Below are 72,089 nucleotides of genomic sequence, written 5' to 3'. Positions count from 1 at the left end.
TTATGACATCATCACCACTCACCATCTTGGTGCAGTCCTCAAAGTTTTGGAGGATAGTACATATGTCCGACATCCATGTCCTGAGGTCTTGTGTGGAGTCTGAACTGAATAACGATGGCCTTGTTGATGCTAGTAGTCAACAACTGCCCTTTTCTGCTCACAAATCCTTTCTAACATATGCAGTGTGGAGTTCCAACGCGTGGGGACATCACACATCAGTCGGTGAGCCGGACGCTGCAAACGCGCACGGCAAGGGCGGCTGAAGCTGTAGCTTTCTAAAATGGGCAGACAGGTGGTGTACTTTCACTAGCAAATCTGGCAGCTATGGGTAGCTTTTGATAAAACGTTGAACGATGAGGTTAAGAACATGGGCCAGGCAAGGTACACACTTTCTCAGGTTCTCACCCGCCTCTGCTCCCTATCTAACCTCTCAAACTCACCTCTTCCTCTTTCTGACCACAACCTACTTACATTCTCTTCCCTTTCCACTCCTTGTCTACAACCCCCACCCCACAAACTCTCACACCCTCGCAGAAATCTTAAACACCTTGATCTTCACTCACTCTCTGAATCCCTCCTCCCTCTCACAGACATAAGCTCCCTACACAATGCGGATGATGCTGCCACTCTATATAACACCACAATAGCTGCAGCTTTGGAATCTCTTGCCCCTCTCACACATACCAAAGCTCGCAAAATCAACAGACAACCCTGGCACACCAGCATGACAAAAGAACTGAGGTGAGCTTCCAGAGCTGCTGAGCGCAGATGGAAAAGATCCCACTCCATCGAGCACTTCATCGCATTCAAACAGTCCCTCACTGCTTTCAAAACCATGCTCGCCACAGCAAAACAAACCTACTTCTCATCTCTCATATCCTCCCTGTCTCACAACCCCAAACAGTTATTCAACACCTTCAACTCTCTCCTCCGTCCCCCAGCACCTCCTCCCTCCCCACTCATCTCAGCTGAAGACTTCGCCTCATTTTTCAAGCAGAAAATTGAGAACATCAGAGACAATTTTAGTAAACAACCCCCAGAACCCTTCCTCCCAACTACCCAGCCCTCCACCTCCAAAACCAACTTCTCCACCATTACAGAAGACGGACTCTCCACTCTACTCTCAAGATCACATCTCACCACCTGTGCACTTGACCCACTCCCATCCCACTTCATCCCAAACCTCACCACAGTCTTCATCCCAACCCTAACCCATCTCTTTAACCTATCACTAACAACTGGCATTTTCCCCTCAAGCTTTAAACATGCCACAATCACACCTATCCTCAAAAAGCCCTCTCTTGACCCATCCTCTGTATCTAACTATCGCCCTATATCACTTCTCCCCTTTGCCTCAAAACTACTGGAACAACATGTCCATACTGAACTGTCCTCCCATCTATCTTCCTGCTCCTTCTTCGACCGCTTTCAATCAGGCTTCCGGTCACACCACTCCACTGAAACTGCCCTAACTAAGGTCACCAATGACCTATTAACCGCCAAGAGCAAGCGACACTACTCTGTCCTCCTCCTCCTGGACCTGTCCTCTGCCTTTGACACAGTGGACCATTCCCTGCTGCTGCAGACCCTCTCATCCCTTGGCATCACAGAATTGGCCCTATCCTGGATCTCATCATACCTAACTGACCGTACATTCAGCGTCTCCCACTCACACACCACCTCCTCACCTCGCCCCCTATCTGTCGGAGTCCCGCAAGGTTCAGTTCTAGGACCCCTACTCTTCTCCATCTACACCTTTGGCCTGGGACAGCTCATAGAATCTCACGGCTTTCAGTATCATCTCTATGCTGACGACACACAGATCTACATCTCTGGACCAGATATCACCTCCCTACTAACCAGAATCCCTCAATGTCTGTCTGCTATTTCATCCTTCTTCTCCACTAGATTTCTAAAACTTAACATGGACAAAACAGAATTCATCATCTTTCCCCCATCTCACGCGATCTCCCCAACGAACCTATCCATTACAGTAAACGGCTGCCCACTCTCCCCAGTCCCACAAGCCCGCTGTCTTGGGGTAATCCTTGACACTGATCTCTCCTTTAAACCACATATCCAAACCCTTTCCACTTCCTGCCGCCTCCAACTCAAAAATATTTCACGGATCCGCACATTCCTAAACCAAGAATCTGCAAAAACCCTAGTCCATGCCCTCATCATCTCCCGCCTTGACTACTGTAACCTCCTGCTCTGTGGCCTCCCCTCTAACACTCTTGCACCCCTCCAATCTATTCTAAACTCTGCTGCCCGACTAATCCACCTGTCCCCCCGCTATTCCCCGGCCTCTCCCCTCTGTCAATCCCTGCACTGGCTCCCCATCACCCAGAGACTCCAGTACAAAAGCCTAACCATGACATATAAAGCCATCCACAACCTGTCTCCTCCATACATCTGTGACCTCGTCTCCCGGTACTTTCCTGCACGCAACCTCCGATCCTCACAAGATCTCCTTCTCTACTCCCCTATTATCTCCTCTTCCCACAATCGCATACAAGATTTCTCTCGTGCATCCCCCCTACTCTGGAATGCTCTACCACAACATATCAGACTCTCGCCTACCATCGAAACCTTCAAGAAGAACCTGAAGACCCACCTCTTCCGACAAGCCTACAACCTGCAGTAACCACCGATTGACCAAACCGCTGCACGGCCAGCTCTACCCTCACCTACTGTATCCTCACCCATCCCTTGTAGATTGTGAGCCCTCGCGGGCAGGGTCCTCTCTCCTCCTGTACCAGTTGTGACTTGTATTTTTCAAGATTATTGTACTTGTTTTATTATGTATACCCCTCCTCACATGTAAAGCGCCATGGAATAAATGGCGCTATAATAATAAATAATAATAATAAAAAATAATGTGTGAGCTCACCTTATCTCAGAGCCGTCACCAGGTTCCGGCCATTGTCACATATGACCATGCTCGACTGTAGGTTCAGCGGTGTCAGCCAAAAATCTGACTGCTCTTTCAGCACTGTCCACAACTCTTCAGCATTGTGCGGTTTGTCACCTAAGCACATTAGCTTCCGCACAGCCTGATGCCGCTTGGCTGAGGCAGTGCTTCCAGCTTCTGACTGATGTGCTCATTTCAGAGATGGAGGCTGAAGAGGAGGAGGTGGTGCAGGAACTGTAGACTGTGGGGGCAACCCTGATTGATGTAGGGCCCCTAATCCTCAGCGTCGGGAAGATGTGTTCCATCCCAAGGTCCGACTGGATCCCGGCTTCCTGTTATGAACAGGAGATTCAGAACCACAATGGACCTTGAAGTTCAGAGCACACAAAGTGACCTGACAATTACCAAAAACATAGGACGAGCTCTGAGACGTGGGAACTCTGCTGACCGCAATCCCTAATCCTATCCAACCACACTAAAGGTAGCTGTGGAGCGCTCCTGACCAGTCCTATGCGCCTCGAGCACAGCCTGGGAAACTAACTAGCCCTAAGAAAGAAAAATAAGCCTACCTTGCCTCAGAGAAATACCCCAAAGGAAAAGGCAGCCCCCCACATATAATGACTGTGAGTTGAGATGAAAATACAAACGCAGAGATGAAATAGATTTAGCAAAGTGAGGCCCAACTTACTGAACAGACCGAAGATAGGAAAGATTGCTTTGCGGTCAACACAAAACCCTACAAACAACCACGCAGAGGGGGCAAAAAGACCCTCCGCACCGACTAACGGTACGGAGGTGCTCCCTCTGCGTCCCAGAGCTTCCAGCAAGCAAGAAAAACCAATATAGCAAGCTGGACAGAAAAAATAGCAAACAAAAATAACACAAGCAAAACTTAGCTTATGCAGGATAGACAGGCCACAGGAACGATCCAGGAGGAAGCAAGACCAATACTAGAACATTGACTGGAGGCCAGGATCAAAGCACTAGGTGGAGTTAAATAGAGCAGCACCTAACGACTAAACCTCATCACCTGAGGAAGGAAACTCAGAAGCCGCAGTACCACTCTCATCCACCAAAGGAAGCTCATAGACAGAACCAGCCGAAGTACCACTCACGACCACAGGAGGGAGCTTGGCCACAGAATTCACAACAGCTTCCACTATGTTAACCCAGTGTGTTTTCAGTGAGACATACCTTCCCTGCCCACAAGCACTTCTCCACATGTCCGTGGTTAGGTGGACTTTCCCAGTAACAGCATTGTTGAGGGCACGGGTAATGTTGTGGGACACGTGCTGGTGTAATGCCAGTACGGCACATTGGGTGAAATAGTGGTGACTGGGGACCGAATACTTTGGGACAGCCAACGCCATCAGGTTGTGGAAAGTTTCCATTTCAACGAGCCTAAAAGGCAACATTTCAAGAGAAAGCAGACAAGAAATGTGAGAATTTAGTACTGTGGCCTGTGGGGCTTTGGCTGCATATTTCTGCTTGCGTTCCAATGACAGGGGCAAAGACAACTGAAGGCTGCGCTGAGACAAGGACGTGGACGGGCTTGTTGATGGTGCTATTTCGCTGTGGGCAACAACAGGTGCAGGGCACGAGGCATCTTCGCATGCACCATGGACTGGGGATTGGCTTGTACGCAAAACAATGGAAAAAGTAATGGTGTCACCTGCAGACAGTGTTCCTGGAGCCTGGGGTTTGGCCCACAAAGTCGGGTGCTTTGCTGCCATGTGCCTGATCATGCTAGTGGTGGTCAGGCTGTTAGTTTTGCTACCCCTGCTGATGCGGGCATGGCAGGTGCTGGAAATGTGGTCTGTTTGGGGTTATCGGCAGAGACTTTAAAAAATTAACCAGCCTCGGGAAGATCTAACAGTTGGAATGGCATCTTCCGTCATGTTGGTTTTATGGGGAAAGGATGCATGCCTTCTGTCTGTGGCCACCACACTGCTTCTTCTTGCCTGTTGGGGTGCTATGCATCCCTCTCCAAGTGTGCTGCTGTCCTCGCTCTGAATATCCTCCTGCCCGGTTGGGTCAGTTACTATGTCATCCACTACCTTGTCTTCCACATCCGCACCCTGCCTCTCCTCCTGACTTTCTGGCAATTGTGTCTCATCATGGTCTACCTCTTGTGACACTTTCCCACCATCCCCTTCGTGTGACCGTGGCTGCTCAAATCTTTGGACATTGCTACATGCGATCTCATCTTGCCCCACTTCAAGTTGACCGGCCGAGAGTCCAGAATCTTTAAAAGGAAAAGTGAACAGCTCTTCGGAGTGTCAAAGTGTGGGACAAGTTGTCTCAGGGCACTTGACATGGTGTGAGGAAGGAGGATCAGGGTGAGTAATATGCTGTCCAGACTCACGGCTACTCAAGACTTGATCGTGTGGAAGATGTGGTGGTGGTGATCGCGAAGTGACTGGAAGCATTATCCGCCATCCAACAAACAACTGTTTCACACTGCTCTGGCTTCAATAGTGGTGTGCTGCGGTTCCCTAGAAACTGGGACAGGAAGATCAATCAAAAAGAAGATGTGGGTCTTTGTTGTGGCCCACTTTCAGCTTGGCCACGGCCTCGTCCTCTGCATGCACCATCAGCATCACGTCCACTTTCTTGTCACTTGCCCATTTTAAATGACTACTGAAATATTTTAAAAGTTCAATACAAATGGATTCATTTTGAGAAAACTTATATGTGATTAGTGTGCCGAAAAAATACACTTAATTCAATGGAATGTTGGTAATTTTTTTATTTTGTTTTTAACAAATGTTAATAATAACTAAGGTAAGACACCAAAATCAGTTCAAAGGAGTACTCAAATGCAACCATTTTTTACCCACAGATAGAGTAGGCGCCTGACAGAGAAACAACAATGTTCAATATGTGGCCTTTTTTATTTTTTGAAAATAAAATTACTGTCATGAAGTACGCTAACGCAATGCCAAAAAAGTGTAATGTATGCCTCAAAAGCAAGTATTTGTAGACCACCGATAGACCAGGCGTCTGACTGAGATATCAGACTGTTTCAGTATGTGGCCTGGAGTGGTTTACATTTTTTTTTACCACAAAGTACTGTATAGACCAAAGGTATGGCTGAAAGGCAAGTATTTGTAGACCACAGATAGACTGTTTCAATATGTGGCCTGGAGTTTTTTTTTAAAAATTACCACAAAATACTGTATAGACCAAGGGTAGCAGACAGACAAAAAAGTGGAATGTATGCCTGAAAAGCAAGTATTTGTAGACCTGTAGCCCACAGATAGACCAGGCATCGGATGGAGATAACAGACTGATCAAAATGTGGCCTTGATTTTTTTGGGCCCACCAAAATTGTGTCAATAAGTAGGCTATGACAAACAAAAATTGGAGTACTAAAATTGTAAAATATTTAGCGCAATATGTGATTCGTATGGCGTACAAATCATAGTGATAAATATAAGAACTGTAGCCAAATATTTTTGGACCAGCTAAAGATTTTTTGGTTAGCAAAATTGTGTCCAAAAATGTTGTAAGACACTACAAAAAATACTATAGTACCAAAAAAAAAAAAAAAAAAAACTATAATTTTCTGTGTACTCACATCTGTTGCCTGGGACAAAAAAAAACCCGTTAGATTATCACGCTCTTGTATTAAAATGACCTGGCTGTAGTCTGCAGTGTGACCAAGCAAATAAATGTAGAAAAAAAGGGGGCTAGGTATGGCTTTGTAATTAAATTAGCAGGTATAGGGTGCAAAAAAAAAAAAATCCTAGGCACGGATACCTGCACCTAGGTATATATAAAATACGCAGCAGCAGACAGTAATGGAGTAATTTGATGTATGCAGTGTGATCTATATACTCACATCAGAGGCATAGCTAGGGTTTTGTTTCAGGGGGGCAAAGCTTCTGAGTGAGCCCCTAACTAGGGTTGAGCGACTTTTACTTTTTTAGGGTCGAGTCAGGTTTTGCGAAACCCGACTATCTCAAAAGTCGAGTCGAGTGAAATCGGCCAATTATCGCAAAAAGTCGGGGTCGGGGATCGACAGAAACACGAAACCCAATGCAAGTCAATGGGGAAGCATAGTCGGCAGTGAGTGGAGGCCAGGAAAACACCTACAGTGCCCATTTTAATGACAAAATCATCCATTCTTGGTACTGAAGCTTGTCGATCTTAATTTACCTTATAATAATAGTTAGGCTAGGTTCAGATTGCGTTAGTGCAATCCGTTTAGCGCCTAGCGCCAGCGGATTGCGCTAACGCAATGTGATATAAAGGGGTCGCGGTAACGTCCCCGCTCTCGCAGATTTCTGATCTGCGAGAGCGGGTAACGGACCGCGGGCGCGCCTCGGACGCTGCAAGCAGCGTCCGCGGCGCACCACAAAACACTGGCACATCGCTAGCGCGTGCCGAACATGGCACGCGCTAGTGATGCGTGTTCCCATTGCTGTGAATGGGCGCGCTAACGGACGCGTTGCACGGCGTTAATTTCACCGTGCAACGCTGTCCGTTAGCGCGGTCCCATTAACGCAATGGGAACCTAGCCTTTGGCATTGGAAATTGGGGGTCATTTGGCTAAAGTTGTGGGGGTATGGTTGGTTCAAGTATTTAGTGGGCCCAGGAAACGTGGACCACGTCACGGCAGTGGAGCAGGGAGAGGTAAGTATTTCAACTTTGCAAGTGCTGTGATCCTGAGCAAGCAGGGGTGGCCCACTCGTTCGCATTGGCACTGGCACAGGGCCCCTCAAAGTACGGCGGTGTGTTTGCACGGCGGGGGCGCCTCCCACCGGCAGTGACACTTTTGCGCACTATGAAGGGCCCTGTGCCAGTGACGCCACTAACGAGTATTCCCCCCACCTGATGAAGGAACCTGCACTTTCATCTGCACCTTCCTCTTTGTCCCCGTGTAAGGTGGTATAGTATGCAGGAAAGGTGAACCTCACTTTCAGCAGGGTCAGAATCTGGCTGTGTAGCGTGCAAGGGGAATGTAGCGGTCTGGGTCAATGTACCAGCAGAGTCATCTAGCACTGGCTGGGCAATGGGCAGGATGAGGAGGAAACACAGATATAGTCCCAAATACAAAAGTAGGCTAGAAGCAGTTCAGGCAGCATTGGTGTGGTCAGTGGAGGACTATTGGAAGGAGGGACCGCAGACAGACTTAGTAGGCCTAACATAAAAAAAGTAGGCTCTATGCACTTTTAAATAGGTTCCAGGGGTACACAGGCAGCATTGTTGTGGTCAGTGGAGGACTATTGGAAGGAGGGACCGCAGACAGACTTAGGCTGGTTTCACATTTGCGTTTAAAAACGCAGCGTTTTAAACTTGGTAAAAAAAACGCGTTTAAATGCTGCGTTTTATAGGCGCATGCGTTTTTGCGTGTTTTAACACAAACGCGGCGTTTTGACGCATTTACATGCGTTTTCCTGCGTTTGCGTTTTTGAAACGCATGATGAGAAGTGTGTGACAGCTGCCAATCATCAAAATCAACTAGAAAACCCACTATAAACAGAAATACCTAGGGTTAGGATCCCTAGTAACCCTAGGGATCCTAACCCTAAAACACAAACTCTAACCCTAACCCAAACTCTAACCCAAACCCTAACCCAAACTCTAACCCAAACCCTAACCCAAACTCTAACCCTAACCCAAACTCTAACCCTAACCCAAACTCTAACCCTAACCCAAACTCTAACCCTAACCCAAACTCTAACCCTAACACAAACTCTAATCCTAACACAAACTCTACCCATAACACAAACTCTAACCCTAACACAAACTCTAACCCTAACACAAACTCTAACCCTAACACAAACTCTAATCCTAACACAAACTCTACCCATAACACAAACTCTAACCCTAACACAAACTCTAACCCTAACACAAACTCTAACCCTAACACAAACTCTAATCCTAACACAAACTCTACCCATAACACAAACTCTAACCCTAACACAAACTCTAACCCTAACACAAACTCTAACCCTAACACAAACTCTAATCCTAACACAAACTCTACCCATAACACAAACTCTAACCCTAACACAAACTCTAACCCTAACACAAACTCTAACCCTAACACAAACTCTAATCCTAACACAAACTCTACCCATAACACAAACTCTAACCCTAACACAAACTCTAACCCTAACACAAACTCTAACCCTAACACAAACTCTAATCCTAACACAAACTCTACCCATAACACAAACTCTAACCCTAACACAAACTCTAACCCTAACACAAACTCTAACCCTAACACAAACTCTAACCCTAACACAAACTCTAACCCTAACACAAACTCTAACCCTAACACAAACTCTAACCCTAACACAAACTCTAACCCTAACACAAACTCTAACCCTAACACAAACTCTAACCCTAGGGATCCTAACCCTAGGGATCCTAACCCTTAGGGTTAGGATCCCTTAGGGTTAGGGTTGGGGAGTGGCTTATCAGTGTGTATTCTTGTGTTTTTCTATAAAAACGCATGCAAACGCATGTGCTTAAAAACGTATGCGTTTCCATAGACATCAATACGGTTTTTTGCCGCTAAAAAACGCCGCTAAAAATTACTACATGTTGCATTTCTGCAACACAACACATGCAGAGAAAAATAGCACGCGTCATCAAAACGCATGCAAAAAAACGCATGTGTTTTTAATGTTAAGTATAGGGAAAAAAAACGCATGCTTTTTTTGCGCAAAAACGCAAAAAAAAAACGCAAATGTGAAACCAGCCTTAGTAGGCCTAACATAAAAAAAGGTGGCTCTATGCACTTTTAAATAGGTTCCAGGGGTACACAGGCAGAATTGGTGTGGTCAGTGGAGGACTATTGGAAGGAGTGTCTGACACAGTTAGTACTCCAAAATAATACATAGATATTAATGTCTCACAAAAAAAACAAAACAAAAAAAAGGGTGGCATACTTAGGTACAGGGGTGGGCTCCTCTGCTGACTTTCAGACATTGTTATTTGGCGCAAAGTATTTACTGGTGTAAATGTAGGACAGAGCCACTGAATATTTTAAGTAGCATCAAATATGTCAACAAATTGGTATTGTCAGTGGCAGGCATTGAAGGATTTCACCGCATAGACTAAACAGCGGTGGAGCAGTGACAGATAATTTTGCAAGTGGTAGAGCACAGTTTGAGCTGGGGGGTGGGGGGCACTCTCTCATGCCCGGCGGTACTGGCCCACAGCCCCTCATGTTACAACGGTGTGTCTGACGTTGGGTGCACGCCACCAACGCCAGAGACACTTCATTGTACTATGAGGGACCCGGTGCCGTCGACCAATAGTGGGCACACCGACCTCTTTAGACAAACGGCACTCTCACGGGTGCTTGCGCCAAGTGGCGAGACCACTGCCACGTGGGGGGAGTCAGCCCATTTAGGGAGGTGTAAATTTGTCGTATGCTGGACATACAGCAGCTGCAAATGGAGAAATTAGAACACTCAGTAAGACCTGTCCAAAAGCAAGACCTTTTTACAGGAAAGCTAGGTGTCAGCCGGGAAAGTAATTAGAAATCCATGATTGGTTCATTTTAATGAAGGTTAGATCATCAACATTTTGGGTAGCCAGACGAGTCCTTTTTTCGGTCAGTATTGAACCTGCAGCACTGAATACTCTTTCTGATAGCACACTAGCTGCTGGGCAAGCGAGCTCCTGCAATGCATATTCGGACAAATCAGGCCAGGTGTCTATTTTGGATGCCCAGTAATCAAATGGGAATGACGGGTGAGGGAAAACATCGATAGGGGAGGAAAAATAGTTAGTAACCATACTGGACAAATGTTGTCTCCTGTCACTTTGAATTGATGCTGCAGTACCTGTCCTGTCTGCGGTCATTGCGAAATCACTCCACAACCTGGTCAGAAAATCCCTCTGTCCAACGCCACTTCTGATTTGTGCACCTCTAACACCTCTGCCCTGTTGCCCCCTGCAGCTCGTGTGAGAACCATCACCGGCGCTGTGTGCTGGGAATGCCTGAATCAAACGGTCAACAAGAGTTGCTTGTTTGGTTGCTAATATTTGTTCAAGGTTGTCATGTGGCATGATGTTTTGCAGTTTCCCCTTATAGCGTGGATCCAGGAGGCAGGCCAACCAGAAATCGTCATCGGTCATCATTTTTATAATACGGGGGTCCCTTTTTAGGATACGCAAGGCATAATCCGCCATGTGGGCCAATGTTCCAGTTGTCAATTCACTGCTTGGGCAGGGTTGAGGAGCACTTTCGGGCAAATCAACGTCACTTGCCTCCCTCAAAAACCCTGTACCTGGCCTTGCAACGCCACCAGTTTCTATTGCCCCCTGAGAAGCTTCCTCATCCAAAAAATACTCATTCCCATCATCCTCCTCCTCTTCGGCCCGCCACCTCGTCCAGTAGACTTCCCTGACCAGACAATGGCTGACTGTCATCATGGCTTCCCACGTCCTCCGCTGCAGACGCCTGCTCCTTTATGTACGTCAAACTTTGCATCAGCAGACACATTAGGGGGATGCTCATGCTTATTATGGCGTTGTCTGCACTAACCAGCCGTGTGCATTCCTCAAAACACTGAAGGACTTGACAGAGGTCTTGTAGCTTCGAACACCTGCCAACTCCTTGTCTGCCATCCAACTGCCTGCCTGTGTATGTGTATCCTCCCACAAATACATAACAGCACGCCTCTGTTCGCAGTCTCTGAAGCATGTGCAGTGTGGAGTTCTACCTTGTTGCAACGTCGATGATTAGGCGATGCTGGGGAAGGTTCAAAGATCGCTGATGGTTCTGCATACGGCTGGAGTGTACGGGGGAATGGCGGATGTGCGAGCAAAGTCTGCGCACCTTCACGAGCAGGTCGGGTAACTCCAGATAATTTTTCAGGAAGCACTGCACCACCAGGTTTAAGGTGTGAGCCAGGCAAGGGATGTGTTTCAGTTGTGAAAGGGCTATGGCAGCCATAAAATTCCTTCCGTTATCACTCACTACCTTGCCTGCCTCAAGATGTACACTGCCCAGCCATGACTGAGTTTCTTGCTGCAAGAACTCGGACAGAACTTCCTCGGTGTGTCTGTTGTCGCCCAAACATTTCATTGCCAATACAGCCTGCTGACGCTTGCCACTAGCTGTTCCATAATGGGACACCTCGTGTGCAACGGTGGCAGCTGCGGATGGAGTGCTCGTGCGACTGCGGTCTGTGGACGAGCTGTCACTTCTGCTGGAGGAGGAGGGGGACGGCGAACGCCTACAGCCAACTGTTTCCTAGACCGTGGGCTAGGCAGAACTGTCCCAATATTGCAGTCCCCTGTGAACTCGGCATCCACCACATTAACCCAGTGTTCCGTGATGGACACGTAACGCCCCTGGCCATGACTACTGGTCCATGCATCTGTTGTCAGGTGCAACTTTCTACTCACAGATTGCCTGAGTGCATGGACAATGCGGTCTTTTACGTGCTGGTGGAGGGCTGAGATGGCTTTTCTCGAAAAGAAGTGTCGACTGGGTAGCTCGTAGCGTGGTACAGCATAGTCCATCAGGGCTTTGAAAGCTTCGCTTTCAACCAACCGGTAGGGCATCATCTCTAACGAGATTAGTCTAGCAATGTGGGCGTTCAAACCCGGTGTACGCAGATGAGTACTTCCTTTTCCTAACGAGAGTCTCTTGTAGGGTGAGCTGGACTGGAGAGCTGCATATGGTAGTACTAGCGGGGGTGCCGGTGGACATGGCAGACTGATAGAGGGTTGGTGATGGTATTCTTGCTGTTGGCCTACATACAGTGTTTCCTACCAAGAAACCGCATATCTGTTTGGTGCAGGCGCACAAGTTTGTGTACAGCCTATTGGTACATTGTCTAGCTTGAACGTACCCTGTGAATGGGGGAGTTAGCTCCCCTTGTGGGCGCATGCGCAGTTCACGGCGACGAGGGATATGTAAAAATCCCCCTATGCTTGTTGGGCTAGGTTGCTCTTATGTCCGAGTGCCGTACCGGCGCTGTCGGACCCTTGTATTATGATTATTTGCGGACGCTACTTACATGACTAATGCTGGCGGTTCCCATGGTGACCAGACCTAATACAGAGCCGTTCTGCGCATTCCCTGATGACCGCAAACAGCCTTTTGGGATTTTGTTTTCCCAGCGCTTGCGCAGTGAACCGTCCACAACGCCGGGCTGAATTACCGGCGCCGCCATGCCCCTGCATAGCCGGTAGGTGCTCCTCACATTATCTTTGACCATAAATACCTGGGAACAACATGAGTAGTATCACATTAACCTTGAGAAAGACTCCTCAAGCATCGATACGCGTGGGTCTTGACACCCATACAGCTTCACTGACCTGACATGCCTGCCAGTTTAGGACCGTCTTTATAGGTGTTTGCACTGGGCTGGGTAAGAGACACCTGAGGATTGTTGAGGAGGGCGTATTGGGGTAACTGTTGGGTATTGATGATTTTTTCATTATATCCCCGCCTAGAATCAGTGTATGTGTGGGACCACGCTTAGTGGCCCATGAGTATCAATCCAACTGCCCAACACTTTGGACCATTGATCTATACAGTGCGCACATGTGCATTAGGTATGCTGTCAGAATCAGCTGTTATTTATGCTAAATGGTGATAGAGTATTTGCATTAGCTGTGTAAGGTGCACATTCTTGTCAGTATTTATCTGTTATTATGGTGGACCCATTATTCCTATCTATGTTTTTAGATGTTTTTAAATGTCTTTGTGTACGTTGTTCTCTGAATAAAGATTTTTGTTATTCTTAGTTATATTGTGGTGATCCCTATTTTCATGCATACGCTTGCTCTTGTTTGCTGCTACTGTTGACTGGTATGCATATGGTGATCCCCTTTTGTACTTGAATATTTGGATGGTGCCCGCTCAAAGTGTTTAGGTATTGTAAAACCAGTTACAAGGTGGACGAAAAATTGTTGGGAATTTAAATCTCCCTTTATAGGTGTGCGAGAGTGCAGGGAAAATCAGGCCCACTGTATTACAGTACACAGTTTCAGTGGCAGACAGTGGCTGACAGATATGCCACTAACAGAACTCACGCAGATGCACAGATTTGCCAATATTAATCTCCCCTTCTTTTTGGGGGGGATGGGAGACTAGTGAATCAATCTGGCCCACAGTTTTACAGTACTGTTTCAGTGGCACAAAATGACAGACCGATACCACAGACTGGACTGGCACAGATTTGCCAATATTAATCTCCCCTTTTTGTTTTTATATGGAAGACTGGTGAATAAATCTCGCCCACTGTTTTACAGTATTGTTTCTGTGGCACAAAATGACTGACAGATACAACAGACTGGACTGGCACAGATGCACTGATTGGCAATATAAATCTCCCTTTTTAGGTGTGGGACAGTGCAGAAAAAAATACAGGCCCACTGTTTCACACTACACAGTTTCAGGGGGCAGAAAGTGGCTGGAAGATATTAAAAAAAAAAAAAAAAAAAGGGACTGTACTACAATTACTATCTCCCTACAGTAATCTCAGAAAAGTATGGCAGGCAGCAATAAAAAGGACTGCTGCACACAAAAGTGTGGACAAACAAACAAGATAGCTGTGCAGAAAAGAAGGAACAACAGGATTTATGCTTTGAAAAAAGCAGTTGGTTTGCACAGCGGCGTACAAACAGCAATGCAGCCATCAGGGAGCCTTAAGGTACCGTCACACTAAGCGACGCTGCAGCGATACCGACAACGATGTTGATCGCTGCAGCGTCGCTGTTTGGCCGCGCTTAGTAACCCGATGTTTACCCTGGTTACCGTTGTAAATGTAAAAAAACAAACACTACATACTTACATTCCCGGTGTCTGGTCACGTCCCTCGCCTTCAGCTTCCCGCACTGACTGAGCGCCGGCCGGAAAACCGCTGCACAGCATGCTTTACGGCCGGCGCTCAGTCAGTGCGGGAAGCTGAAGGCGAGGGACGTGACCAGACACCGGGAATGTAAGAATGTAGTGTTTGTATTTTTACATTTACAACGGTAACCAGGGTAAACATCGGGTTACTAAGCGCGGCCCTGCGCTTAGTAACCCGATGTTTACCCTGGTTACCAGTGAAGACATCGCTGGATCGGCGTCACACATGCCGATTCAGCGGGAGATCAGCGACAAAATAAAGTTCTGATCTTTCCCCAGCGACCAACGATCTCCCAGCAGGGGCCTGATCGTTGGTCGCTGTCACACATAACGATTTCGTTAACGATATCGTTGCTACGTCACAAAAAGCAACGATGTCGTTATGTGTGACGGTACCTTTATAAGGCAGCCTAATAAGCTACAGAGCTGATGCACCCAAAAAAAAAAAACTCCACTGTCCCTGCAAAGAAAAGGTGGTGTTGGACAGTGGAAATTGCTACAGCACAAGCGGTTTGGGGGTTAATATTCCCTGCCTAACGCTATCCCTGCTTCCGACGAAGCGGCAGCAACCTCTCCCTATGCTCAGATCAGCAGCAGTAAGATGGCGGTCGGTGTGCACGCCCCTTTATAGCCCCTGTGACGCCGCAGAAAGCAAGCCAATCACTGCCATGCCCTTCTCTAAGATGGTGGGGACCGAGAACTATGTCATCACGCTGCCCACACTCTGTGTCCTCCTTCATTGGCTGAGAAATGGCGCTGAATGCGTCATATGAAACGCAACTTTGGCGCGAAGGTCGCGTACCGCATGGCCGACCCCACACAGGGATCGGGTCGGGTTTCATGAAACCCGACTTTGCCAAAAGTCGGCTATTTATGAAAATGACCTATCCGTTTCGCTCAACCCTACCCCTAACCAGGTAACCTTGATTACAATTCGATGACGCATCCTAATAGTGGAGGAGAACCTCAGCAGATGTTCGTGCTCTTACTGAAGATAATCTCTATATAACGACCAACATGGATATTAAAGCCATATGGTCAGTGGTAGATACCAGCCCTACACAACATATAAGAGATCACTGCACAGTTACAGATAATGTCTTACCGCTGACGTCTTTTCTAATGGAATCCTTCACTTTTCCCGTCTTTTCCATCTGGCCAAGACCGACATGACAACTTCTTCCAGCCAGGACTCGTCTGCAGAGAATACAACAAAGACACGTTTCACTTCTCATATTCCAGCCCCATCACCATCTATCTCCAACCTGCACAAACTCCTGATCCTGCTGATACCCCAATACTGAGCCGCTGCTGCCGTATGTGTCCCTATTACTGCCCCTGATACCCCAATACTGAGCCGCTGCTGCCGTATGTGTCCCTATTATTCCACCTGATACACCAATACTGAACTGCTGCTGCCGTATGTGTCCCTATTACTGCCCCTGGTACCCCAATACTGAGCCGCTGCTGCCGTATGTGTCCCTATTACTGCCCCTGATACCCCAATACTAAGCTGCTGCTGCAGTATGTGTCCCTATTATTCCACCTGATACACCAATACTGAACTGCTGCTGCCGTATGTGTCCCTATTACTGCCCCTGGTACCCCAATACTGAGCCGCTGCTGCCGTATGTGTCCCTATTACTGCCCCTGATACCCCAATACTGAGCCGCTCCTGCCTTATACACTACAGATCCTACAGCACCCCCCATAGGCAGATCCATCGTGCCCGCTGTCAAGTGTCGGCGTCTGCGATGTCAGACGCTGACAGGGGGATGATGGGGGAAGGAGTGCAGCGCATGCGATGACGGGCGGGGGGCCCACTACTGGCACCGGGCCCCCCCGCCTGCTCAGGGGCCCCATAGAGGCAGAGCAGGGAGATTGATTCTCCCTGCTGTGCCACAGAATGTAACTGTACAGTAGCATAGCTCCAGGTGGGCCCCCTCAGAGCGCGGGGCCCCCGTCCCCGCTGTGCCCCTGGTAGCTACGCTACTGACTCATACGGTGCCGGCATGCCTTGCACTGATGTGGATATGTGCACATAGACTCCCCTGCCTACCTAGCACTGCAATCTATATATCCCCGAATTATCTCTAAAAAGGACTGTTGGTTTATCAGAATTTGTGGACTGAACAGTAGCAGATCCACACTAATAAAAGAATGAATCTGACCCTATCTCAGTAGCAGCTCTCCCTACGCTAGCTGAGTCCGGATCTGAATGCGCCGATCAGGGTGACGCCAGGTCTCTTATAGACCTGATGACGCTGTGCGGCCAGCCAATCACTGTAACACCACAACAAAGATGGCTGCGGTATTACAGTGCATAGCAGACAATCCCTGCATGTTCATTGGCGCTCTAAAAAGCGCCAGAATTTAAAGGCGGAGACCCGAGCTCCCTCTGAATAATTCCGGAATTGCTCGGTGCTCGCCGAGTACACCGAGCACAGTGATACTTGGCGAGTACCAAGTAGTAGTGAGCACGTTTGCTCATCACCAGTAATGATTATACATTATTAAATGCATTTGTGATACTTTTATACTATTCTGTAAGAATTCTAATGTATATTATTAATTGCAGTTGTAATGCTTTTTATATTATTGAATTGTCTTGTGTCTACATAAAATCTGTGACTGAATCATTCTGAGAGGTAATTATTTTCAGAACAATAAAATCTTTTAAAACGTTTATAATATTGTGTCTCTCCTTTTTTTTTTACAAATGTACAAACACACACACTTTATACTTGGGAAGGTGATTTGGAAGAGCTGAATAATAGATTTATGGGCCCTATAAATAATATGCCCGATCAGTTTAGTTTAATATCACCATAATGTAACACAAAGCATGTAAAAGTGTATGGATGACAAATTCAATCCAGAAAAATTTCTCAATGCTTATTTGGGGTGTTATATACTACGAAACTCTGCAAAAAGCAAGAAATATTCTATGGATAACACTATAGTCTATTTTTTCACCCTCCCCCCCCCCAAAAAAAAAAAAGAATGTGGTCAACTGCTACATATTTAGCAACGGACTGCAAAGCACTAAGCCCCTGTATTCAGCGAATCACCCTGCTCATGCAGCTGTCCTTCACTAGGCTTAATTAGCCCTTACAACGACTGTTAATATGATGGTTCAGCTTCAACACCAGTATCAGCACTAACATCAGAGTCCTGATTTGTTATACTGTGCACACACAGGCCTGTACAACCACTCTCTTCCTGTAATAAGAACTGACCCTGAGCTGTGCACTGGCATCAGTGTGCTAAGAATGGTGGCACCTGTTCTTTTATAACCCCTGATTATAATTATATAATACGGCCAGCCAATCATAGTAATGCCACTACTGAGATGGCTAAGGCATTACAGTGACTGGCAGGCAATCCCCTGCATGTTTATTGGCTGTGTACCAGACACCAAACATGCAGAGTGGGGATTCAAACGTCAAATCTAAGCAACGGCTAATGCTCATCAAGTATTTCCAAGCACCCAGATACTCAAGTGGTATATCACCGAGCACGTTCGCTCATCCCTAGTAATTATCCTCTCTCCTCTGTACCAGTCTGTCACTGTAAACTTGTTTACTGTAAACGATATCTATAACTCTGTATGTAACCCCTTTCTCATGTACAGCACCATGGAATTAATGGTGCTATATAAATAAATAATAATAGTAATAATAATTTTATTATATGACTATCTGTTATGTTTGTGTACAATTTGTCAATGACATATGCAGTGTCTCCCTGTCGGAGGTATTTCTGATGGTCAACAAAATACGATTTTCTAGTACCGTATATACTCGAGTATAAGCCGACCCGAGTATAAGCCGACCCCCCTAATTTTGCCACAAAAAACTGGGAAAACTTATTGACTCGAGTATAAGCCTAGGGTGGAAAATGCAGCAGCTACCGGTGAATTTCAAAAATAAAAATAGATGCTCCATACCGTTCATTATTGCCCCATAGATGCTCCATATACAACTGTGCTATATAGAATGCTCTGCACCGTTGATTATGGCCCCATAGATGCTCCTTATAATGCTGTGCCATATATGCTCTGCACCTTTGATTATGGCCCCATAGGTGCTCCTTAGAATGCTGTGCCCCATATATGCTCTGCACCTTTGATTATGGCCCCATAGGTGCTCCTTAGAATGCTGTGCCCCATATATGCTCTGCACCTTTGATTATGGTCCCATAGGTGCTCCTTAGAATGCTGTGCCATATATGCTCTGCACCTTTGATTATGGCCCCATAGGTGCTCCTTAGAATGCTGCTGGTGCTGCCATAAAAAAAAAAAAAAAAAAACACATACTCACCTCTCTTCTCAGGACGCCGGCGCTTTCAATAATTACCTGCTCCTCTGCGGCTCCGTCTCCAGCACTGACGCTCAGCAGAGGGCGCGCACTGACTACGTCACAGCGCCCTCTAACCTGAGCGTCACTGCTAGAGGACGCTGGAGACGGAGCCGCACCGCAGCGAGGAGCAGGTAATTATAGCGCTGCGCTCCCCTTACCTGCTGCGGCGCGGTCCCTGCAGTCCCTGGCTTCTCCGGCGCTGCAGCTTCTTCCTGTAATTGAGCGGTCACATGGCACTGATCATTTACAGCAATGAATATGCGGCTCCTCCCCTATGGGGGTGGAGCCGCCTATTCATTTCTGTAATGAGCGGTGCCATGTGACCGCTCAGTACAGGAAGAATCTGCAGCGCCGGAGCAGCCAGGGACTGCAGGGACCGCGCCGCAGCAGGCAAGTATGACTACACAGCCCCCGCTCTCCCTCCCCTGCTGACACCCGGGTATATGACTCGAGTATAAGCCGAGAGGGGGACTTTCAGCCCAAAAAAATGGGCTGAGAATCTCGGCTTATACTCGAGTATATACGGTAATTTATTTTTCACACTCTACTGTATGTATGATAATGGTATCTCTCTCTGTGTGGGATTTTTGATGTTTAAAGGGGAAGTCCACTGCTTGGACAAACCCTTTTCACTGGAAAAGGAAAGCTTGATCCAGCTTCTACTCTACAAATCCAAGACATGTTTTAAATGATGAATTCTTTATTTTTTAAAAGTTAAAATATAGTCGTATCAAAAAGTATCTTTCTTTCTTGGTTTAAACATGTAGGAAAAGTGTATTTAAGGATCATAGGGAAAAGAGTAATAGAATACCAGATGCGTTTAGAAAGCAAGTGCGTTCTTAAACATGGTTCACTGTCTCCACTTTTGGACATTTCAAAACAATAAGAGTAAGTCAGAGAGCAGAATTGACCCTGACTTCCTATTGATGTTCAATACATCCGAAGGGAGGAACAGTGAAGACAGCGTTGATTTTGTAACAACCTCATATGAGCCCCGGGAACGTGAGTGCTAAGCCTACTGGAACGACACTAGCACAGAAAGGGAGTATGAATAATTTTTATTTGAAAGAGGCCAAATATGAGGAATGACAAGGGGTTTTCCTAGCAATGGACAACGCCTTTAAGAAATATATTTTTTGGTTAAAAAATTTTCAACATTCTGACCATGAAAAAGGCTTCACCCCCTTTGTGAATTTTCTGATGTTAAAGGGTTGATTTTAGTGTAAAACATTTCCTACATTATGAACATGAAAAAGGCATCTCCCCTGTGTGGGTTCTCTGGTGTATAATGAGATGTGATTTATGGTTAAGATAGTTCCCACATTATGGACAGGAAAAAGGCTTCTCCCCTGAGTGTGTTCTCTGGGGCCTATCCAAATTTGATTTCTGATTAAAACATTTCATACATTCTGGACATGGAAAAGGCTTCTCCCATGTGTGGGTTCTCAGGTGGCTATTAAGATTTGCTTTCTGATTAAAACATTTCCCACATTCTGAACAGGAAAAAGGCTTCTCCCCGGAGTGGGTTCTCTGGTGCTTAACCAGAGACGATTTCTGATTAAAACACTTCTCACATTCTGAACAGGAAAAAGTCTTGTCCCCTGTGTGGGATCTCAGGTGGCTATTAAGATTTGCTTTCCGATTAAAACATTTCCCACATTCTGAACATGAAAAAGGCTTCTCCCCGGAGTGGGTTCTTTTTTTTTTTTTAATTCGTTTATTTATTAAACATAGAATAAAATTACAGCATACATATTTGTCCTTGTCATTAATCTGCGTGGTTACATTACAGGGATTGGAAAGGACAAAACATACATATGTCAATCATTTCACTTTTAGAAAAACAGTCAGAACATAGGGTTCTTAAACTACAACCCAACTGAGCCTCCAAAACTACTAAGCCGCCACTTGATCAAAGTCAAATACATTACTTATCTTGTTGTTTTCCCATTGCGCAATATTTGCAGATCAAAGGACCAGGTAAACCACATTTCTCCCATCTAATCAAGTCACAGAGTGAGATGAGAGGCGTTCCATCTATCCCAAATTTTACTGAACTTATACGGGCAGCCCCTATTTTGATAAAGAGTACGCTCATAGGGGACGACTGCATTCACCAGTTCAATCCAGGACCTAACTGAGGGGGGTGAATTCCCCATCCACCGCATAGCTAGCAACTTCCTTGCCAAGAAAAGTGTTTCTCGTAGAAAAATCCTCGTATAGTGTTCCCAGGCCTCCTCGTCCCACACTCCGAACAGGCAAATTAAGGGTTCAAGAGGAATTGGAATTGATAGTATTGAAGCTAATAATGACGTCACCTCCCTCCAGTAATGAGAGACTATGGGGCACTGCCATATCATGTGTGCAAAATCAGCGTCAGGTGAGTGGCAACGCAAACATTCCGACGTCGAGTATCGACCCATGCAACAAAGTCTCAACGGAGTCAAGTATGACTGGTGGATTATGTATAATTGGGTCATCTTATTATTGGCTGATGGGGAGACTGAGGGGTGATTCCAAAATATCCTCCCATTCCTCACTTTGCATATCAGGAAAAAGCCCCTCCCATTTGCCTCTCACCGAATCCACAACAGAGTTCGTTCCCGCTGATAGCAGATATGTGTATAGGGACGAGATAAGACCCTGAGGTCCCTGGGACTTAAGAATACTTATCAGAGGCAAAGAGGAGATGTTACGGTTCATCCCCTCATTCCTGACAAATGACTGAACGGCAGATCTGAGTTGCAGGTATCGAAAAAATTGAGATCTTGGAAGGTCATATTTATCTTGTAGTTGTTCAAAGGACATAAAAACCCCCTGGTCATATAAATCTCCCATCAAAAGAACCCCGTAGGAAACCCAAAATTTTGTAGACGGGTGATTCACTAACATCGGAAAATAACTGTTATCCCACAGAGGCATCTCGGCTACAATGTCCCGAAATCCAGTAACTTTTCTAATTTTCTTCCAAGTGGATCTCGCCAATCGAATCATGGGCAGCAAACCAGGAGCACTTATTTTCCCCGATTCCAAAAGACCCAGCGGACACTTAGCACCAACAGAACTAACTAAGTGATTTTCAGAATTAGGGAGATAGTTATGAGGCATCCATTTACTACTGACAATGGAAGCTTACTCCAAGATGCAAATTTCAGTTTAGTGTATTCCAACAGGGGGAGAACATTGAGCTGTAGGTCCAACCCACTGCATTGGGACATGTAGATGCCCAAGTACTTAAATTTGGACACTATGGGCAGTAAAGAAAGAGTACCAAGACTGGGTGCTGGGTGCTGAGATAAAGGTAATAGGGCAGATTTATCCCAATTAATATATAGGCCCGAGAACCCACTAAATTTATCTATGGTAGCAATTATTTTTGGCAACGTTCCTTCTGCCCTATCCATAAATATTATCATATCATCAGCATACAAACCAATGATGTCAGTGCGGTCCGCTATCTTAATACCATCAATACCAGGAGTTGAGCGCAAGCGCACAGCTAATGCCTCTATTGCTAAAGCAAATGGGGCCGGAGAGAGGGGGCACCCTTGACGGGTTCCTCTATATAGTGAAAAAGGTTCAGACATAGAGCCGTTGATAACTATACGGGCCTTGGGTTTCAGATATAACACACCAACCCATTTCAAAAATTTCTCCCCAAAGCCATATTTCTGCAGGCAAGCGGACAAAAAGGGCCATTCAAGTGAGTCGAACGCCTTGGCTGCGTCCAGTGATGCCAATGCCCAGGCATTGTCTGGTAACAAAGAACTGTACTGAATCACCGACTGGACCCGTCTAATGTTTATCGAGGTGTTCTTACCGGGCATAAAGCCCGTTTGATCTGGATGTATAATATCTAGTATAATGGAGTTCAACCTGGTAGCCAGTATCTTGGCTAGGATCTTATAATCCACATTTACCAAGGATATAGGACGATAGGATCCGCATTCCAAAGGATCTTTCCCCTCCTTCTTAAGTACAATGATATGTGCCTCATAAAAAGTATCTGGTAGACACCCTCCCTTCCATATCTCTTTAAATACTTTCAGTAGAAGCGGAGGCAGTATCCCCCGGTATTTCCTATACAACTCTACAGGGAAGCCATCTGGCCCAGGAGCCTTTCCAGAGGCCATGTCTGTTATAGCTTGCTCCACTTCCTCCAGGGTAAATTCAGCGTCCATAAAGGTCTGCTGGGCGGAACTCAGCACAGGGAGTGTTATATCGGACAAATATACCAGACAATCGGAAACATCAAAACCGCTCTTAGATTCATACAGCCCCTTATAATAGTTATAAAAACATTGAAGTATTCCCTCAGTAGTGGAATTCAATGAGCCATCCGGTGAGCGAATTTGCAATATCATGTTAGATGTATTATGTTGACGCACCAAGTAGGCCAGAAATTTCCCCGCCTGATTCCCCATTTCAAAGTACGATTGTCGCGTAAAAAACAACTTACGCTTAGACTTGGTGTCTATGTGTTGGGTGTCTTTGCAGAGTCAACCACTCAACCCTATTATCATTAGTCTGGTCAGCTGTATATGTTGCCTCAGCATCTCTCAAACGTTGTTCAATCTCATCGTCCTCCCTCGATGTTACCCTTTTAATATATGAGATTGTAGAAGACAGACAACCCCTCAGATATGCCTTAAGTGTATCCCAAAATAAGTTAATATTCTGAAGTTCTGAGTGGGACTGAATGAAGCAGTTCAGCTGGTCAACTGTCCTATCGTCCGAATCTATTAGTTTAAGCCAAAAGGGATTCAATTTCCATACTCTACCATTATTTAACGTCCCAAACACAAGTTTAAGAATAATCGGGCTATGATCCGAGGTCCCTCTATTACCGTGTTCCACACTATCCACCCACCGCACCAGGTCACCGGATCCGAAGATATAATCTATGCGAGAGAGGGAACTTCTAGTGGATGAGTGGCAGGTATATCCCCTCTCCCCGGGGTGATGCATCCTCCATAGATCTATCCAGCCGCTACCTTCCATGAACAATGTTAACTGAGTCGGGGTCGAAGAAGAGGAAGAAGACAAAGATTCCCCAGGCGACCCATCTCCCAATCGCATTCTATCTAAATTACTGTCCATAACTAAGTTGAAGTCACCCATACAAATAACATGTGCGTCCGGGTAGCTTAACGCAAAGCTCATTGCCATCTTAAGTACTGAAGTAGTAGCCGGGGGGGGGGGGTTATATATGCATAGTATGACGTATTCGCGGGAATTAATTAATGCATGGACAAAAACAAAACGTCCCTCTAGATCTCGTCGAGTTGTCTGGGCCTCCCATTGGACGTCTTTGTGTACTAATAGTGATACCCCTCTCGAGTAGCTAGTGTGAAGCGCGTGAGCATACCACTGTACCCATGGTTTCTGTACACCTCTGGCTGTATCTCTAGTTAAATGTGTCTCTACCAGGGCCACAATATGAGGATGATATCGTCTAATTTGGGAGTACACCTTGATTTTCTTCCGGGGTGATTTAATACCTCGAATGTTCCATGTCATGCATATCAACTCAGACCCCATATCTAGCCATTAAAAACATGGTATGCATTGATGGTGAGAAAAGTCCGCTGATTACGCAAGGGAAGTCATAATGGCTTTGGAGGCGGCTCTTACCCAAATACCTACTAAAACTAATTAAATCTAACAGAAAAAAAAATACAACAATTTAACAAAAACTGAACAGTAGAGGAGTAAGATCCTGTACTCCTACAGTCAAGTATAAAAGGGGATACCCTCACTGAATCCAGCGTCCGGTATTGTTAACAACCTTAGCACCCACTTAGAGAGCTCCGTTTATGTTACCATTAGACAAGGAGCATAAATTAGGAGTCTTTCACATTAGACACCCTGTGAGACCGCAACCATTCGGCCGCCTCCGCTGGATCCGTGAAGAATAAGGTGGAGCCATCATGAACAATGCGCAGTCGAGCCGGATAAAGCATGGAGTAGATGATACTCTTATCTCTAAGTTGTTTCTTGATGTCCATGAACCGCGCTCGCTGTTTTTGGAGTTCCATGGAAAAATCCGGAAAAATCGATATAGTAGCATTGTTGAATTTAATAGGGACCTTCTGCCGCACCAGACGAAGAACAGCATCTCTGTCTCTACAGTTGAGAAGACGTGCCAGGAAGGGTCGGGGTGGAGTTCCAGGGGGAAGAGGTCTTGTTGGGACCCTATGGGCCCTCTCCACTGCAAATGTTGAAGAAAATTCGTCCCCCAGGGAGGCCTTAAGCCAGTCCTCCAGAAATTGTTCGGGTTGCTGATCCTCCGAACGCTCCGGTAGATCGATAATTCGGATATTATTACGACGCAGTCTGTTTTCCAAGTCATCTGCCTTTTGTTTCCAGGCGTTTACTGAGCCAGTGGCTTTTGTCAACTTAGCCTCCATAGGGGTGATGGTATCCTCTATATGAGACACTCTTGTTTCAACCTCCGAAATACGCCCTCTCATAGCCTGCATATCATGCCGCAGACGACCCACCTCAGTATGCACGCCCTCTATTTTTTCTGTGAGAGATGATCTAGTGAGGGATATAGCTTGCATTAGCTGCTCTGACGCCTGTTTAAGAGTCAGTTCATCTTGTTCTCCCTCCTCATTACTATCAGAAAGACGATTTTTACGTTGGGTCTGTGCAGGGTTATTTCTGAGAGTGCGTGTACTATCAGAAGGATCCTCCCTGGCGTACTTCCTTAGTTTGTCAGCAGCCCCTGTTCCCTTAGAGTGATGCATGGCAGGCAGCTAGAGGGGCTCCACTGGTTAATTACAGTTATATGTGTATATAGTGCACTCTCCAGTTCCAGTCACAACATAGTTAAATGTAGTATTGTATTCCAGACAGACCACTAGATGGGCAGCTGGGATATTAAGAGTGATATATGCAGCAGTTTTAATATGCACCCAGGCTCTGTATGTTAGAGCAGATCCGCAGGCTCCACAGGGGGAACAGCAGAGCGAGGGGGGGGAGGGTTAACCCCTCTGAAGTTATGGCGCTGGCAGGAGGAGTGCTTGTATGGCAGGGGGCACGGGGCCCAATCTTTCAGGGCACACCCACCGTGCCACCTCCTTGCTGTTTCAGGCTAATCTCTCACCTCCTGAGTTGCACCGCAGATGTGGCTGAGAGCGCCGCTTCCCCCACTGTCAGGGCGCGCGCTGTAATGATGTGCCCCCCCGCGGACACCGCCGTCCACCTCCGGTCCTCCTGCTCCCGCTCACCGGTACTCTCCAGCGATCACCGCTTGTGTCCGGGGATCGCCGATTCCAAAAGGGAGGACGCCCGGCGCCAGGAGAAGCCGGCGCTGTGTCTGGTCTCCTCAGCGCGTGCACTCACAAGATGGCCGCCGCTGCACGTGGAGTCTGCCGCCCGTCCAGGCCACCGCAGCTCCTTCGCCCCAGACCTTCACCGCAGCCGTCCGGAGGGCTCACCGGGTTCCTGAGACTGTGCGGTACCAGTACCAGCCGGCACAGTGTGTGAGTTAAGGGTCTAGATGGCAGGATAGATACAGGATTGCTGGAGCTCACAGAAGGTGCGTCTTTCCTCCTCAGTTACATAGCCACGCCCCCCGGAGTGGGTTCTTTGGTGCTTAACCAAAGTTGATTTGTTTTTAAAACATTTCCCACATTCTGAACATGAAAAAGCCTTCTCCCCTGTGTGGGTTTGTTGGTGTATACCAAGATTCCATTTTTTGTTAAAACATTTCCCACATTCTGAACATGAAAAAGGCTTCTCCCCGGAGTGGGTTCTCTTGTGCGTAACCAAAGATGATTTCTGATTAAAACACTTCCCACATTCTGAACAGGAAAAAGGCTTCTCTCCGGTGTGGGTTCTCTGGTGCTTAACCAAAGTTGATTTGTCTGTAAAACATTTCCCACATTCTGAACATGAAAAAGGCTTCTCCCCAGTGTGGGTTCTCTGGTGCGTAACCAGAGACGATTTCTGATTAAAACACTTCCCACATTCTGAACATGAAAAAGCCTTCTCCCCTGTGTGGGTTTTTTGGTGTATACCAAGATTACCTTTTTTGTTAAAGCATTTCCCACATTCTGAACAAGAAAAAGGCTTCTCCCCTGTGTGGGTTCTCTGGTGCGTAACCAGAGACGATTTCTGATTAAAACACTTCCCACATTCTGAACATGAAAAAGCCTTCTCCCCTGTGTGGGTTTTTTGGTGTATACCAAGATTCCCTTTTTTGTTAAAACACTTCCCACATTCTGAACATGAAAAAGCCTTCTCCCCTGTGTGGGTTTTTTGGTGTATACCAAGATTCCCTTTTTTGTTAAAACTTTTCCCACATTCTGAACATGAAAAAGACTTCTCCCCTCTGTGACTTCTTTGGTGTCTAACAAGATGTGATATGTGCTTAAAACATTTAACACACTTGGAACAAGAAAATCTTTTCTCCACTGTGTGAATTTTTGGAGGTTTAAGAAAAGACTTTTCGATGGGAAAACAGTTTCCATATTCTGAACATGAAAATGGCTTCTTTGATTTAGGAGTATTTCCGTGTTTAATGCTTATTTTGTGACTCTGATTTTCCTTAGTTGTCGCTAATGAATCAGAAAACAGGACCTGATTCAAAGGATCAGATGAGAGACCTTTGCAGTGAAGGGATGGTGGTATATATGGAGTATTGGCATTCACTTCAATTGTATCCTGTGGGATCTCAAAATCATCCGATTTAAAAATTGAAGGTGTCAGCTGTCCCTCTGATCTCTTGGTACAGTCATCTGCCAAGATATAAACCAATTATTATTTATGAATAAAATATCTTTGAATGTCATTTAACCTTTCTACTTAAACGGTCTATAAAAATGGCAAATTACGTAAAAATATTGAATTCTTCACTAAGACAATGACAGATCACAGTCTAATAGAAAATCTCATAGGATGAACCAGTGGAGCACAGTGTTCAACTGTTTGTTCATTCTGTCTCTCAAATATGAAACTATATAAGCAACAAAGAAACGTTATGTTGACGAACATAATAGCAATAAAACTTCCATACATCTCACAAAAAAACAAAGTCCCCACTCAGGTCAACCATCTGTTAGTGGAAAAACAGAGGTTTCCACATTATTAGTTGCTCAAAGGCTCTTGAAAAGTAACAAGGCTTCCATTAACCGATCCACTCTCCCAAAGTCAAATATGCCTCCTGCTTCTGAGCCTTTCATTGTGCCCAAACCACATTTAGCATCCATGTATTTGGCATTACTATAGTGACAAGAACCCACTTAATTTATGGTGTGTGTGTCTCCTGGAGCACAAACTGGGCACTATGTGTTGGATAATAAAATGGTATGAAATGGTATATTTGCATTTTTCTCCTAAACCACAGCGTGCTAATTTCTGGAAAGCACATGTCGAATCAAAAACAGACAGTACTCCGATAGATTAATTATCTGAGAGTTACAATTTCTAAAATGGAGTAATTTTATGGGGATTTCAACTGCTCTGGTTTTCTAAAATTTTTTTCATATTAGGGCTTCTGCAGATGACGTGTCACATCTCTTTTCAGATCTGCTCCTAAGATGCCTGCTTTTGTCACCAGGTGTGTACCTATCCACATGGCAGGCGGGGCTGGTTATGGAGTAAACGTTGAAACCAGAAGCTCTGGACAATGTAGGCTCAATTTAGCCACTAAGATTAGGGTGCCTGGGGCAATTAGTGCAAGCCAGTCTGGCAGTATGGGTGCATGTTCTGTCCAGCTGAAGTAATCTGCTCCCTGATTCCACCAATTAGATAGCCCCATTTTCTACAAAAGCTTGAAGCATATTGAAGTAAGCTGCCAGATACAGCCTTGTTCTCCTCTGGTTCAGTTCTCTATGCTCACCTCCCGGCTTGTGTATTTGTATCCTGTTGTGATCCTAGCCTGTTTGTTGACTACTATTGCGCCTTCTGATTTTGTATTTTCTCTGCCTTACAGGTTCTGACCCGGCTACCTAACTATTGTTCTTCCCATTTTACACCACCGAACAGCAGGCAACAATATGGCCCAAGCCTGGGGGGGTCTCTATGTAAGTCCAGATCCAAGTAGAGGTGTTAATTGGGTGATGAGCAAGACAATCCCTGGGATTGGGAAAATGGAGTAAATAGCGCCAAGCCTGTTCATTGTTGCCATCTTTAGAGCTGCCAGGTGGTCACAAACACTGCTCCCGATACATTGTGTCTGCAAACTATTCCAGTAAGATCTGGATTCAAATAGCTAAATAATTTGTGAGGTCCATCTGTTTGCCATTCCACTTTGTTAAAGTGAAAAAAACAGGGCTTATATTTTGCGAAGAATTCTAAAATTGTCACCAAGTGATACACGTCAGATTTGAAAAATGGGCCCGGATTAGGAACACAAAAGCTGGCTGCGGGAAATGGTTATCAGAGTATTTTGGACCCTAACTATTGTAGTCAAAATCTGTGACTATAGACAATAACACATCTAAAGAAATGATCAAATTCAACAGTTTTCATCAGTAATAAATGAGTCTTGGTGGTTCTTTGCAATCTAAACTATCGTAAGGATCTCAATATTTTCTGTCAGATGAGTTTCAAGAAGAAATATTAGATAGTCAAAGAAAAGAGTAGAGAAAGTATTAGTGCTCCCCATTTCAGGAGAGATTGTGCAGTAATGGAATTTATAACGTGGAGTGAATGCATGAAACCAGGGCTCGAGCCAACACATCTCCTGCAGGCGTGAGTAAATGCATATTACAGCCTTCAGCCATGCACAGCTTAGAGATATATCATGGCACAGGTGTAATGTGTTTTATGTAGTTTATCGCAATCCTGTTTGAAGATAGTCAGTTTTAAAAGAAATTGAAAAGTCAGGATAAAGGGAAACTTATTATTGTACAGAAATTCACACTTGGCCCTTACTACACCTTTACTGTTGTCGATCATAAAAGTGAAGTTCGGCCAGAAAGACTGGACCTGGTCTTGTAGGGACCATATGAGCACATTCAGCAGCACAGAAGGGAGAGAAGGTAGATTCATCCAATAAGATATCAGGGATCTAGGAAGCCAACAGCATTATTACCCTCCACTTTTTCTTACAGGCCCACTATAACATTTTTCTTCAAGTGATTTTTTAACTTGTCAGCACATTCTTTGTATGAGGTTATTTGTCTTTGTAGTTTACAGATCTGGGCAGGTAACGGTCAGAATATCCTAATTTCAGGGGGTAGGTGGATCCCCCAGGCTATACGTTCTACAGAAAATGGCTTTTAACCCCTTTCTAACCTTAGACGTACTATCCCGTCGAGGTGCCCTGGGCCTATCTGACCCTCAACGGGATAGTACGTCATATGCAATCGGCAGCGCTCACGGGGGGAGCGCCGCCGATCGTGGCCGGGTGTCAGCTGCTTATCGCAGCTGACATCCGGCACTATGTGCCAGGAGCGGTCACGGACCGCCCCCGGCACATTAACCCCCGGCACACCGCGATCAAAGATGATCGCGATGTGCCGGCGGTACAGGGAAGCATCGCGCAGGGAGGGGGCTCCCTGCGGGCTTCCCTGAGCCCCCCGCAGCAACGCGATGTGATCGCGTTGCTGCCAGGGTCTTACCTCCCTCCCTGCCTGCTCCAGCCCCGGATCCAAGATGGCCGCGGATCCGGGTCCTGCAGGTAGGGAGGTGGCTTTACAGAGCCTGCTCAGAGCAGGCACTGTGAAGCCTGCAGTGCTGCATGTCAGATCGGTGATCTGACAGAGTGCTGTGCACACTGTCAGATCATCGATCTGTGATGTCCCCCCCTGGGACAAAATAAAAAAGTTAAAAAAAATTTTTCCAAATGTGTAAAAAAATAAATAAAAAAAATAATGAAAAAAAAAATTATTCCCATAAATACATTTCTTCATCTAAAAAAAAAAAAAAAAAACAATGAAAGTGCACATATTTAGTATCGCCGCGTCCGTAACGACCGACCTATAAAACTGGCCCACTAGTGGGGGCGTGTCCTATCTGCCGATGGAGTAGGTCGCACAGAGCGGGAGCTCCGTGGCCGGGAACCTTAAAGCGGCTCATACCTTCTTCTCCGGCGTCCTCTTTCACCTCCACGAAATCGGCATCGGTCCCCGGAGCGGCGGTGAGTGCATGGGGAAATCTAAAGCCGGCGCCCGCGATCCCTCCAGGAGAATTCTTGATTTCTTCGCGGCCTCTCCTCAGCCGCCGTTGAGCTCCAAGATGGCGCCGTCCTCCCCCAGGGCTTCCCGCTCCTCACAACGCGGCGCTCAAGCGTCGCTTTCAGGCGATACAGCGTCGGATCCTGCTGATGGCCCGGTGACTGCCGCTCTACTTAAGGGCCTACTTGGAGATCTTAGAGCCTCCATACAAGAGGATATGCGCACCATGCTGGCTGAATTGAGGGGGGAGGTGGTGGAGCTGGGTAACCGCACTGACCGCCTGGAACGCAAGATGGCGGAGCTGGTCTCCTCTCATAACGAACTCTGGGACGCTCATGAGACCCTGCAAACCCTGGCCACGAAAACTCACTCCAAAGCCCTGGACCTGGAAGATAGGTCCAGGAGAAATAACGTTAAACTCAGAGGCATTGAGGAATCTATCTTGGCAGGGGATTTAAAACTGTTTTTGCAGGATTTTATTGCTGCAGCTCTCCCCCAGTTTGCCTCAAAAGATATCATGATTGACAGTGTGCACCGGATCCCTAAACCGACTGGTCTGGGGCCCTCGGTTCCAAGAGACGTTCTTGCACGCATACACTTCTATGAAATGAAGGAAGACTTTCTTCAGGCACTAAGGAAGAACCCAGTTCTACCCGAAAGACTAGCCCGCGTCTGTCTTTCCAGACCTCTCCCCTGGTACTTTGGCCCTCCGGAGGGCTTTTGGACCTTATACTGCTGTTCTCAGAGAAAAGGGCATTCTGCATCGCTGGGGGTTTCCCACCAAGCTCCTCATCCGTAAAGATGGATCAATCACCACCTGCCTGACTCCGTCGCACACAGCAACCGCCCTCTCCAAGTGGGGACTCTCAGTTCCTGGCTCTCCGGTCTCCGCAAACCTTCCAAAGCCTGGGACTGGCAGAAATCTTAGGGCCCGCATTGTACCGGACTGGGAGGTGTCCGGAAGTTCACTGCATCTCTGGTTCCCGGCTATTTTCCCGTACGGATTTGTTTTGTTTTCACCACTTTTTTCTCTTTTCTTAAACTGCGCTGGTTCCTCTCTGAGAGTATTCACAGCTTCTTTCTGCCCCATAGGTGAACTGTTTTTTTGAATCTCACCTTTTGGACTCAGGGTATTCCTGAATGGACCTCGGTCCACTGGTTTATTTGTTGTCTGTCTTGTTTGTTTTTCCTCCTTTTTTCCCCCCCTCCCGGTATCCCCTTACTTATGCTCTGGTTTGCTGGCCACATGCCATCTGCTTTCCCGCACAGTTTATCGGCGCTCAGAGGGTTGTAAAACTGTTTATATACCTTTACTATGAGTATTTCGTTATATTCAATTAATGTGAATGGCCTCAACTCCCCGGGAAAGAGGTCTATTGTGTGGCGTCAGCTGGGCAAATCCCGTCATGACATTTTGTGTCTTCAAGAAACGCATTTGCTGGAATGTGATAATGCTAGAATGCACTCAGGTCTATATCCGCACCAATTTTTTGCCAATGGCCCGTCAAAAAAGGCGGGAGTAGCCATTTTCTTTAGCAAAGCCAACTCTTTTTAAATGATTCGCTCCATAGCGGATCCGCTGGGTAGGTTCATTGTGGTTCTATGTCTTATTAATAATGCCCCCTACACCATTGCTTCGGTTTATGCTCCCAATGTAGGACAGCTTAAATTCTTGGAGGGTTTTTTCAAAATTCTACACGACATTCAACATCGTCACAAACTGATTGCTGGAGATTTTAATGCCCCAATGTCTAAAGGCCTAGACTGCTCTGCCTTCTCCCTGTCAAGATGTGAAGCAGGACCCCTAATTAACTCTTAATTTACATGATGTCTGGAGATATCTACATTGCGGCGAGAGGGATTACACGTTCAGGTCACCTAGACACGGTTCCTATAGCAGGATTGACTTTGTGCTGGTGAATGACGTGGCTCTTCCTCACTGCATTGCAGCAGATATAGGCAGTATTACTTGGTCGGACCATGCCCTGGTGTCCCTCACTTTAAGAGACCCTTTGGCTATCAGGCCTCCCGCACATTGGCGTCTCAACGCCCATCTCCTTGCTGACCAATCAAACTCTCAGTTTGTAGGGGAAGCCTTGCGGGAATTTTTTTCCTCCAATGATACTCCAGACATACGGGATGATACCCTTTGGTTTGCCCACAAGGCGGTAATCAGGAGTTGTTTCATCAAGATGGCGGCTACGGCCAAAAGGAAGTATAACTCAGCTATTCAGTCTGCCCTAGACGAATTAGCTCTCCACGAGTCTGCACACAAACTATCACGTACCCCAGCGCTCTTTTCTGATCTTTCTAGGGCCCGCATGCATGTTCGCAACCTGCTTCTCCATAAGGCTGAAAATGCTCTGAGGAAGGCCAGAGCCAAATTTTATGCAATGGGGGACCGGGCGGGTGCTGTTCTGGCTAGACGTGTCAGGAAGAGAGAGGCTCAATCCAAGATCCCATTCCTGCTTAGGTCTGACGGTTCCCGGGTGTATAATCCTATTCATATTGCTGAGGAGTTCGCATCCTACTATTCCTCTATGATCTTGGATCTGACCCAGGGGTTCCCCAGCCTTCGCGGGGGCTAATTTTGGCATTCTTGGAGAAGGCTAATCTTCCCTCGGTCAGCGCGAAGCAGCTCTCTTATCTGAATTCCCCCATTGTTGAGTCTGAATTATCTCAAATCGTCAGGAACGCTAATAAGGGTTCCTCCCCGGGCCAGATGGCTTTCCTTTTTTTTTTATTATGCTTAGTTTTTCTCTGTCCTCTCCCCTTATCTTCTGCGCCTTTTTAATAACTGGTTGTCGGTAGGTAGTATTAGAGCTGAGGGGTTGGAGGCTTCCATTGCGACTCTCCCAAAACAGGGGAAACCCACAACCTCTCCGGGAAATTTCCGTCCTATAGCCCTCCTAAATTGCGACGTTAAGATCTATGCAAAAATTTGGGCCAACAGATTATTTTCGGTTCTCCCTAGCCTCATACACCCCGACCAAGTTGGGTTTGTTCCCGGTAGACAGACCAGGGACGGTACTAGGCGCCTGATAGACCTTTTGGATGTGGTGGAGAGGGGGGGTCTCCCCAGTGTATTCCTGTCGCTCGATGCCGAAAAAGCGTTTGACAGGGTGCACTGGGGATATATCGAGCTTACGCTGAACAAGTTTGGGCTTACTGGGTAAATCGTCAAAGCTATCATGGCCTTATATTCTAACCCCTGTGCGTCGGTTCGTTCGGCCAGTTTTGGGTCTCGGACGTTCCCCATTTTGAACGGTACCCGTCAGGGCTGCCCCCTTTCCCCCCTTATCTTTGCTCTGGTCATGGAGCCCTTGGCTGCCATGGTTAGGCAAAGTTCGGACATAAAAGGAATTAGGGTGGGGGAAACTGAACACAAAATTGATCTCTATGCTGACGATGTGGTATTGACATGCACCTCACCTTTAGCTTAGTTGAATGCGATCACCTCAATTTTAACTGAGTTTTCTGCGGTCTCATATTGCAAACTTAATTTGACTAAATCCACAATTTTTCCCCTTTTTCTCCCGGTTCCTCTTCAAACTCAAATCCAATCCCAATATGCGTTTATTTGGGCCCCCCTAGGCTTTACGTACCTAGGTATCCAGATAACTAGGTTGGATAACCTCGTCCGTGCAAACTGTGAGGAAACTCTCGCGGAGGTCAGGAAGGGCATGGATCAGTTATCGAGCGCGTCGCTTTCGTGGATGGCCCGCATACAAACTTCTAAAATGCTATTCCTCCCTAAAATTATGTACCTTTTCCGGTGCCTCCCCCTTTTTATCCCCTCGAAATTTATTTTAGCTTTTCAATCGCTTATAGATCGGTTCATCTGGAACAAGAAACCTCATAGGATCAGGCGTCGGATTATGTCCCTACCATACTCTATGGGTGGGTTGGGCGCTCCTGTGGTGCAGTCTTGCTATAGGGCGGCGGTCCTTGAGCCTCTTAAAATATGATGGGAGGGGAACTCACGTTTACCCTGGTTTCTTATCGAGTCTCAGTTTGGCCCCAAAAATTCTCTTAAATTGCTGCTAGAGCTTCAGCTGCTCTGTGTTTCTCTTGAGGGCCCGTGTCTCCGTACTATCAAGACTGCTACTAAACTTTGGGCGTCGCTTTGCACCTCTCATCTTGTGTTTATGTATGACTATGTCTCTTTGCAGGCCTTGGAGTATGCTATTGGACACATTTCTCTTTCCTCGTGGAAGGGGCGCGGGGTGCTCCGGGTGGCTGACCTGTTCGGCTCGAGTGGCCTTCTGTCGTTTGAGGACCTTGCAGGGAGATTTTCCCTTACTAATATTGATTTTTTTCAATATTTACAGCTTCACAGCTTTCTTAGGTCGCGTCGGCTGTTTGGTGCACCCTCGCCTTTGACAGAGGACCCGGCTCATAGGTTCTTTAGACCTGCCACTACATTGCCCCATGGTATCTCTATCATCTACAAAGCCCTTATATCCCATGGTATTCCTGATAAGCTCCCTTTTATGACTTCCTGGGTGTCCTCGCTGGATTTTGAGGCCTCCCTGGAAGATTGGCGGTTTGCGATGGTGCATCCCTCCAAATTCTCCTCGTGTCTTGGCCACTTGGAACAGGTGAAAAAGATCCAGTTGCATTGGTATCTTACTCCTGTCCGTCTGGCGAAATTCACTCCGTCTTCCTCCCCTCTTTGCTGGAAGGGGTGTGGTGCCATGGGCTCCTCCTCCCTTGTGTGGTGGTCGTGCCCGCAGGTTCAGGTTTTTTGGCGCCGGGTGGAGTCCATGATCGCTGAGCTAACTCATCTTCCTCTTGTTCTGAATGGACAACTTGCTGTTCTGGGTATCTCCCTCATAGATATCCCCTCCCCTCTCCGTCCTATAATTTCCAATGTCCTAGTTGCTGCCAGACAGTGTATTGCGAAATACTGGAAGTCTTCAGATCTCCCTTCTAGGGCCGAACTGATCTCCAAGATTGATCTACACTTCTGTTATGAGGTTATTATGGCTCAGGGTTTACCAAAAAAGACTAAAGTCCTTTCCTGGTGGGACCCCTGAGTGTCCTCGGCCTATATTTCCCAGTCTGCTCTTACTCTCATTTAAAAAAGTCATGGTTCTTTTGAATATGTGATCTCTCTTGTACAGTAACTGTGTATTTTTGTACTGATTATGCGGTGGTCCCTGAGTATTATGTACTGCGTTTTTCCCTTTGTTCCCCATGCCTCCCCTATTTTCTTTTCATCCCTCCCCCTCCCCTCCCTCTTTCGGATGTTATTTGATGTCCTATTTGATATGTTATACTTCAACAAAAAGTTTATTGGTTAAAAAAAAAAAAACTGGCCCACTAGTTAACCCCTTCAGTAAACACCCTAAGGAAAAAAAAAAAAAAAAAAGGCAAAAAAACAACGCTTTATTATCATACCGCCGAACAAAAAGTGGAATAACACGCGATAAAAAAAAACAGATAAGTAACCATGGTACCGCTGAAAACGTCATCTTGTCCCGCAAAAAACGAGCCGCCATACAGCATCATCAGCAAAAAAATAAAAAAGTTATAGTCCTCAGAATAAAGCGATGCAAAAATATTTATTTTTTCTGTAAAATAGTTTTTATCGTATAAAAGCGCCAAAAGATAAAAAAACGATATAAATGAGGTGTCGCTGTAAACATACTGACCCGAAGAATAAAACTGCTTTATCAAGTTTACCAAACGCGGAACGGTATAAACGCCTCCCCCAAAAGAAATTCATGAATAGCTGGTTTTTGGTCATTCTTCCTCACAAAAATCGGAATAAAAAGCGATCAAAAAATGTCACGTGCCCAAAAATGTTACCAATAAAAACGTCAACTCGTCCTGCAAAAAACAAGACCTCACATGACTCTGTGGACCAAAATATGGAAAAATTATAGCTCTCAAAATGTAGTAATGCAAAAAATATTTTTTGCAATAAAAAGCGTCTTTCAGTGTGTGATGGCTGCTAATCATAAAAATCCGCTAAAAAACTCGCTATAAAAGTAAATCAAACCCCCCATCACCACCCCCTAAGGCTACTTTCACACTGGCGTTTTTTGCCAGACGTCGCAATGCGTCGTTTATGGCAAAAAACGCATCCTACAAAGTTTTTGCCCCATAGATTAACATTAGCGACGCATTGCGACGCTTTGCCACACGTCGCAACCTTCGTGCGACGGTTGCGCCGTGTTGTGGCGGACCGCCGGAAGCAAAAAACGTTACATGTAACGTTTTTTGCTCCTGACGGACCGCTTTTTCCGACCACGCATGCGCGGCCAGAACTCCGCCCCCACCTCCCCGCACCTCACAATGGGGCAGTGGATGCGCCGGAGAAATGCATCCGCTGCACACGTTGTGCAGTGCGTTAAACGCTAGCGTCGGAATCTCTGCCCGACGCATTGCAATGGGGAGATTCCGACGCTAGTGTGAAAGTAGCCTTAGTTAGGGAAAAATTAAAAAAATGTATTTATTTCCATTTTCCCGTTAGGGCTAGGGTTAGGGCTAGGGTTAGGGTTGGGACTAAAGTTAGGGTTGGGGTTTAGATTACATTTACAGTTGGGAATAGGGTTGGGATTAGGGTTAGGGGTGTGTCAGGGTTAGAGGTGTGGTTAGGGTTACCGTTGGAATTAGGGTTAGGGGTGTGTTTGGATTAGGGTTTCAGTTATAATTGGGGGGTTTCCACTGTTTAGGCACATCAGGGGCTCTCCAAACACGACATGGCGTCCGATCTCAATTCCAGCCAATTCTGCGTTGAAAAAGTAAAACAGTGCTCCTTCCCTTCCGAGCTCTCCCGTGTGCCCAAACAGGGGTTTACCCCAACATATGGGGTATCAGCGTACTCAGGACAAATAGGACAACAACTTTTGGGGTCCAATTTCTCCTGTTACCCTTGGGAAAATACAAAACTGGGGGCTAAAAAATAATTTTTGTGGGAAAACAAAAAGATTTTTTATTTTCACGGCTCTGCGTTATAAACTGTAGTGAAACACTTGGGGGTTCAAAGTTCTCACAACACATCTAGATGAGTTCCCTGGGGGGTCTAGTTTCCAATATGGGGTCACTTGTGGGGGGTTTCTACTGTTTAGGTACATTAGGGGCTCTGCAAACGCAATGTGACGCCTGCAGAGTATTCCATCTAAGTCTGCATTCCAAATGGCACTCCTTCCCTTCCGAGCCCTCCCATGCGCCCAAACAGTGGTTCCCCCCACATATGGGGTATCAGCGTACTCAGGACAAATTGGACAACAAATTTTGGGGTCCAATTTCTCCTGTTACCCTCGGGAAAATACAAAACTGGGGGCGAAAAGATAATTTTTGTGAAAAAATATGATTTTTTATTTTTACGGTTCTGCATTATAAACTTCTGTGAAGCACTTGGTGGGTCAAAGTGCTCACCACACCTCTAGATAAGTTCCTTAGGGGGTCTACTTTCCAAAATGTTGTCACTTGTGGGGGGTTTCAGGGTTTAGGCACATCAGGGGCTCTCCAAACGCAACATGGTGTCCCATCTCGATTCCAGTCAATTTTGCATTGAAAAGTCAAATGGCGCTCCTTCGCTTCCGAGCTCTGTCATGCGCCCAAACAGTGGTTTATCCCCACATATGGGGTATCGGTTTACTCAGGACAAATTGTACAACAACTATTGGGGTCCATTTTCTCCTGTTACCCTTGGTAAAATAAAACAAATTGGAGCTGAAGTAAATTTTTTGTGAAAAAAAGTTAAATGTTCATTTTTATTTAAACATTCCCAAAATTCCTGTGAAGCACCAGAAGGGTTAATAAACTTCTTGAATATGGTTTTGAGCACCATGAGGGGTGCAGTTTTTAGAATGGAGTCATACTTGGGTATTTTCTATCATATAGACCCCTCAAAATGACTTCAAATGAGATGTGGTCTCTAAAAAAAAAAATGGTGTTGTAAAAATGAGAAATTGCTGGTCAACTTTTAACCATTATAACTCCCTAACAAAAAATTTTGGTTCCAAAATTGTGCTGATGTAAAGTAGACAAGTAAGAAATGTAACTTATTAACCCCTTCCCGACCTTTGACGCCACGTAGGCGTCATGAAAGTCGGTGCCAATCCGACCCATGACGCCTATGCGGCGTCATGGAAAGATCGCGTCCCTGCAGACCGGGTGAAAGGGTTAACTCCCATTTCACCCGATCTGCAGGGACAGGGGGAGTGGTAGTTTAGCCCAGGGGGGGTGGCTTCACCCCCTCGTGGCTACGATCGCTCTGATTGGCTGTTGAAAGTGAAACTGCCAATCAGAGCGATTTGTAATATTTCACCCATTATAACGGGTGAAATATTACAATCCAGCCATGGCCGATGCTGAAATATCATCGGCCATGGCTGGAAATACTAGTGTGCCCCCACCCCACCCCTCCGATCGCCCCCCCACCCCCCCGATCTGGCCGGTACACTGCTCCGGCTCCCCTCCGTCCAGTGCTCCGCTCCCCCCCGTGCTCGTGTCCGCTCCCCCCGTGCTCCAATCACCCCCCCGTGCTCCAATCACCCCCCCTGCACTCCGATCCACCCCCCCGTGCTCCGTTCCACCCCCCCGTGCTCCATTCCAGCCCCCCCGTGCTCCGTTCCACGCCCCCCCGTGCTCCGTTCCACCCCTCCCGCGCTCCGATTCCCCCCCCCGTGCTCCGATCCCCCCCCCTGGTCCCCCCCCGTGGTCCCCCCCCACCCTATCATACTTACCGATCCAGCCGTGGTCCGTCTTCTCCCGGGCGCCGCCATCTTCCAAAATGGCGGGCGCATGCGCAGTGCGCCCGCCGAATCTGCCGGCCGGCAGATTCGTTCCAAAGTGCATTTTGATCACTGAGATATAATCTATCTCAGTGATCAAAATAAAAAAATAATAAATGACCCCCCCCACTTTGTCACCCCCATAGGTAGGGACAATAAAAAAATAAAGAAATTTTTTTTTTCCACTAATGTTAGAATAGGGTTAGGGTTAGGGGTAGGGTTAGGGGTAGGGTTAGGGGTAGGGCTAGGGTTAGGGTTAGGGGTAGGGTTAGGGGTAGGGTTAGGGGTAGGGTTAGGGGTAGGGTTAGGGTTAGGGGTAGGGTTAGGGGTAGGGTTAGGGGTAGGGTTAGGGCTAGGGATGTGCACACGTATTCTGGTCCTCTGCGGATTTTTCCGCTGCGGATTTGATAAATCCGCAGTGCTAAACCGCTGCGGATTTATGGCGGATTTACCGTGTTTTTTTCTGCGCATTTCACTGCGGTTTTACAATTGCGATTTTCTATTGGAGCAGTTGTAAAACCGCTGCGGAATCCGCACAAAGAAGTGACATGCTGCGGAATGTAAACCGCTGCGTTTCCGTGCAGTTTTTCCGCAGCATGTGTACAGCGATTTTTGTTTCCCATAGGTTTACATTGAACTGTACACTCATGGGAAACTGCTGCGGATCCGCAGCGTGTGCACATACCTTTAGAATTAGGCTATGTGCACACGGTGCGGATTTGGCTGCGGATTCGCAGCAGTGTTCCATCAGGTTTACAGTACCATGTAAACATATGAAAAACCAAATCCGCTGTGCCCATGGTGCGGAAAATACCGCGCGGGAACGCTGCGTTGTATTTTCCGCAGCATGTCAATTCTTTGTGCGGATTCCGCAGCGTTTTACACCTGTTCCTGAATAGGAATCCGCAGGTGAAATCCGCACAAAAAACACTGGAAATCCGCGGAAAATCCGCAGGTAAAACACAGTGCCTTTTACCCGCGGATTTTTCAAAAATGGTGCGGAAATATCTCACACGAATCCGCAACGTGGGCACATAGCCTTAGGGTTAGGGTTGGAATTAGGGTTGTGGTTAGGGTTAGGGGTGTGTTGGGGTTAGTGTTGTGGTTAGGGGTGCGTTGGGGTTAGGGTTGTGATTAGGATTATGGCTACAGTTGGGATTAGGGTTAGGGGTGTGTTGGGGTTAGTGTTGGAGTTAGAATTGAGGGGTTACCACTGTTTAGGCACATCAGGGGTCTCCAAACGCAACATGGCGCCACCATTGATTCCAGCCAATCTCGTATTCAAAAAGTCAAATGGTGCTCCCTCACTTCCGAGCCCTGACGTGTGCCCAAACAGTGGTTTACCCCCACATATGGGGTACCAGCATACTCAGGACAAACTGCGCAACAATTACTGGGGTCCAATTTCTCCTGTTACCCTTGTGAATCTAAAAAAATGCTTGCTAAAACATAATTTTTGAGGAAAGAAAAATGATTTTTTATTTTCACGGCTCTGCGTTGTAAACGTCTGTGAAGCACTTGGGGGTTCAAAGTGCTCACCACATATCTAGATAAGTTCCTTGGGGGGTCTAGTTTCTAAAATGGGGTCACTTGTGGGGGGTTTCTACTGTTTAGGCACACCAGGGGCTCTGCAAACGCAACGTGACACCCGCAGACCATTCCATCAAAGTCTGCATTTCAAAAGTCACTACTTCCCTTCTGAGCCCCGACGTGTGCCCAAACAGTGGTTTACCTCCACATATGGGGTATCAGCGTACTCAGGAGAAACTGGACAACAACTTTTGGGGTCAAATTTCTCCTGTTACCCTTGGGAAAATTAAAAAATTCTGGGCTAAATAATTATTTTTGAGGAAAGAAAACGTATTTATTATTTTCACGGCTCTGCATTATAAACTTCTATGAAGCACTTGGGGGTTCAAAGTGCTCACCACACATCTAGATAACTTCCTTTGGGGGTCTAGTTTCCAAAATGGGGTCACTTGTGGGGGGTTTCTACTGTTAAGCCACATCAGGGGCTCTGCAAACGCAACGGGACGCCCACAGAGCATTCCATCAAAGTCTGCATTTCAAAACGTCACTACTTCACTTCCGAGCCCCGGCATGTGCCCAAACAGTGATTTACCCCCACATATGGGGTATCAGCGTACTCAGGAGAAACTGGACAACAACTTTTGGGGTCAAATTTCTCCTGTTACCCTTGGGAAAATAAAAAATTGCAGGCTAAAAGATCATTTTTGAGAAAATAATTTTTTTTTTTATTTTCATGGCTCTGCGTTATAAACTTCTGTGAAGCACTTGGGGGTTCAAAGTCCTCACCACACATCTAGATTAGTTCCTTTGGGGGTCTAGTTTCTAAAATGGTGTCATTTCTGGGGGATCTCCAATGTTTAGGCACACAGGGGCTCTCCAAACGTGACATGGTGTCCGCTAATGATTGGAGCTAATTTTCCATTTAAAAAGCCAAATGGCGTGCCATCCCTTCCGAGCCCTGCCGTGCGCCCAAACAGTGGTTTACCCCCACATATGGGGTATCAGCGTACTCAGGACAAACTGTACAACAATATTTGGGGTCCAATTTCTCCTATTATCCTTGGCAAAATAGGAAATTTCAGGCTAAAAAATCATTTTTGAGGAAAGAAAAATTATTTTTTATTTTCATGGCTCTGCGTTATAAACTTCTGTGAAGCACTTGGGGGTTCAAAGTCCTCACCACACATCTAGATTAGTTCCTTTGGGGGTCTAGTTTCTAAAATGGTGTCATTTCTGGGGGATCTCCAATGTTTAGGCACACAGGGGCTCTCCAAACGCGACATGGTGTCCGCTAACAATTGGAGCTAATTTTCCATTCAAAAAGTCAAATGGCGCGCCTTGTCTTCCGAGCCCTGCCGAGTGCCCAAACAGTGGTTTACCCCCACATATGAGGTATCGGCGTACTCGGGAGAAATTGCCCAACAAATTTTATGATCCATTTTATCCTACTGCCCATGTGAAAATGAAAAAATTGAGGCGAAAAGAATTTTTTTGTGAAAAAAAATTACTTTTTCATTTTTACAGATCAATTTGTGAAGCACCTGAGGGTTTAAAGTGCTCACTAGGCATCTAAATTAGTTCCTTGGGGGGTCTAGTTTCCAAAATGGGGTCACTTGTGGGGGAGCGCCAATGTTTAGGCACACAGGAGCTATCCAAACGCGACATGGTGTCCGCTAACGATGGAAATAATTTTTCATTCAAAAAGTCAAATGGCGCTCCTTCCCTTCCGAGCCTTACCATGTGCCCAAACAGTGGTTTACCTCCACATGTGAGGTATTGGTGTACTCAGGAGAAATTGCCCAACACATTTTAGGATCCATTTTATCCTGTTGCCCATGTGAAAATGAAAAAATTGAGGCTAAAAGAATTTTTTTGTGAAAAAAAAGTACTTTTTCATTTTTACGGATCAATTTGTGAAGCACCTGGGGGTTCAAAGTGCTCACTATGCATCTAGATAAGTTCCTTGGGGCGTCTAGCTTCCAAAATGGGGTCACTTGTGGGGGAGCTCCAATTTTTAGGCACACGGGGGCTCTCCAAACGTGACATGGTGTCCGCTAAAGAGTGGAGCCAATTTTTGATTCAAAAAGTCAAATGGCGCTCCTTCCCTTCCAAGCCCTGCCGTGCGCCAAAACAGTGGTTTACCCCCACATATGAGGTATCAGCGTACTCAGGACAAATTGGACAACAACTTTCGTGGTTCAGTTTCTCCTTTTACCATTGGGAAAATAAAAAAATTGTTGCTAAAAGATAATTTTTGTGACTAAAAAGTTAAATGTTCATTTTTTCCTTCCATGTTGCTTCTGCTGCTGTGAAGCACCTGAAGGGTTAATAAACTTCTTGAATGTGGTTTTGAGTACCTTGAGGGGTGCAGTTTTTAGAATGGTGTCACTTTTGGGTATTTTCAGCCATATAGACCCCTCAAACTGACTTCAAATGTGAGGTGGTCCCTAAAAAAAATGGTTTTGTAAATTTCGTTGTAAAAATGACAAATCGCTGGTCGAATTTTAACCCTTATAACTTCCTAACAAAAAAAAATTTTGTTTCCAAAATTGTGCTGATGTAAAGTAAACATGTGGGAAATGTTATTTATTAACTATTTTGTGTCACATATCTCTCTGGTTTAACAGAATAAAAATTCAAAATGTGAAAATTGCGAAATTTTCAACATTTTCGCCAAATTTCCGTGTTTATCACAAATAAATGCAGAATTTATTGACCTAAATTTACCACTATCATGAAGCCCAATATGTCACGAAAAAACAATCTCAGAACCGCTAGGATCCGTTGAAGCGTTCCTGAGTTATTACCTCATAAAGGGACACTGGTCAGAATTGCAAAAAACGGCAAGGTCTTTAAGGTCAAAATAGGCTGGGTCTTGAAGGGGTTAAGTATTTTGTGTGACATATCTCTGTGATTTAATTGCATAAAAATTCAAAGTTGGAAAATTGCGAAATTTTCGCCAAATTTCCGTTTTTTTCACAAATAAACGCAGGTACTATCAAAGAATTTTTACCACTATCATGAAGTACAATATGTCACGAGAAAACAATGTCAGAATCACTGGGATCCGTTGAAGCGTTCCAGAGTTATAACCTCATAAAGGGACAGTGGTCAGAATTGTAAAAATTGGCCCGGTCATTAATGTGCAAACCACCCTTGGGAGTAAAGGGGTTAATGTCCAAAGTCATTTGAACAGTTTTGTATTGAAGAGAAAGTTGTGGTCTAGAGGCAAAATGGTGATCACATGGCCGGACTGAGAAGAATCTGTGACTTCTCTGCATTTAGTGATTACTACTCACCTGGGTAGTCATATGTAGGAATCTCCTCTTTACACCACTCATCACCCCTCACATATGTCTCTGTAGTATTAATACGGGTCAGATCTTCACCCTGAAACAAATATTGTAAAAGTCACAGACAGATGGAGAAGTCACATCTATGATCAGCTCTAATCCTGCCATCTCCACCGTTCTCATTACACAAGTATAAAATATACTAGATGGTGGCCCGATTCTAATGCATTGGGTATTCTAGAATATGTATGTATATAGCAGCCGCATACTATATAGCACAGGCCACGTAGTATATAGGAGCCATGTAGTATATAGCATACAAATAGTACGTGGCCTGTGCTATATAGCTTGTGGCTACTATATACAGTGGGGCAAAAAAGTATTTAGTCAGTCAGCAATAGTGCAAGTTCCACCACTTAAAAAGATGAGCGGCATCTGTAATTTACATCATAGGTAGACCTCAACTATGGGAGACAAACTGAGAAAAAAAAATCCAGAAAATCACATTGTCTGTTTTTTTAACATTTTATTTGCATATTATGGTGAAAAATAAGTATTTGGTCAGAAACAAAATTTCATCTCAATACTTTGTAATATATCCTTTGTTGGCAATGACAGAGGTCAAACGTTTTCTGTAGGTCTTCACAAGGTTGCCACACACTGTTGTTGGTATGTTGGCCCATTCCTCCATGCAGATCTCCTCTAGAGCAGTGATGTTTTTGGCTTTTCGCTTGGCAACACGGACTTTCAACTCCCTCCAAAGGTTTTCTATAGGGTTGAGATCTGGAGACTGGCTAGGCCACTCCAGGACCTTGAAATGCTTCTTACGAAGCCACTCCTTCGTTGCCCTGGCGGTGTGCTTTGGATCATTGTCATGTTGAAAGACCCAGCCACGTTTCATCTTCAATGCCCTTGCTGATGCAAGGAGGTTTGCACTCAAAATCTCACGATACATGGCCCCATTCATTCTTTCATGTACCCGGATCAGTCGTCCTGGCCCCTTTGCAGAGAAACAGCCCCAAAGCATGATGTTTCCACCACCATGCTTTACAGTAGGTATGGTGTTTGATGGATGCAACTCAGTATTCTTTTTCCTCCAAACACGACAAGTTGTGTTTCTACCAAACAGTTCAAGTTTGGTTTCATCAGACCATAGGACATTCTCCCAAAACTCCTCTGGATCATCCAAATGCTCTCTAGCAAACTTCAGACGGGCCCGAACATGTACTGGCTTAAGCAGTGGGACACGTCTGGCACTGCAGGATCTGAGTCCATGGTGGCGTAGTGTGTTACTTATGGTAGGCCTTGTTACATTGGTCCCAGCTCTCTGCAGTTCATTCATTAGGTCCCCCCGCGTGGTTCTGGGATTTTTGCTCATCGTTCTTGTGATCATTCTGACCCCACGGGGTGGGATTTTGCGTGGAGCCCCAGATCAAGGGAGATTATCAGTGGTCTTGTATGTCTTCCATTTTCTAATTATTGCTCCCACTGTTGATTTCTTCACTCCAAGCTGGTTGGCTATTGCAGATTCAGTCTTCCCAGCCTGGTGCAGGGCTACAATTTTGTTTCTGGTGTCCTTTGACAGCTCTTTGGTCTTCACCATAGTGGAGTTTGGAGTCAGACTGTTTGAGGGTGTGCACAGGTGTCTTTTTATACTGATAACAAGTTTAAACAGGTGCCATTACTACAGGTAATGAGTGGAGGAAAGAGGAGACTCTTAAAGAAGAAGTTACAGGTCTGTGAGAGCCAGAAATCTTGATTGTTTGTTTCTGACCAAATACTTATTTTCCACCATAATATGCAAAAAAAATGATAAAAAAACAGACAATGTGATTTTCTGGATTTTTTTTTCTCAGTTTGTCTCCCATAGTTGAGGTCTACCTATGATGTAAATTACAGACGCCTCTCATCTTTTTAAGTGGTGGAACTTGCACTATTGCTGACTGACTAAATACTTTTTTGCCCCACTGTACATACATATTATAGTACTGTCCACGTAGTATATAGCAGCCATGTAGTATATAGTACTGCCCACGTAGTATATAGCAGCCATGTAGTATATAGTACTGCCCACGTAGTATATAGCAGCCATGTAGTATATAGTACTCCCTCACTTTATGACCTTTGCTTAACTCTCTACATCTGGTCTCCCATACCCAGCCACCCCCTCATTCACACCTGATTGCCCTTAACTGGGGATATATTCACATGCAGGAGTCTGCTATAGACTCAGTCTGCTGCAAATCATCTTTTAACTTCCATCTTTTAAATTACATCTTTTTAATTATGATTCTGAATTAGACTGAATTGGACTGGAATTGACTGGAAGGTAACAGACTACTAACCACTACAATGTTTCGGTTTCTTTTCTCTTTCACCCCCATACTACTTTCCTTCTTACAATCTCCTGCAATCCCTCCACCTAGTAAGGAAATAGTCATTTCTCCCTCATTACTCCCCAGCCATCTCACCTTCTCCTCTGAACTGTTCCTCCACATACAATCCTTTTTATCCAGACACACACGGCCGCATCATGTCCTATCCTGCTCCCACCTTCTAATGCTCTGTCTGCTACTCCTCATTGCTGGTGACATATCCCCAAATCCCTGCCCTCCCCAATTCATCCCCACACTCGGTTCTAACCCCCTGCCACGATCCTCCGCACGTTTTCCCAACCACGACAACATCATACCCATTCATCCAGCCCCCACTCCCCCGGTCCCCCTACCTGGAGCACTATGGAACGCACGCTCCATCTGCAACAAACTGCCATTTATCCATGACCTCTTCATCACCAACAAACTCTCCTTCCTCGGCCTCACTGAAACCTGGCTCACCCCCTCTGACTCAGCCTCTCCAGCTGCGCTCTCCTATGGCGGATTCCACCTCTCTCACACCCCTCGCCCCAGCAACAAACGCGGTGGAGGAGTTGGCTTGCTCCTGTCCGACACCTGCTCCTTCACTCCAATCCCGCTACCACCCTCCGCTTCCCTTCCCTCGTTTGAGGTGCACTCTGTCCGCATCTATTCCCCCTCCAACCTCCAGCTGGCTGTCATCTACCGCCCCCCTGAACTAGCCATCTCCACCTTTCTAGACCACTTCACCACCTGGCTACTTCATTTCCTCTCTGTTGACATCCCCACTATCATCATGGGTGATTTCAATATCCCCATTGACACTTCCACCTCAGCTGCCTCTAAACTTCTATCACTGACTGTCTCCTTTGGCCTCACTCAATGGTCCTCTGAGGCCACTCACAAAGATGGCCACACGCTGGACCTCATCTTCACCCACCTCTGCTCCCTTACTAATCTCACTAACACACCCCTCCCCCTGTCTGACCACAACCTACTGACATTCTCGTCCCTCTCCTCTCCTAGTGTGCAACCCCCACTCCACAAACTCACTCACCCTCGCAGAAATCTCAAACATCTCAACTTACAATCACTCTCTGAGTCCCTTCTCCCTCTCACAGACATAGCTTCCCTTCATGACACAGATGCTGCTGCCACTTTTTATAACACCACAATAACAGCAACACTCGATTCGGCCGCCCCACTCATGCACAGTAAGACACGTACAATTAACAGGCAGCCCTGGCTGACCAGCCTGACCAAAGAATTGAGACGGGCTTCCAGGATTGCTGAGCGGAGATGGAAGCGATCCCACTCTGCCGACCACTTCACTGCATACAAGCAGTCCCTCGCCAGCTTCAAGTCTGCGCTCACTGCCGCAAAACAAACTTACCTCTCATCCCTCATATTCTCCCTGGCCCACAACCCTAAACAGCTTTTCAACACTTTCAATTCTCTTCTCCGTCCCCCCGCACCTCCTCCCTCCCCCCTCATTTCTGCTGATGACTTCGCCTCTTTCTTTAAACAGAAGATCGATACGATCAGAGAAAGCTTTGGCCCACAGCGCCCACTGCCCCTCTTAGCTCCTCAACCCTGCTCCTCAAAAACCAGCTTCTCCACCATGACAGAAGATCAGCTCTCCACCCTCCTGTCAAGATCACACCTCACCACCTGCACGCTTGACCCGCTCCCATCCCACCTCATCCCTAACCTTTCCACGGTCTTCATCCCAACCCTAACGCACCTCTTCAACCTCTCACTCACAACAGGTGTCTTTCCCTCATCCTTCAAGCATGCCAAGATCACACCCATCCTCAAAAAGCCCTCCCTCGACCCATCCTCTGTGTCTAGCTATCGCCCAATATCTCTTCTCCCTTATGCCTCCAAATTGCTGGAGCAACACGTCCATCTTGAACTGTCCTCCCACTTCTCCTCCTGCTCCCTCTTTGATCGGTTACAATCAGGCTTCCGTTCCCATCACTCAACCGAAACTGCCCTAACTAAAGTCACCAATGACCTACTAACTGCCAGGAGCAAGCGACACTACTCAGTCCTCCTTCTCCTGGACCTGTCTTCTGCCTTTGACACTGTAGACCACTCCCTTTTGCTACAAATCCTCTCATCCCTAGGCATCACAGACTTGGCCCTATCCTGGATCTCGTCATATCTGACAGACCGAACATTCAGTGTCTCCCTCCCCCACACCACCTCCTCACTTCGCCCCTTGTCAGTCGGTGTTCCTCAAGGCTCTGTTCTAGGACCCCTACTCTTCTCCATCTACACTTTCGGCCTGGGACAGCTCATAGAATCCCACGGTTTGCAGTACCATCTCTACGCTGATGACACGCAGATCTACCTCTCCGGACCTGACCTCTCCTCCATGCTTACCAAAATCCCGCACTGTCTGTCTGCCATTTCAGCCTTCTTTTCTGCTCGCTTTCTACAACTGAACATGGACAAAACAGAATTCATCATCTTTCCCCCATCTCACTCTACCCCTCCACCAGACCCATCCATCAATGTCAATGGCTGCTCACTATCCCCAGTCCCACACGCCCGTTGCCTCGGGGTGATCCTCGACTCTGCACTCTCTTTCAAGCCACATATCCAAGCCCTTGCCTCCTCCTGTCGTCTCAAACTCAAAAATATTTCCCGGATCCGTGCTTTCCTTGACCGCAACACTGCAAAAACGCTAGTGCATGCCCTTATCATCTCCCGCCTCGACTACTGCAACCTCCTACTCTCTGGACTCCCCTCTAGCACTCTGGCACCGCTCCAATCCATCCTACACTCTGCTGCCCGACTAATCCACCTGTCCCCCCGCTATTCCCCAGCCTCTCCCCTGTGTCAAGCCCTTCACTGGCTTCCTATCGCCCAGAGACTCCAGTTCAAAACCCTCACACTGACATACAAAGCCATCCACAACCTGTCTCCTCCATACATCTGTGACATGATCTCCCGGTACCTACCCACACGCAACCTCCGATCCTCCCAAGACCTCCTTCTCTACTCCCCTCTCATCTCTTCTTCCCATAACCGCATCCAAGACTTCTCCCGTGCTTCCCCCATACTCTGGAACTCTCTACCCCAACACATCAGACTCGCGCCTACCATAGAAACCTTCAAAAAGAACCTGAAGACTCATCTCTTCCGACAAGCCTACAGCCTGCAGTGATCCTCAACCTACTGAACAGCCGCACAGCCAGCTCTTCCCTCTCCTAGTGTATCCTCACCCACCCCCTGCAGACTGTGAGCCCTCGCGGGCAGGGTCCTCCCTCCTTATGTACTCGTGTGCCTTGTCATCTGCTCATGTTTAATGTATTTGTCTATATTTGCCCCGTATTCACATGTAAAGCGCCATGGAATAAATGGCGCTATAAAAATGTATAATAATAATAATAATACTGTCCACGTAGTATATAGCAGCCATGTAGTATATAGTAATTCCCACATAGTATATAGCAGCCATGTAGTATACAGTACTGTCCACGTAGTATATAGCAGCCATGTAGTATATAGTACTGTCCACGTAGTATATAGCAGCCATGCAGTATATAGTACTGCCCACGTAGTATATAGCAGCCATGTAGTATACAGTACTGCCCACGTAGCATATAGCAGCCATGTAGCCCACGCAGTATTTAGCAGTGTGGGCACCATATCCCTGTTAAAAAAAGAATTAAAATAAAAATCGCTGTGGCGATGGGCGCACTGCTGCCGCCATCTTCCGTTCCCAGGATGCATTGCGAAACTACCCATAAGACTTAGTGGTCTCGCAAGACCGCTAAGTCTTCTGGGTAATTTCGCAATGCATCGCTGGGAACGAAAGATGGCGGCAGGCGCGAGCGGCTCGGCGGAGTACAGAGGGTGTGTATAGCAGGTTTTTTGTTTTTTTATTATTTTTAGCATAACATTTTTTTACTATTAATACTAACTTTTTTTTACTAAAAAGTTGGGGACACACAGGGTTAATAGCGGCGGTAACGAAGTGCGTTACCCGTGGCATAACACGGTCCATTACCGCCGGCATTAACCATATGTGAGCAGTGACTGGAGGGGAGTATGCGGGCGCCGGGAAGTCACTGCAGGGAGGAAGGAGCGGCCAATTTCTTCCGGACTGTGCCCGTCGCTGATTGGTCGTGACTATTTTGCCGCGACCAATCAGCGACTTGGATTCCATGACAGACAGAGGCCGCGACCAATGAATATCCGTAACAGACAGAAAGACAGAAGGACAGATGGAAGTGACCCTTAGACAATTATATAGTAGATAATAGGCAGGAAGGAGGGACAGGGAGTCTCCATGTGGGTAGTATCCAGCTGGAATCCAAGCAAGTTTGCTAGCATGTGTCTGGTGGGTGCCAAACCTGCTGGTTCATTCAGCAAATGTAGGAAATGGAAAGGATATGTTTACGGCACACTGACCAGTTAATATGAAAAAAGTTTATTTGGACATGATTAAAAATAAAACAATAAAAACAACCTGATGTGTTTCTGGCGTAAAGGTGCTCCTTTAGGTTGTTTTATTGTTTTAATTTTAATCATGTCCAAATAAACTTTTTCATTTTAACTGGTCAGTCCTTTCCTTTTCCAAAACATATAATACTGGAGGATAAACCAAGACTGAGCACAAGACCTTCACAGCCGTCTACACATCATAGGGGAGATCTCATGACACCTTCTCTCCATCTACCTGATGATCCTGAGGAACACTGGCATCTTCTTGTTTACAATCCTGTTGAAGAAGAGGACGGGGACATCTCTCTGGTGTTGTCCTCTTTTTAAAAAGATCTGGATGAAACAAATATAGGGACTCAATTCATTCTTTACATACAGATAATCACCGTATATACTCGAGTATAAGCCGAGATTTTCAGCCCAAATTTTTGGGCTGAAAGTGCCCCTCTCGGCTTATACTCGAGTCAAGGTGGGTGGCAGGGTCGGCGGGTGAGGGCGCTGAGGTATACTTACCTAGTCCTGGCGATCCTCGCGCTGTCCCTGCCGTCCCACGGTCTTCGGCGCTGCAGCTTCTTCCCCTCTTCAGCGGTCACGTGGGACCGCTCATTAAAAAAATGAATAGGCGGCTCCACCTCCCATAGGTGGAGCCGCCTATTCATTCCTCTAATCAGCGGTGCCGGTGACCGCTGATAGAGAAAGAAGCTGCGGCACCGAAGACCAGGCAGGCAGAGGGAGCGTCAGGATCGCTGGGACCAGGTAAGTATAGCATATTCACCTGTCCGCGTTCCAGCCGCCGGGCGTCGCTCCATCTTCCCGGCCGGCGCCTCCATCTTCCCGGCGTCTCTGCGCTCTGACTGTTCAGGTCAGAGGGCGCGATGACGCATAATAGTGTGCGCGGCGCCCTCTGCCTGATCAGTCAGAGCAGAGACGCCGGGAAGATGGAGGCGCCGGGACCGGACGCTGGGAGCTGCAAGCAAGAAAGGTGAGTATGTTTTTTTTATTTTTATTGCAGCAGCGGCGGCGGCACAGATTTATACCGAGCATCTATGGGGCACAATGAACGGTGCAGAGCACCGTATATGGGCACAGCTATGGGGCACAATGAACGGTGCAGAGCACCGTATATGGGCACAGCTATGGGGCACAATGAATGGTGCAGAGCACCGTATATGGAGCACAGCTATGGGGCACAATGAACGGTGCAGAGCACCGTATATAGGGCACAGCTATGGGGCACAATGAACGGTGCAGAGCACCGTATATGGGGCACAATGAACGGTGCAGAGCACCGTATATGGGGCACAATGAACGGTGCAGAGCACCGTATATGGGGCACAGCTATGGGGCACAATGAACGGTGCAGAGCACCGTATATGGGGCACAATGAACAGTGCAGAGCACCGTATATGGGGCACAATGAACGGTGCAGAGCACCGTATATGGGGCACAGCTATGGGGCACAATGAACGGTGCAGAGCACCGTATATGGGGCACAGCTATGGGGCACAATGAACGGTGCAGAGCACTATATGGGGCACAGATATGGGGCACAATGAACGGTGCAGAGCACTGTATGGGGCACAGATATGGGGCACAATGAACGGTGCAGAGCACTGTATGGGGCACAGCTATGGGGCAATATGAACGGTGCAGAGCACTATATGGGGCACAGCTATGGGACAAAATGAACGGTGCAGAGCATTGTATATGGGGCACAGATATGGGGCAATAATGAACGGTGCCGAGCACAGTATGGGGCACAGCTATGGGACAAAATGAACGGTGCAGAGCACTATATGGGGCACAGCTATGGGGAAATAATGATCTATTTTTATTTTTGAAATTCACCGGTAAATGCTGCATTTCCACCCTAGGCTTATACTCGAGTCAATAAGTTTTCCCAGTTTTTTGTGGCAAAATTAGGGGGGTCGGCTTATACTCGGGTCGGCTTATACTCGAGTATATACGGTATATGCCGTGTGTAATTAGTCCTATTACCTGGTGATGAGAGGGGCTGGGGAACCTCCATCATGACATCCTTGTACAGATCTTTGTGTCCTTCTAAATACTCCCACTCCTCCATGGAGAAATAGATGGCGACATCCTGACACCTTAAAGGAACCTAACACATACAATGATACCGTCATCCCCCGATCGCTTCATAGCGTTACTGTATAATGTCCCAGCAGTGTCACCTCTCCAGTCAGCAGCTCAATCATCTTGTAGGTGAGTTCTAGGATCTTCTGGTCATTGATGTCCTCATGTATCAGGGGGTGAGGTGGAGGCCCCGTGATTGGGCTCAGGGGTCTTCCCCATCCCTCAGACACAGAGGTCTTCTTCACTATTGTGTAATCCTGGTTATGGAGAGACACATTAATAAATCTCACTACAGACATTTCCAGAGTCCTCACCTCTCCAGTTCTGTCCATCTGTTATTCCCATAGATAAAAATGATGTAATGTAACGTCATCAGAATCTCTCACCTCTCCAGTAAGACAGAAGAGGATCTCTAGGGTGAGGTGTAATATCCTCTCTGCCATCTTGTCTCTGTCCATTTTCATCCTTGACAGGTAAATCAGGAAAATTCTCTTATATAGAAGATCTTCACTTAGGGGATCTGATAGTGTAGAGACCTGAATGAGAAGAATATGAGCCGATGTAACATCATAAAAATCCTGTGTAATAATACAATAACTGGAGATAATAAGGGCAAACGTTTCAGGAAACAGAACGTGTAAATGTTGTATTCTCTAGTCTTGTATGCACTGGAACAAAAGTTGAATTTCTTACTAAGTCATCTCCTCCATGCTCCCAGTCACTGGCTATGTTACTCACTGCTTCGGCAACTGATAGGCTGTAGGAATCACAAGATCATTAGGATTGACCAAGAAATACGGTGACTGGCGGGGACCCAAGCAGTAATGGTATGGTTATTTTTTTTACAACATTCAGCTCATTTCCTGACATCTCCTAATAAAACCTATATATTTAGGTCACAGACAAGCAGTTTCTTCCTCTGAGTCGGCAGCTGAATATGTTTCTCATAGACTCATCTTCCATAACGCTAATTCTCGTCTCATTTACCGACACTGGAATCAGCATTAGGCTAGGGTCACACTGGAGACTAAAACGAACGAGTGCAATGCAATTAAAAAATTGCATTGCACTCAGACCAATGTTAAACTATGATGCAGCTCCCAACAGCCGATTTTTGTCGCCCCTTTTACTCGGTCCGAGAATCACAGCATGCTGCGATTGTCATGGACACTCGGATGACTTGCACCCATATAAGCCTATGGGTGCGAGCGAGACAGCGCACATCACTCAGATATCATCCGAGTGCTGTGCGCTAAACGAGGACCCCAGCAATGGAGGAGATGGAGAAAGTAATTTCTCCACTTCCTCCACAGATGTGCTCCGATCTGCTCTGTGCAAGAGGCTCGGAGCACAGACGCATGACACTTGGCTCCCGATCGCAGCAGAGCAGGAGCCGAGGGTCATTAGCATATAGCATCCGATGCTCTCGCATCGGATGCAATACGCTAGTGTGACCCCGGCCTTAGTAATACTGCAGGAGATATTCATTACACGTGACAGGAGAAATAACTACTTCACGATGAGGACGACATCTTCATCTTCTACTACGGTTCTAGATACATATTTGGCCAGAGTCGGTCACTGACTCCATCCCCACCAGCCGTCTATATGAAGGTTTCCCGACAATACTGTGTGGGGCCCCGTACTATGTGAGTAATACATGTTTCCTTGGTTCCAGTCTTTCATAGTTGGGTCGTTTGTATCTATCAGTTGAAAAGAACAAAACAATTGTGATTCTTATAAAGGAGGCAACATAAAACCCCCTTGTAACGGGGCCTACCAATCTGGGGTACCTCTTTCAGTACCACCCCGTGTTTCCGGAGGTCCACTCTGCTTTGGCTGGAGTCTGAATGAAGGACGCTAGCTGGAATTGCTTGGTTACATGGGCACATATAAAAGATCACTGCTTCTCCACGTATTTCCAGTCTGACAACACTTTACTCACAGGACACAGAATATATCACATAGATACAGAGGGCAGGCCAATAGAAAAGCTGCAGGCCAGACATACATTACAATAGCCACAGGTGGCCGGAGCCTGCCGATATTTACTGTGGGAATTACAAAGGTGGGGGGAGGACAAAAGGGGAATATCGTGTCCACTCTGCCCAGGGGCGCAGCCTGTGGGCTGATGCATTAGGGACATGCGTCTCACATGGAACCTATTATACATACATATAACTGCACAACATATTCTGGGTGCTGAGTGGTTCCGTAACACAGTTCCCCTTTTCAGTGACGCAATCAGCATACACAGTCTGATCCTTAAAGGATCGGTTTGGGGATGACCGAAGTTTATGGGGTTGGTACAAGTTCCGTTTGTCAACTTAGTCCATCGGCGTTACCGTTTTGTTTGCTGGGTCTGTAGTGGATGGTGAAGTCCAAAGGTTGTAGGGCTAAACTCCACCGCAGCAATCTGGCGTTGTCTCCGGAGACCCGATTAAGCCAGACTAGGGGATTATGGTCAGTTAGGAGGGAAAACTGTCATCCATACAAATATGGTTGCAACTTTTTGAGTGCCCATACTACCGCCAGGCACTCCTTCTCGATGGCCGCATAGCTTACTTCACGGGGCAGTAGTTTCTGACTCAGGTAAGCTACCGGGTGTTCTTGGCCGTCCGGCCCGACTTGGCTCAGTACTGCCCCCAATCCAAACATAGAAGCATCTGTGTGAACCAGGAAACATTTAGTTGGATCGGATGCGGCCAATATAGGGGTAGTTGGCGGAAAGTTTCCTCACACTCTGGGGTCCAGGTTACCTGGTGGGGTTGGTTCTTACGGGTGAGATCAGTGAGGGGCTTGGCTACTCTGCTGTAATTGGGAATGAATTTCCTGTAATACCCCGCTGTCCCTAGAAACGCCATGACCTGGGTTTTAGTGTGTGGGGTGGGCCATTTGGCTAAGGCCTCAATCTTGGCTGGTTCTGGTCGCTGTTTCCCACTTCCCACCCAATGCCCTAAATACTGAACCTCTGCTTTGCCCACGTGACACTTGTTTGGGTTTAGGGTGATTCCGGCCTTGTGGATCCTGTCCAATACTGTCTCTAGGTGATTTAGATGCTCTTCCCATGTCGCACTGTAGATGGCGATGTCGTCCAGGTAGGCACAAGCATAGTCCTGGAGACCATCCAGAAGCCGGTCAGCCAGCCTCTGGAAGGTCGCCGGGGCATTCTTCATCCCGAATGGTATAACTCGAAACTGGAATAAGTCGAATGGGGTGACAAATGCCGACTTGGGAATAGCGTCAGGACTAAGGGGAATCTGCCAGTAGCCTTTGCATAGATCAATGGTGGTCAAATACTTTGCCCCCACCAGCCGGTCTAACAACTCATCCACATGGGATATGCATCCGTCATGGTTTTCTCATTGAGCTTATGATAGTCTACACAAAACCGTGCAGTCCCATCCTTCTTAGGCACTAACACTACGGGGGATGCCCAGGGACTATCTGACTCTTCAATGACCCCTAAACACAACATCTCTTGTATCTCTTGTCGCATCTCCTCTCGTACAGACTCAGGGAAGAGGAAGGGGTTTTGTCGCAGGGAGGTCTGATCCTGGGTCTCAACCTTGTGTTATGCTAGGCGAGTGTACCCTGGTCTCCCCGTAAACATCCTCTGTCGCTGCCTCAACAACTCCTCCGCCTGCTGTCTCTCCCAGGGGCCTAGGTCTTCACCCAAGTGTACCTGGTCCCATGTTTTAGACTGAGTCCTTTCCCCTAAGACATCCGGCAAGGGAAGTCTGGCTAAATCCTCTGCTTCAGATGCACAGATGGCCACTACATCTTCAGGGCGCTTCCGGTATCTGTCCTATTTCTAAGGTGCGCTCTCTGGCCCTCCGATGGTACCATAAGGGCTTTCGCCGCTGGGTCACCTGTATGTTCTCACGTACAGCCTGGGTCAGCTCCTGTAGGTGGTCCCGGAGTTCCAGCACAAAAAGGTACAATAGGTACTTCTTCTATGAGGTCCTCCCCTTCCCAGTGTTCTAGCACTAAGTCTAGGTGTCCCCTTACCTGTCTCCTATATACCAGCTCGAACGGGGAGAACCCCATGGATTCTTGGGGCACCTCCCGATAGGCAAACAGGAGGTGTGGCAAGAATTTTTCCCAGTCCCTGTAGGTCCTGGTAAAAGTCCCAATGAGCTGTTTTAACGTCCCATTAAAGCATTCACACAACCCATTGGTTTGTGGGTGGTACAGGGCGCTTCTAATAGACTTTATGCCTCACAGCTTCCACCGTTGGTTGGTCACCTCTGCTGTAAACTGGGTACCCTGGTCCGAGATAATCTCCTGGGGAAATCCAACCCGTGAGAAAACCTGGAGCAGGGCGGCCGCCACCGTCTCTACCAGTATGTTAGGTAAAGCAACCGTCTCTGGATACCGTGTAGACAAGGAAAATGGTGTGCACTCAGGTCAGGGACAAGGAGGTGCTGGTAAACTGACCGTGAGGTCAAGTCAATCATTCAAAAAAGATTACCGCACACTCAAGACTGGTAAGATGCAAAAGGTGTATGCCAATTTTATTGAAGAAAACAAAACAAAAAAGAAGTGGTTGCCACATTCATATTCATTTGAAATAGACAAAAAACCCGACGTTTCAACCCTCCCGGGCCTTACTCATGGGGTTACTGAAAAGCAAAAGAAACTGTATAAGACAATGTTTTACATAGGGCAACATTATAGAAAGAAAAAAAGGGGGGGGGGGGAGAAAATTACAAGAGGAGAACAAAACAAGAAAACAAAACAGTACATGCAATAATAAAACACCAATAAGAGAACGAGAAGAACTATGATGTACAAAGCAACCTAGAAGGCGAGGTAGTATGGTCAGGAACAACAAAAGGTTCTAGTAACAGGGTATAATAATAAACAAGGTATAATAATAGAGAAGCATGGTAATGAACTGTACAGTGTATTACCTCAAGTCCTTTGACATAGATGCATAATAGTGGCAGTGGTAGGGGGTGTACGACCGATCCCTTGTTAAGGCACAACCTGTCATAGTGGCAAGATGACATAATAATTAAATAGGGATGAAGAGTAGGGAATGTCGATAGAGCCTAACGGAGGAGGGTGGGATCCAGACACGTGTATCCAGTGTGGCATATATTAGAGAGTAGTGTCAGGTTATAGAGATAGGAGAGGAATAAAAATGCTATGGGGGCCCAAAAGGGCAGATAGGAGATAATGGAGTTAGTCCAGCCATAGAACTGATAGGTGTAGGGTACTGGGATAAAGTACCATAAAGGGGAACCACAAGAGCATTTGAAACTAGCAACACACGGGACAGAGTAAACTTATGCTGTACCTTATAATAAAGCCAGTCCGGGCAGAAGTGTCCCGGGAGCACAGAATCTGGGTGGTGAGGGCCGTTAGACACCTAGTGGGTCTGTAAAAATAGGTACAGGTACGAGGGGTCAGAGGATGATATCAGGAAAAAAGTGGCCATAAATGGCCAGAGAAGAGGCGGCATATGTATACCTGAAAAGTGTCCCTGGGAGGATTAGCGGCGCATCCCGCGCCTTGCTGCGATGTCCTGGGGGGAGACCTGGAAAGTGAGAGTGGCTGGGGCTGCCGCCCTCAAAAAGCCGGACAGGAAGTACCGGACTGGAAGTGACATCAGAGCCACGCCTCCGCACTGAGCTCTGTGTGAGAGTATGGGCAAGAAGTTGCCCTTGAGTGGGAGTGGCTAAGCGCTTCTGAGTGTGTAAGGGGAAGGGGGTGGATATGGGAGCATTGTCCTGGTAATGGATGCTAGCAATGTAATTAACCTGTGGTGAACTGCAGGGCTCGCTGTAGGAAGATGGAAGTTGGTAAAGGGAGGGGGGGCAAAAAAGACTAGTTATATGTTGCGGCAGAAAACAAATAGTAGCTGAGATGGATACGAGGGGATAAAAAATAAATAATAAATAAGCAAGGAGGGAAAAAAAAAAAAATCCTGAAAAAAACATGAAAACATGGGTGAAGATAGCAAGGTAAAAATAAAAACCAATAAAAAATACCAACAATTGGGGCAAAGATGAATGAAAATAAATACCAAAAAATGGAAAAAGGAAAATAAGTAAATGAGCCAAAATAGAAGAATAAAAATTGAAATGAAAAGGAAAAAATAAGAATAAATATAAAAAAAAAAATTAATAAATAAATAATAAAATAAAAATAATAAAGGATAAATAGGAAAAATGCTCAAAAAAAGAAAAAAATATAAATGAAGATCAAAAATTGATGAAAATCAAAAATCTAGAACTATGCGCTAGATAACTCACCTACTGGATGGTGGACTCAACGTGTCTGGAAGGTAAAGAATTAGAGAATTAGCATAGTGTTATAGTAACCAATCAATTTCTCTGTTGAGGCCTTTGGGACTTAGGGTCTCTAGTTTGTGGATCCAATAAGTCTCTCTCATTTTGAGCTGTCTAATGTGGTTACCACCTCTCCTGGGTCTAGGGACCTGCTCGATGACCTGGTATTTAAGCTGCGCCACCGTGTGTCGACATTTGATAAAATGATCAGGGATCGGTAACCAAGTTTTGCTGCAGCAAATGGTCGATTTGTGGCTTGCTATACGATCTTTTATGTGCTGGGTGGTCTCTCCTACGTACATGAGTCCACATGGGCACTTTATAACGTAAACAACAAAGTTAGAGTTGCACGTATAGTAGCCACGGATCGGGAAGGTCTTACCTGTCCTGGGGTGTGTTATGCTGTCCGACTTGATGACATTAGAACAGGAGGCGCAATTGAGACAAGGAAATGTCCCTAAACGATGTGGAGCTAGTACAGTCTGGTTAGTTGTAGGGCATAGGCTGCCTACGTCTGCCCGAACCAGTTTATCCTTAATATTGGGGGCTCTCCTATTACACATAAGAGGTGGTGAGGAAAAGCTGGTGATGTTGGGGTAGGCCTTACCCAGGAGAGGCCAATGCTTGTTAATAACTCTCTCGATTTTGGGCATAAACGGGTGAAATGTGTGGACAAATGGAACCCTGTTCTCATTGGTATTGACTAGAGGTGGTGGTGGAGGTTGTAGAATCCGGACTTTTTCTTGGTCAAGTAGACGTTGCGGGTAATTTCTCTCCCTAAACTTTTGGGACATGTTTTCTAGGCGTGTGGGGAGTATTTCTGGGTCAGAGACAATCCTAGCCACCCTGGTGAATTGTGAGCGGGGAAGGCTATTACGTGTTGCCTTTGGATGGCTACTAGAGAAGTGTAGAAGACTATTGCAGTCTGTAGGCTTGCAAAAGAGATCAGTAGATAGACGGCCCTGATCATCCTTTCGGACAAGGGTGTCCAGAAAGGAGATTTGGTTGGAGTCATGGTGCATAGTGAACTGAAGCTCAGGGTAGATGGAATTGAGGGTCTGATGGAATGCCCGTAATGTATCGGTGGACCCTGTCCAGATGAAGAAGATATCATCTATGTAGCGTAAATAGCAGTTAGCGTGTTCCTTATATCTGGCATCAGTGTAGACGAAACTCTCCTCAAATGAATTCATGTACGCATTAGCGTACGCCGGTGCGACGTTCGAGCCCATCGCGGTCCCCTGGCATTGTACGTAATAGGTATCCTCATAGAGGAAGTAGTTCTCGTAAAGAACCAATCTCAATAAGTCTATGCATAGATTTATATAGGAGGTGGATTTACCAGAGTTCTCTAGTAGTGATCTGGATGCCGCAATGCCTTTCTCATGGCTGATGGATGTGTAGAGACTATTTACGTCCATAGTCACAAGGAGACTATCTGGAGGTATGTTGCCATGTTGTCTTAACACTCTGAGGAAATGGCCCGTGTCTAATATAAAGGACTTGTTACTTTTGATGAGTGGGGTCAGGATTTTCTCCAGGAAGACTGATAAGGGTGATAATATAGAGTCGGTGGATGCCACTATGGGGCGACCGGGGGGATTTGTTAGGGACTTATGGATTTTCGGTAGTATATAGAAGTCCGGGGTGGTTGGATGGGGGTTGGAGAGGAATTTGGCTGTGTGGCATAATCTACCACTGTCAATATATACCTTTTCCCTGACGGACTGGGTTTGGCTAACGGCCCTATCAGATCGACCGCTACTCGGCTAAATGGTTCCTCCACAATGGGGTGGGGGCGTAATTTGGCCTTGCATCGATCCCCCCTTTTGCCAATGCACTGGTAACTGTCACAGGTCTGGCAGTACTGACGAACATCATAGGTTACCCCCGGCCAAAAGAAATTTTGTGTCAGACGATGCCTGGTGCGACTGACACCGAAGTGCAAGGCCAAGGGTATGTGATGAGAGATTTGCAGTAACTCCTGCCTATACTTCTTGGGAACTACCAGCTGTCGTTTTATAGTGGGGCTCGTCCCTGTGTGGTGCTGCTCTGTGATCCGGTAGAGGAGTCCCTGCTTCCATACAAACTGTTCCCCTTCCAGTACCCCTCTCCTCTCCTGTGCCTTCCCACGATATCCCTCCAATGAAGGATCCTCAAGTAACTCCCTCTTAAATTCATCTGGGGTGGCCCGAGAAATGTGTCTGGCTATGGGAATACGTGTAGGGCTGGGATGTCTTACCTGGGTGTTATGTTTGCTAATGACAGGTGTTATGAAGGCAATCCAGAAACACAGTGTGCTTAGCGATCAGAGCGCACACAGTGATCTGACAAATACCCAAAAATACAAGAACGAGCTCTGAGACGTGGAAACTCTGTAGACTGCACACCTGATCCTATCCTAAACACAACTAAAAGCGGCTGTGGATTGTGCCTAACAACTACCTAGGCAACTCGGCACAGCCTAAGAAACTAGCTAGCCTGAAGATAGAAAAATAGGCCTGACTTGCCCCAGAGAAATTCCCCAAAGGAAAAGGCAGCCCCCCCCACATATAATGACTGTGAGTAAGATGAAAAGACAAAACGTAGGGATGAAATAGATTCAGCAAAGTGGGGCCCGATATTCTAGGACAGAGCGAGGACAGTAAAGCGAACTTTGCAGTCTACAAAAAACCCTAAAGCAAAACCACGCAAAGGGGGCAAAAAAAAACCACCGTGCCGAACTAACGGCACGGCGGTACACCCTTTGCGTCTCAGAGCTTCCAGCAAAACAAAAGACAAGCTGGACAGAAAAAAAGCAACAAAAAAGCAAAAAGCACTTAGCTATACAGAGCAGCAGGTCACAGGAACAATCAGGAGAAGCTCAGATCCAACACTGAAACATTGACAAGGAGCAAGGATAGCAGCATCAGGCGGAGTTAAGTAATGAAGCAGTTAACGAGCTCACCAGAACACCTGAGGGAGGAAGCTCAGAAGCTGCAGTACCACTTGTGACCACAGGAGTGAATTCAGCCACAGAATTCACAACACCTGGGCCTCCTCTGAGTGTGATTCCGCCTCTGCAGCTCGAGCTTGTCTCCAGGTGGTCACAGGATATGTCTCAGCAAGAGGGGCAAACGAGAAGGCAGACAACATGGGCCCTAAGTCATTTCCCAGCAAGATGTCTGCAGGCAAATCCTCCATCAAGTCGACCTCAACAAGGCCATCCCCGACTCCCCAGTTCAGGTGAATCCTGGCAGTGGGCAGTCGATGTATAGCTCCCCCTGCTACACGGACTGCCACTGTCCGGTCCGTCTTCTCTTGGTCCCGAATGAGATGAGGCTTCACAAGGGTCAAAGTTGCCCTGGAATCTCTTAGTCCCTGCATACGTTTCCCATTAACCCACACGACCTGTCGATGCTGTTGTCGATTATCTGCCCGGGCTGCCTGCACGGGATCCACTTCAGGCAGCACTTCCTCCATCTCTTCCACCCTTTGGTTAGTCGTAGCCCCCAATGCCGGGTCAACTTCACCTTGGTAGCAGTGTACAGCAGCCCGGCTGAAGGTAGCTGTTCCCGCCTTTGGCCACTGGGTATGCTGAGTCCAGTTGGGACATTGTCTTTGCAGGTGGCCCAGCTGACGGCAGGTGTGGCATCGCGCCCCAGGAGGACTGTGGTAGGCCGGGTTTCTAGCTGGTCCCCCTACAATCTTCGGTGGTTTGGGGCCCTCCAGGTCCATGGGCGGGCCCCTAGTGACCATCTTTGATCCGGACAACTGAGGCCTCCTGTCATCATGATGTTCATCAGCCAGATGAGCGGCTTCCTCAAGAGTCGTTGGCCGCCTGTCCTGAAGCCATTCCTGTGTCTCAGGGGTTAGTCCATTAAAGAATCATTCTAACAAGAAGAGCTGGAGGACGTCCTCCTTAGTGGTTGCTTGGCTCCCTTGTACCCACTGTAGCAGTGACCCCCGTAATTTACAGGCCCATTCAGCGTGGGTATCGGTTACGCGTTTTATAAGTCCGCGGAACTTTGGGCGGTATGCCTCTGGTGTCAGCGCATACCGGGCTAAGATCACTTCTTTGATCCGCTCATAGTCCATACAGTCCTCATCAGGTACCGTGCGATAGGCGTCCGCTGCCCGGCCTGTCAGCTTGCTGGTAAGAATCTGAACCCGTTCCTCCGGCTTCACTTGATGAAGGGCACACTGCCGCTCAAAGTCCTGCAGAAAGCCATCAATGTCTTCCTCTGCCTCCCCCAACTGTTGTAAGGCATTATTCTGGATCTTTTTGTGGCTTACTGTTGAAGGTACCTGGTCGAAGGCCAGAGCTCCCCCTGCTCGCTGACTCTCCTGTCTCCGCTCTGCCATCTCCATCTTGGCTAGCTCTATCCTGGTCCGATCGGCCGTCTTTTCCTTCAGATCAGTACGCACATCAGCCATCACCTCTCGTATGATCTCTACTGCAGGGTTTGGGCCATAGAACGCCAGTCTGTTCTTTACCTCTCTCTGGAATTCAGTCTCCTCCATGTTCACATTGGGGGGCGCTGCACGGTCGTGTTCCATGATGGCTGCTATCAACTCCGCTTTTGTTTTGTTGCTGGCGATCAACCCTCGGGCTTCCACCAGATCTTTTAACGTAGTCCTCTTTAACTTCTGGTAGTTGTTTTCCATTCATTCCTTTTACTCCTGTAGAAGGGGTATCATATCCCGCTGTCTGCCACCAGTGTAACGGGGTCTACTGTGCTGGAGTACCTCTTTCAGTACCACCCCGTGTTTCCGGAGGTCCACTCTGCTTTGGCTGGAGTCTGAATGAAGGATGCTAGCTGGAATTGCTAGGTTACATGGGCACATATAAAAGATCACTGCTTCTCCACGTATTTCCAGTCTGACAACACTTTACTCACAGGACACAGAATATATCACACAGATACAGAGGGCAGGCCAATAGAAAAGCGCCAGGCCAGACATACATTACAATAGCCGCAGGTGGCCGGAACCTGCCGATATTTACTGTGGGAATTACAAAGGTGGGGGCGGACAAAAGGGGAATATCGTGCCCACTCTGCCCAGGGGCGCAGCCTGTGGGCTGATGCATTAGGGACATGCATCTCACATGGAACCTATTATACATACATATAACTGCACAACATATTCTGGGTGCTGAGTGGTTCGGTAACACGTAACACCCCTAAATATAACATTTTATAACAACCCCACAATCTGTGACTCTTCAGGGTAAATCGCTCTCTCACCATTGGATTACAGCTGATACTATGGAGCTAAAGTGACTAAACAGACTTTCTGTCACCTCCATAAAGGGGCACTTTACTGTGTTTGTCAGAACTGTCCGAGGATTATTAGAGGTGATAGTTTCCCCCCAATTAGAAGGAACACCTGTGGACATTGGGGTCTTTACCTGCTACAGTTCTGGTGTGGACCCTCCACCTGCAGAGCTGCACTCCACATAGAGAATAATGGAGCCTCCAGCACCGACCTCCACCTGCAGAGCTGCACTCCACATAGAGAATAATGGAGCCTCCAGCACCGACCTCCACCTGCAGAGCTGCACTCCACATAGAGAATAATGGAGCCTCCAGCACCGACCTCCACCCGCAGAGCCGCATTCAACATAGAGAATAATGGGGTCTCCAGCACCGACCTCCACCCGCAGAGCCGCACTCCACATAGAGAATAATGGAGCCTCCAGCACCGACCTCCACCTGCACTCCACATAGAGAATAATGGAGCCTCCAGCACCGACCTCCACCTGCAGAGCCGCACTCCACATAGAGAATAATGGAGCCTCCAGCACCGACCTCCACCTGCACTCCACATAGAGAATAATGGAGCCTCCAGCACCGACCTCCACCCGCAGAGCCGCACTCTACATAAGGAATAATGGAGCCTCCAGCACCGACCTCCACCGCAGAGCGGCACTCCACATAGAGAATAATGGAGCCTCCAGCACCAACCTGCACCCGCAGAGCCGCATTCAACATAGAGAATAATGGAGCCTCCAGCACCAACCTCCACCCGCAGAGCCGCACTCCACATAGAGAATAATGGAGCCTCCAGCACCGACCTCCACCGCAGAGCGGCACTCCACATAGAGAATAATGGAGCCTCCAGCACCGACCTCCACCCGCAGAGCCGCACTCCACATAGAGAATAATGGGGCCTCCAGCACCGACCTCCACCCGCAGAGCCGCGCTCCACATAGAGAATAATGGAGCCTCCAGCACCGACCTCCACCCGCAGAGCCGCACTCCACATAGAGAATAATGGAGCCTCCACCAACGACCTCCACCCGCAGAGCCACACTCCACATACAGAATAATGGAGCCTCCAGCACCGACCTCCACCCGCAGAGCCGCACTACACATAGAGAATAATGGAGCCTCCAGCACCGACCTCCACCGCAGAGCCACACTCCACATAGAGAATAATGGAGCCTCCACCCGCAGAGCCGCACTCCACATAGAGAATAATGGAGCCTCCAGCACCGACCTCCACCCACAGAGCCACACTCCACATAGAGAATAATGGAGCCTCCAGCACCGACCTCCACCCGCAGAGCCGCACTCCACATAGAGAATAATGGAGCCACCAGCACTGACCTCCACCCGCAGAGCCGCACTCCACATAGAGAATAATGGAGCCTCCAGCACCGACCTCCACCGCAGAGCCACACTCCACATAGAGAATAATGGAGCCTCCAGCACCGACCTCCACCACAGAGCCGCACTCCACATAGAGAATAATGGAGCCTCCAGCACCGACCTCCACCCGCAGAGCCGCACTCCACATAGAGAATAATGGGGCCTCCAGCACCGACCTCCACCACAGAGCCGCACTCCACATAGAGAATAATGGAGCCTCCAGCACCGACCTCCACCACAGAGCCGCACTCCACATAGAGAATAATGGGGCCTCCAGCACCGACCTCCACCACAGAGCCGCACTCCACATAGAGAATAATGGAGCCTCCAGCACCGACCTCCACCTGCACTCCACATAGAGAATAATGGAGCCTCCAGCACCGACCTCCACCCGCAGAGCCGCACTCCACATAGAGAATAATGAAGCCTCCAGCACCTACCTCCACCCGCAGAGCCGCACTCCACATAGAGAATAATGGAGCCTCCAGCACCGACCTCCACCCACAGAGCCGCACTCCACAGAGAATAATGGAGCCTCCAGCACCGACCTCCACCCGCAGAGCCGCACTCCACATAGAGAATAATGGAGCCTCCAGCACCGACCTCCACCTGCACTCCACATAGAGAATAATGGGGCCTGCAGCACCGACCTCCACCCGTAGAGCCGCACTCCACATAGAGAATAATGGAGCCTCCAGCACCGACCTCCACCTGCAGAGCCGCACTCCACATAGAGAATAATGGAGCCTCCAGCACCGACCTCCACCCGCAGAGCCGCACTCCACATAGAGGATAATGGAGCCTCCAGCACCGACCTCCACCCGCAGAGCAGCACTCCACATAGAGAATAATGGAGCCTCCAGCACCAACCTCCACCCGCAGAGCAGCACTCCACATAGAGAATAATGGAGCCTCCAGCACTGACCTCCACCCGCAGAGCCGCACTCCACATAGAGAATAATGGAACCTCCAGCACAGACCTCCACCCGCAGAGCCGCACTCCACATAGAGAATAATGGAGCCTCCAGCACCAACCTCCACCCGCAGAGCCGCACTCCACATAGAGAATAATGGAGCCTCCAGCACCGACCTCCACCGCAGAGCGGCACTCCACATAGAGAATAATGGAGCCTCCAGCACCGACCTCCACCCGCAGAGCCGCACTCCACATAGAGAATAATGGAGCCTCCAGCACCGACCTCCACCGCAGAGCGGCACTCCACATAGAGAATAATGGGGCCTCCAGCACCGACCTCCACCTGCACTCCACATAGAGAATAATGGAGCCTCCAGCACCGACCTCCACCTGCAGAGCCGCACTCCACAAAGAGAATAATGGAGCCTTCAGCACCGACCTCCACCCGCAGAGCCGCACTCCACATAGAGAATAATGGAGCCTCCAGCACCGACCTCCACCCGCAGAGCCGCACTCCACATAGAGAATAATGGAGCCTCTAGCACCGACCTCCACCCGCAGAGCCGCACTCCACATAGAGAATAATGGGGCCTCCAGCACCTACCTCCACCCGCACTCCACATAGAGAATAATGGAGCCTCCAGCACCGACCTCCACCTGCAGAGCCGCACTCCACATAGAGAATAATGGAGCCTCCAGCACCGACCTCCACATAGAGAATAATGGAGCCTCCAGCACCGACCTCCACCTGCAGAGCCGCACTCCACATAGAGAATAATGGAGCCTCCAGCACCGACCTCCACCTGCAGAGCAGCACTCCACATAGAGAATAATGGAGCCTCCAGCACTGACCTCCACCTGCAGAGCCGCACTCCACATAGAGAATAATGGAGCCTCCAGCACCTACCTCCACCCGCACTCCACATAGAGAATAATGGAGCCTCCAGCACCGACCTCCACCTGCAGAGCCGCACTCCACATAGAGAATAATGGAGCCTCCAGCACCGACCTCCACATAGAGAATAATGGAGCCTCCAGCACCGACCTCCACCTGCAGAGCCGCACTCCACATAGAGAATAATGGAGCCTCCAGCACCGACCTCCACCTGCAGAGCAGCACTCCACATAGAGAATAATGGAGCCTCCAGCACTGACCTCCACCCGCAGAGCCGCACTCCACATAGAGAATAATGGAACCTCCAGCACAGACCTCCACCCGCAGAGCCGCACTCCACATAGAGAATAATGGAGCCTCCAGCACCGACCTCCACCGCAGAGCGGCACTCCACATAGAGAATAATGGGGCCTCCAGCACCGACCTCCACCTGCACTCCACATAGAGAATAATGGAGCCTCCAGCACCGACCTCCACCTGCAGAGCCGCACTCCACATAGAGAATAATGGAGCCTCCAGCACCGACCTCCACCCGCAGAGCAGCACTCCACATAGAGAATAATGGAGCCTCCAGCACTGACCTCCACCCGCAGAGCCGCACTCCACATAGAGAATAATGGAACCTCCAGCACAGACCTCCACCCGCAGAGCCACACTCCACATAGAGAATAATGGAGCCTCCAGCACCAACCTCCACCCGCAGAGCCGCACTCCACATAGAGAATAATGGAGCCTCCAGCACCGACCTCCACCGCAGAGCGGCACTCCACATAGAGAATAATGGAGCCTCCAGCACCGACCTCCACCCGCACTCCACATAGAGAATAATGGAGCCTCCAGCACCAACCTCCACCGCAGAGCGGCACTCCACATAGAGAATAATGGGGCCTCCAGCACCGACCTCCACCCGCAGAGCCGCACTCCACATAGAGAATAATGAAGCCTCCAGCACCTACCTCCACCCACAGAGCCGCACTCCACATAGAGAATAATGGAGCCTCCAGCACCGACCTCCACCTGCACTCCACATAGAGAATAATGGAGCCTCCAGCACCGACCTCCACCTGCAGAGCCGCACTCCACATAGAGAATAATGGAGCCTCCAGCACCGACCTCCACCTGCACTCCACATAGAGAATAATGGAGCCTCCAGCACCGACCTCCACCTGCAGAGCCGCACTCCACATAGAGAATAATGGAGCCTCCAGCACCGACCTCCACCCGCAGAGCAGCACTCCACATAGAGAATAATTGAGCCTCCAGCACTGACCTCCACCCGCAGAGCCGCACTCCACATAGAGAATAATGGAGCCTCGAGCACCGACCTCCACCCGCAGAGCCGCATTCAACATAGAGAATAATGGGGTCTCCAGCACCGACCTCCACCCGCAGAGCCACATTCAACATAGAGAATAATGGGGACTCCTGCACCGACCTCCACCCGCAGAGCAGCACTCCACATAGAGAATAATGGAGCCTCCAGCACCGACCTCCACCCGCAGAGCCGCACTCCACATAGAGAATAATGGAGCCTCCAGCACCGACCTCCACCTGCACTCCACATAGAGAATAATGGAGCCTCCAGCACCGCCCTCCACCCGCAGAGCCACACTCCACATAGAGAATAATGGAGCCTCCAGCACCGACCTCCATCCGCAGAGCCGCATTCAACATAGAGAATAATGGGGCCTTCAGCACCGACCTCCACCCGCAGAGCCGCACTCCACATAGAGAATAATGGAGCCTCCAGCACCGACCTCCACCCGCAGAGCCGCACTCCACATAGAGAATAAAGGAGCCTCCAGCACCGACCTCCACCGCAGAGCCACACTCCACATAGAGAATAATGGAGCCACCAGCACTGACCTCCACCCGCAGAGCCGCACTCCACATAGAGAATAATGGAGCCTCCAGCACCGACCTCCACCCACAGAGCCGCACTCCACATAGAGAATAATGGAGCCTCCAGCACCGACCTCCACCCACAGAGCCGCACTCCACATAGAGAATAATGGAGCCACCAGCACCGACCTCCACCCGCAGAGCCGCACTCCACATAGAGAATAATGGAGCCACCAGCACTGACCTCCACCCGCAGAGCCGCACTCCACATAGAGAATAATGGAGCCTCCACCAACGACCTCCACCCGCAGAGCCACACTCCACATACAGAATAATGGAGCCTCCAGCACCGACCTCCACCCGCAGAGCCGCACTCCACATAGAGAATAATGGAGCCTCCAGCACCGACCTCCACCGCAGAGCCACACTCCACATAGAGAATAATGGAGCCTCCACCCGCAGAGCCGCACTCCACATAGAGAATAATGGAGCCTCCAGCACCGACCTCCACCGCAGAGCCACACTCCACATAGAGAATAATGGAGCCTCCAGCACCGACCTCCACCACAGAGCCGCACTCCACATAGAGAATAATGGAGCCTCCAGCACCGACCTCCACCCGCAGAGCCGCACTCCACATAGAGAATAATGGAGCCTCCAGCACCGACCTCCACCCACAGAGCCGCACTCCACATAGAGAATAATGGAGCCTCCAGCACCGACCTCCACCGCAGAGCCACACTCCACATAGAGAATAATGGAGCCTCCAGCACCGACCTCCACCTGCACTCCACATAGAGAATAATGGGGCCTGCAGCACCGACCTCCACCCGTAGAGCCGCACTCCACATAGAGAATAATGGAGCCTCCAGCACCGACCTCCACCTGCAGAGCCGCACTCCACATAGAGAATAATGGAGCCTCCAGCACCGACCTCCACCCGCAGAGCCGCACTCCACATAGAGAATAATGGGGCCTCCAGCACCGACCTCCACCCACAGAGCCGCACTTCACATAGAGAATAATGGAGCCTCCAGCACCGACCTCCACCCGCAGAGCCGCACTCCACATAGAGAATAATGGGGCCTCCAGCACCTACCTCCACCCGCACTCCACATAGAGAATAATGGAGCCTCCAGCACCGACCTCCACCCGCAGAGCCGCACTCCACATAGAGAATAATGGAGCCTTCAGCACCGACCTCCACCCGCAGAGCCGCACTCCACATAGAGAATAATGGAGCCTCCAGCACCGACCTCCACCCGCAGAGCCGCACTCCACATAGAGAATAATGGAGCCTCCAGCACCGACCTCCACCCGCAGAGCCGCACTCCACATAGAGAATAATGTGGCCTCCAGCACCTACCTCCACCCGCACTCCACATAGAGAATAATGGAGCCTCCAGCACCGACCTCCACCTGCAGAGCCGCACTCCACATAGAGAATAATGGAGCCTCCAGCACCGACCTCCACATAGAGAATAATGGAGCCTCCAGCACCGACCTCCACCTGCAGAGCCGCACTCCACATAGAGAATAATGGAGCCTCCAGCACCGACCTCCACCTGCAGAGCAGCACTCCACATAGAGAATAATGGAGCCTCCAGCACTGACCTCCACCCGCAGAGCCGCACTCCACATAGAGAATAATGGAACCTCCAGCACAGACCTCCACCCGCAGAGCCGCACTCCACATAGAGAATAATGGAGCCTCCAGCACCGACCTCCACCCGCAGAGCCGCATTCAACATAGAGAATAATGGGGTCTCCAGCACCGA

General features: G+C 47.7%; 1 protein-coding gene and 1 long non-coding RNA gene across 2 annotated transcripts; both read right to left on the bottom strand.

Annotated features, from left to right (window-relative positions):
- Positions 1 to 26,614: 26,614 nt before the first annotated feature.
- On the bottom strand, positions 26,615 to 56,202 carry LOC138663298 (oocyte zinc finger protein XlCOF22-like). Its single transcript, XM_069749480.1, has 6 exons — positions 54,111 to 56,202; positions 53,823 to 53,981; positions 53,626 to 53,749; positions 51,863 to 51,960; positions 44,822 to 44,912; positions 26,615 to 27,858 (listed from the first exon to the last, which is right to left on the bottom strand). The coding sequence occupies exons 1-6, from the start codon at positions 54,186 to 54,188 to the stop codon at positions 26,615 to 26,617; spliced, it is 1,794 nt and encodes a 597-aa protein (XP_069605581.1). The 5' UTR covers positions 54,189 to 56,202.
- A 2,011-nt stretch (positions 56,203 to 58,213) lies between these two features.
- Positions 58,214 to 68,263, bottom strand: LOC138663306 (uncharacterized). The gene is made up of 5 exons (XR_011318150.1): positions 68,179 to 68,263; positions 59,203 to 60,012; positions 59,030 to 59,110; positions 58,641 to 58,716; positions 58,214 to 58,349 (listed from the first exon to the last, which is right to left on the bottom strand). It is a non-coding gene; the product is annotated as an uncharacterized lncRNA (long non-coding RNA).
- Between the last annotated feature and the right edge of the window lie 3,826 nt (positions 68,264 to 72,089).

Source organism: Ranitomeya imitator, chromosome 2 (genome assembly GCF_032444005.1).
Source record: "Ranitomeya imitator isolate aRanImi1 chromosome 2, aRanImi1.pri, whole genome shotgun sequence".
Lineage (NCBI taxonomy): Eukaryota > Metazoa > Chordata > Amphibia > Anura > Dendrobatidae > Ranitomeya > Ranitomeya imitator.
Note: the sequence above shows the minus strand (reverse complement) of the source record. Positions and strands in the feature narration are given on the sequence as shown.

Excerpts from the sequence above, each read along its gene's own strand:
- LOC138663298 (XM_069749480.1), bottom strand. The coding sequence starts at position 54,188 with ATGAAAATGGACAGAGACAAGATGGCAGAGAGGATATTACACCTCACC. Across the intron at positions 53,982-54,110 it reads TCTTCTGTCTTACTGGAGAG|GATTACACAATAGTGAAGAA; the intron begins GTGAGAGATTCT and ends CTCCATAACCAG. Across the intron at positions 51,961-53,625 it reads CCAGCCCCTCTCATCACCAG|ATCTTTTTAAAAAGAGGACA; the intron begins GTAATAGGACTA and ends TGTTTCATCCAG.